Source organism: Dermacentor silvarum, chromosome 5 (genome assembly GCF_013339745.2).
Source record: "Dermacentor silvarum isolate Dsil-2018 chromosome 5, BIME_Dsil_1.4, whole genome shotgun sequence".
Classification (NCBI taxonomy): Eukaryota; Metazoa; Arthropoda; class Arachnida; order Ixodida; family Ixodidae; genus Dermacentor; species Dermacentor silvarum.
The window spans coordinates 119,175,093-119,231,645 of record NC_051158.1 but is presented as its reverse complement, the minus strand read 5'-3'; the positions used below and the strand labels follow the sequence as shown (position 1 = coordinate 119,231,645).

The 56,553-nt window shown below is 47.2% G+C and overlaps 1 protein-coding gene and 1 long non-coding RNA gene across 3 annotated transcripts; both read left to right on the top strand.

Moving 5' to 3' along the window:
- The first annotated feature begins 10,052 nt into the window (after window positions 1–10,052).
- Window positions 10,053–43,096, top strand: LOC119454376 (monocarboxylate transporter 3). Of its 2 annotated transcripts, XM_049668416.1 has the most exons (3): window positions 10,053–10,527; window positions 29,137–29,281; window positions 42,199–43,096. In XM_049668416.1, exons 1-3 carry the CDS (start codon window positions 10,308–10,310, stop codon window positions 42,455–42,457), a joined length of 624 nt encoding a protein of 207 aa, XP_049524373.1. In that variant the 5' UTR covers window positions 10,053–10,307; the 3' UTR covers window positions 42,458–43,096. The 2 variants fall into 2 exon arrangements, with proteins under 2 accessions (XP_049524373.1, XP_049524372.1); XM_049668415.1 differs by lacking the exon at window positions 29,137–29,281.
- Window positions 43,097–54,468: 11,372 nt separating this feature from the next.
- LOC125945975 (uncharacterized) lies at window positions 54,469–56,070 on the top strand. The gene is made up of 3 exons (XR_007467283.1): window positions 54,469–55,128; window positions 55,200–55,338; window positions 55,632–56,070. It is a non-coding gene; the product is annotated as an uncharacterized LOC125945975 (long non-coding RNA).
- Window positions 56,071–56,553: the final 483 nt, after the last annotated feature.

Here is a 56,553-nt window from a genome sequence, read left to right as displayed (position 1 = left end):
GGGAAACCGCACAGTAATTTCCTTCAAAGAACCATGTAGCGGCTCAGAAAGATCGGTAGCACAGCTTGGAGTACGATAGCAAGCACAATGAATTAGTCTTTTTGAAATTATTTGTTAAACAACACCAAATAATTTCCAGGTTAGTAATTGTTGGAATCAAAAAGCATCCGACATTTTCATTCACTGCGATCAGAACTCCAAAACCGATTTTAGCGCCATGGTTACAGTGGTACTGAACAAACCTTTTCTCACACGGGAACAATTAATTATTATTTTTTTACTCGACAGCCAGGTTTCTCTTAATATTCCAATATCCGCTACAGATCCATTTGGGACCCCTTTCAATCGCACTTATTCACTTGAAATGGTACAGAATAACGCATCACGTTTTATATTATCCAACTACAATCGTACTAGCAGTATCACGTCGATGAAACACACCCTTTCCTTGCCGTCGCTTGTTTCCCGTCGCAAAGGATGTCGTCTTACACTTTTCCATAAAATATACCATCATCCAGTTCTCAAAGCCCAGTTCGTTACGACCCCATCTTATCGTTCAGTACGCTTAGATCACCACCATAATGTACACGTTACTACTTGCCGCACTAACACTTTTTTTTATTCTTTCGTCCCACGCACGTCCAGTGACTGGAACCACCTTCCCTCAGATATTGGTTCCATTTCGGACCATGATCAATTTTGTGTAACCATTTACAGTCACTTATTTGATGACGCATGAAGTTTTTTTTCTTAACGCGGTTCTTCGGATTGTATCTTCATTCCTGCTTTTGTTGTATTAGCCTAACATTGTATCGTCCTGTGTATTGTAGATGTCATTAGAATGGTACATATTATTACATTTTCTATTTTGTTTACTATTTATGTATCCCACTCCCCTCTGTAAAGCTCTGTGTGCTTGAGGGTAAAATAAATAAATAAATAAATAAATAAATAAATAAATTACTTAGAGCCTTGAAGCTGTCTTTTTCAAAGTAAAGGCTATGGATGTTAGTATAGAGTACAGACGCAGAGAGCAAGTTGCAAACGCTCCTCACATTATATTATTCTTCTGAGGTGTACAAGCGACCTGAACGCGTCTACCTGTGCGATATAGAGACATTCTCTGAAGGGCGAAAAGCTTCACGTCCACTGTCTGTAAGATTACAGGGATTGACACTGTGACGTTCATGCACGCTACCATTGCTTGCATCGTAAGCGTAGCATTTCCTACCTGCGAAAAGTTTCTTGTGGTTTAATCTGGTGGCTATGTTTAGTGATTTATTGAACTCATTGAGCTTTTTGCATGCCATGCACGTCGTGAACGAAAAATATAGCTTTATAGAGAACTCACTTTCGGCGATTATCGAACGCTTTGAAACGACCAGTTCTCTAGTTTTTTGTACGGTGAATTTGACAATAATGGGCCTATTTTTGCCTTAGGCGTGTTTACCCAACCTGTGCGCACCTTCAGCACCATCTGCTAATAGTTGCAACTGCTGTCTTCAGGAGACAAGGTCTGAAGTCAAAAGACACATTATCGAAGGCAAAAGCGTGTGATTTGCAACCAATGATTCTTATATTTGTAGCGTTCCTAGTTAAAGGACACAATAGACGTAAAGCATCGCTGAGGAACTGGTGTACATCTTGTCTACCTTTACTCTAACTTCATTCTCCTCTTCTCCTTTACTCAGGTGCCTGCACTTCATCTTCTATCCGAAGGCTCATACCGCTTCACTCTTCCAGGTTTCTTTTGCTAACCTCTCCTGGGGTAACACTTGAAAACGTTTCCAATCGAAGCACATTCAACTGAGCCACGGTCACCAATGCACCAAACAGTCTTCAATATTCCTTGCTGAGTGGTTCTCTTTGTCACAGAGTTAGCACCATAAAATTTGGCACTGGATTCTCTTACTCCTCTCCTAACTAGAACGAGGTCGGTGACTTGAATGTCGGGAATATTTGAGCAATGTCTACTGTCAAAATGCATTTTCATTCGTTTACGCTATCTCTCCTCCTGAGATTTTTGTTTCCTCTCCTCGACGATCTTGAGATTTTCTAACAGCCCCACCTCACAGTCCGGCTGCAGAATAGCAGTTTCTCCTGAAGAAGCGAACTGTGGGCTGCATCCCAAGCCACTGGTGTAGGAGCGATTGCGATGTCTTACAGCTGCTTCTAAAGCGCATTTACATCCACAAGGGAAACTATCGTACATCCTGATGTATTGTTTTACATCTCGCATAGCACGCTCTGCAAGCTCATTTACCGCGGGATGGTATGGCGCACATAATTTGATTGATATTGCCACGTGTACTTGTTTATCCTACACCGGTGGCCGCTTTCCACCGGCTAACAAATGTTAAACGTTATCGCTCGGCACAGGTCGCACCTGCATCGGAAGCTTCTAGAACACTATCGATCCTCCTATCCGTCGTCTGTGGTCGCCCACGCTCAAGTAATCTGATTGTATGAGCGACGCGAATTGTCGAGCACTTTCGGGAAGACACGCGGGCGCCAGGGATTAATCTGGAACCTTCCACGACTCACGTGTAAAAGCCGACGCGTCTCGCCGCCGATGAGATTTTCGACGATCGCCGACTGTGTTCGCCGCTATCGTTTACCTTGGAGTGCAACTTGCGTTTGTGGGCACAGGTTCGGCCAACAAAGTCCGTTTCGTCATTCACAGTTTTGCGACTGTTTTCTTCACCGTCACTACTACGTGACATGTGGTGGAGGTGCTTTTATGTCTCTCTACCGGACCCCCCCGTCCAGCCGTGAGCCAAGCCCACACCGTCCAGAAGACGTCGACGCCTACCCCGACCAGTGAGCTAGCCGCAGGCTACTGAACCTGTCACCGGAGAACAACCCCCTACACGACAAGACCAAGAAGACAAAAGTCATGACCTCGGCAGCAGCTACCATGACAGCCCCTGTGCCATCATCTGCGGTCGTGATGCAATAACCCACAAGCCACCGACTTTCCGCGGTTCGCCATGTGAAGACGCCGAAAGCTGGCTAGAGGCATATGGCCGGGTCGCTACGTTCAACAAGTGAGACTGCGACGAAAAGCTGCGCCATGTTTACTTCTCTCTTGAAGACGGCGCCAGAACCTGGTTCGAGAATAGGGAGCGTGCACTAACAACCTGGGACCTGTTTCGAGCCGCATTCCTGGACACCTTCAGGAGCGTCTTCCGTAAAGAAAGGGCTGCAACCTTGCTGGAAAACCGTGTTTAGCTCCCGAACGAGAGCATCGGTATGTGCACTGAAGAAATGACTCGATTGTTCCGGCACGCCGACCCCGATATGCCCGAAGACAAGAATGTTCGCTTGCTCATGCGGAGAGTTAAGCAGGAGCTATTAGCCGGACTGGTGCGAAATCCACCAGCGACAGTCCAAGACTTTCTCTCGGAGGCTACGACGATCGAGAAAGCACTGGACATGCGCAACCGACAATGCAATCGCCGTTCGACACCACACTACGCCGAAGTCCAAGGGCTCTCCGACGACCTACGAGACACCATCAGGGCGTAGTACGCGAAGAGCTGCAGAAGTTGCTACCGTTGTCGCAGCCTCAAGTTGATTCCATCGCCGATATCGTGCGGGAGAAAATCTAGCAATCGCTAGGACTTCTCGAATCACCGCAACCCGAGCCGCAAGCGATGACCTACGCCGCCGTCGCCAGTCGTCAAGGCCCCCCTCCGCACTCGCGCCAGGGCCCCGTAACGCCGCAGTTTCGTCGTCCACCGCCGCCGCCGCCAGCACGCCCGCCCGTCGCCCAGCGCAGCTACGAGAGGAAGACGGGACATTTAGCGCGCCCCCGACCACCGCCCGCTCTGCTTTCACTGCGGGGAAGCCGGCCATGTTTACCGCCGATGCTCATACCGCGAGATGGGCCTATGAGGGTTCGCTGTCAACGCGCCACGTCCACAGTTTGGCGAGCGACCACGTGACATCACCGACTACCTCGCCGGAGCCCAGTGGGAACCACGACGACCCTCACGCTCACCGTCACCAGGCCGCTATATCTCGCCGCATCACCGCCAGTACACCGGTCCCATTCGGGGCCGATCTCAAAGCCCTTACTCGGGAAACTAAAAGCAGCAGCCGATGGAGGTGCGGTTGCTGTATGACGCAATGACGAAAATCCTCCGCCGCTGCCGACGACGACGATTCGTGAATCATCACGATGAGATATCAGCACGCCGCCTAACAACAGCCTTGACAACACTTAGCCGCCGAAAGAAGACCTTCCGACGCGACGTAGCAGCAGCAGAGAAAGCCGACGCAGCCATGATCCGACGCCACGAATTAATCGCAACGCCAGACGCCGGTATACCAATCTAGACGTGGTAATCGATGGTCATAACGTCACAGCTCTCGTCGAGACTGGCGCCAACTATTCAATCTTCAGTGGCGCGTTCGCCGCCAAGTTGAAGAAGGTGAAGACGGCCTGGCAAGGACCCGAGAACCGGACAGCAGGAGGCCACCTAATAACGCCGGCTGGAATCTGCACAGCGCGAGTCACGGTAAAAAACCGCGCTTACCCGGCGAGCTTCAGAATCCTGCAGCACTGCTCCAGGGATGTCATCCTAGGCATGGACTTTCTAAACCAACACGATGCAGTCATCGACTTAAGGTCTAAGTCGCTAACGCTTTCAACGCACAACGCGATACCACCGGATACAAACATCAGTTACCATGCCTTGAATGTGCTAGAAGACCAAGTAACCGTTCTGCCTCGCTCCACCGTAATGATTTCCGTCGGTACCGAAGTGCCTGAAGTCATGGAGGGCGTCATCGAGGGCGATCATCACTTACTGCTAGATTGTGATGAAATTTGCGTGGCTAGAGGCATAGCTGAGCTATGTGAAGGGAAAGCAAGAGTGATGCTCACGAACTTCAGCCACGAATACAAGCACATTAACAAAGGCACCACGGTCGCCTACATCGACGAAATAGTACAAGCCAGCAGTGCTTTCGTCTTCACGGATTCTAGTGCACCTGCAACTACGACTGTAGTACATGAACCAACTTTCGACGTCAATCAGAACCTTCCCTGGCATAAGAAAGAACAGCTAAAAGCTCTGCTCATGCAATATAAGGACTGCTTCTCGTCGTCGTCGAAAGTTCGACAAACCCTTGTCGCCAACACCGCATCATATCCGACGAATATTTCCGCCTACTCAGTCAGAGCCCGTACCGAATTTGGGCGCACGAACGCGAGGCCATAAGGCAACAAGTCGACGAAATGCTACACGACGACATCATCCAGCCGTCCAAGAGTCCGTGGGCGTCCCCTGTGGTGTTAGTGAAGAAGAAGGATACAACCCAACGTTTCTGCGTCGATTATTGTCGCCCCAACAAAATCACGGAGAAGGACGTATACCCTCTCCCACGGATTGACGACGTCTTGGATCGAGTCCACAACGCAAAGTATTTTTCGTCGATGGACCTCAAAACCGGCTACTGGCAAATCGAAGTCGACGAGAGGGACCGGTAGAAGACTGCCTTCATAACACCAAACGGATTGTTCGAGTTCAAGGTCATGCCGTTTAGTCTTTGCTCGGCACCTGCGACTTTCCAACGCGTCATGGATACAGTACTGGCAGTCTTCAAGTGGCAGACTTGCCTCGTCTATTTGGACGACGTCGTTGTGTTTGCTTCAAGCTTCGAGGAACACCTCCGGCGCCTTCAAACAGTTCTTAAAGCAATCAAGACCTCCGGACTCACGTTGAAACCAGAAAAGTGCCGCTTCGCATACGAGGAGCTCTTATTTTTGGGTCATGTCATCAACAAGTCTGGAGTGTGCCGTGACCCACAGAAAACAGCGGCCATCAGTGACTTTCCTCCACCCGCCGACAAGAAGGCAGTGCGTAGATTTCTTGGACTGTGCGCCTATTACAGCCGCTTCGTCAAGGATTTTTCACGGATCGCCGAGCCACTGACGTACCTCACGAAGGCCGACGTCGAGTTCAAGTGGGAGACGCTGCAAGTCGAAGCATTTGAAGAACTGAAGCGACGCCTGCAATCGCCGCCCATTCTTGCGCGTTTGGACGAAAACGGCGATGCCGAAGTCCACACCGACGCAAGCAGCGTAAGACTCGACACCGTGCTTGTGCAGAGAACTGACGGACTAGAAAGGTTTGTAAGTTACGCTAGCCGGTCGCTATCGAAGGCGGAATCAAATTATTGCAGAACAGAAAAGGAGTGTCTCGCCATCATCTGGGCTACATCAAAGTTTCGCCCCTACCTCTATGGCAGGCCCTTCAAAGTTGTGAGCGACCACCACGCCTTGTGTTGGCTAGCTAACTCGAAGGATCCTTCAGGTCGCCTCGCACGATGGAGTTTGAGACTTCAAGCATTCGACATCACCGTCGTTTACAAGTCCGGGCGAAAGCATTCTGACGCCAACTGCTTGTCTCGCGCCCCTGTCGAACCACCGCCACAGGACGACCAGGATAATGACACTTTCTTGGCACCCATCAGGGCTGACAAATTTGCTGAACAGCAAGCGGACTCGGAACTAAGCATGAGTTCGTAGGAATTAACGTGACGGCGGCGGACGAGCCGTGCCGTCCTTCCTACTCAAAAGGCGGCGAGCCGAGCGGAGGCGGCGACGACCAGCGTCTCAAGCTCCTGGAACAACACTGCGCGTGCCGAGCTTGCGCTTCGAGCACGCGCTGCGCTTCTTTATTGTTTACATACTTGACAGTCGGCGCCAAGGCACCATTTGGGAGTGCCGACGAAAGCGCCCCGCGTTGCAGCGTCGGTGGGCGCTACAAGTTAACGATATGACTTGGGCTGCACTACTGCGTATTCGACCCTCAGTGAGGGAGTCTTTTTAAATGCGGGTCAGAAAATTCTGTAATGAAATGGGTGTCCCATTCCTCAAACATTGCCTAATTATTCCAGTAAATTTGTTACCGCCATTGCAATGGCAACTTGTAGAATGTGACACATGCTTTGCAGAAGTCACGAAGCGTGCTGCTGACTTAGATTCGCATGACCTTCCGGGAATTTCAAGCGAAGTACTCGTATCTTGGATTTTATACTGATGCATCAAAGTTGCATGTTGGTGTTTCTTATGCTGCAGTCGGTCTTGGACTTAGAATCTGACGTTCTGCACCCGGGAACAAGCATATCTACGGCTGAAGCCTGTGCTCTGCTGACGGCTGCAGACCATATCAAGGAATCAAAACTACAAAAGGCAGTTATATTCACCGATTGATTACGCGTCGTGCAAGCTTTAATGTCACTGCAAAAGAACAAAACCCCTCCATTTACTGATCTATAATCGGTCATGTGCTTTATGTATGCACCGCATCAACACGTCATTGCATGCTGAGTGCCTGGCCCTAGAGGCATCGAGGGTAACATGCTTGCTGACTATGTTGCCACATCAATAACAACACAACCTAGCAATTCTTCAACAGCTGTTCCTGCCATAGATTAGAAGCCCGTCATGCGCAAGAAAATAAGGCCATATTGGCAGCATATGTGGGACAATGAAACTCTTAATTCGCTCCACATTATCAAGCCACAGTTAGCATTTGGCCCTCCACAACAACAACTCGACAAACTGATGTCCAATTCTGTCGGCTCCGGATAGGGCACACATATGGCACATAAAATTATGTGCTTACTGGGGGTGATCCTCCAAAGTGCGGTAGTTGAGGTGAGAGGCTGACAGTGCTCCATGGTGTGATAGAATGTCAGGAACCTGAACATCATTGTAAAAAGGACTTTCAGTTAGCGTATAGACATCACTTTCTCCTTCGCTCAGAGATGTTCATTGGTACAGACCCATTTCTACAGCGAAGCGGTTTATGGGTAGGATCCCGGGATTTCCTCGTGGCATAACGTCTATAGAAAACAATGGTGGGCCGATCCCGGCAGCAGTTCAGGGCGCAGCGATGGGTCATACCTCCCTAAGGCAGAGACGACATGCAGTGATTCATCAATTGCTTATACCCCCGTATTAAGAAAAAATTCCATGGCTCATAAACCCGCAAGGCAGAGGCTATAAGCACTCATCAAAGGGAAGCGAACAGTGCATACATAATTTGGAATCACGCGTACAACATACATCATACGTTTCAAAATAGAACAAGCTCAAAGCAAGCATTCGAACGACATAATTATTATAAAGCGCTGCAGATAACAGTATAAAGCACGTAGCGCTCTCCGGGATACCTCTCCCTGTAAAGATGACAATTGCGCAAACTGCGGCGGCGGCGGAAGCTTGCGGCGTGGGTAGAGACGCCCCTAGCCTTACATATATAAGATAACCAGCCTAGCAACTGATTTCAATGTTGTTGCAGCAGCCCTATGGGCGGCGGCGTGCTGTCAAAATTACGATCACTCCCATTACTACCATTACTCTAAAATAGCATTATTACAATTACTATAAAAGCGTAAGGCATTGCATACCCCCCTCAGCAGTTATAGTGGTGGTTTTCGACAGCTTCACTGGACATTGACTTTCGCAGGGGCGGGATGGCGCGTGAATTTTTTTTACACTTAGTCAGTTTTACGCTTTTCACATGATGTTAGCACATTGTAGTTCATCATCCCAGCCAATCGCAGCACTAACTCTCATTAGAGGCTGCTGCTGCAACAAAACTACTCGGCATATGGCATGTGACTCCATTCCCTTGCGTTTAAGGGCGGTGGTGAGGAAGTAGGGCTGCAGGCGCTCATGTTTTAGTGTATCACCCTCTATAAGTTACCTTTTATGCTCTTAGCGCACTTCACATCTCATCACCTTAGTAGTAATACACATATTGCATGTTTTACGCTATTTACAGCGAACACGTATAGGCCAGATTAAATCCGTTTCACATATATCCTCTGTTATTCACCGCACCATTTCTACGTCATACAACTTCTTGGAGCTCTTTGGCCTACACTCGCCCGTGCGCCACAAAATACCATACATCATAATCATGCCATCGACGTCATACAGTCTTCTGCAGCGCCATTGTATACTTAGAAAGCCGCTGAGCATTCAAGCATCGGAGAGGAGCGTAAAGTTTAAACGAGAGCGCTATAAAACATCCTTTAAACTGAAATTTCATGGACGAAGCAGGACCTCCAGACTCCAAAGCGATTCGGCGAGCTGGACATCGCTATCGAAAACACCTCGCTCGCACAACAGCTAATGCTTAAACAGTCCAGTTGCACGCTCGTAACCCTCTTGTGAGTTTTAAAGGCGTAATCATTTCTCCTACACAACGAGGAAACCCGTCCGTCCCTCCGTCACGACCGCTTTCCAGATGCGGCCTGTAGGAGCGAGCGAATTAACCTTCAAGTCAGGACCCGCGCATCTCGCTTCAACGTGAACAAAGCAGCGATAACTCAGCGCAGACGAAGCTAACAACACTCATGGCAATCTGCCCCCAATGCTCATCGCTTCTAAGATAGCGCCCGCGCGGCCGCGTCATACGTTGCCGCCGCCGAGGTACGGTTCATCCCAGTTCGTAATGGTTTGACGCGGACGGATAAGGCGCTAAAGAGCGATAACGGCTTAAAATGATCGGAACATCTTCAGCGCACCTCGCGCCGCCACCTGCAAGCAGTTTCCTTGCGTCATCAGTTCACCTTGAGCCGCCGTCCGCAGCTGTTCGCGTGGCCACAGCGCAGTCGTTCATACTGGGCGGATCAAGTTTGATAGCATTGATAATGAATCCTGGCTGCGTGGAGAAGATCAAGTGGCACAATGCTCACGCATGCTTAGACAAATCCCACAGGAGTTTTCTCCGTGAAATTTTTGTTTTCCCAGCCTAGACCTCCATGAAAGTACTATCTTCTGCGGCAGCGGCGGCGTCATTTCTTGATTGTGGCAGGCCTTACAATATATTTTCTTTCCTTCGGTAAGTGGTTTGCGTGCCAACAACAGCGATAAGGCAGAGCGAGCCCGTGGAATCTACACGTGAATGCGTTTATCGCTCGCCCATTGGGTTGTCGGGTTGGCAACAACTTCATATGGCGGTCCTTCACGCACAATTGCTCCGCGGCCAGCTGTGCAAAGCGTGAGCGGAGTCAACATACGCAACGTATCTGTGCCGCCCAGTACTAAAGAAAACACCCCCCCCCCTTCTTAATGCCCAGTAAGCCTGTATAAATAGGTCGACGATGATGATTGAGGATAACCATTTATTATTTCGCAAACGGCTACTAATCAACCGCAAACGTTGAGCGTACAGATGACCGTCCTTTCTTAGCTGGGAAGCTCATCAAAGAGGCGACTACGCTGAAGTACCCCAAGATTGGAAATACTTGCTGTCATCACCGTGCCCGTGTAGTGCATCATGGTTAGTGCACGCCACCTGAAGGACGACCTGCTCTTTGGAGTCGACTCTCGATGGAGCTGGATTACCGCCTTATTCTGTGCCTGGGTGCTGTTCTTCAGCATGGCGACGATTCGTATAGGTGGCATCTTGTTCTACGGAATTGTCGAGACATTCGGTGTAACCAGAGCGGAGGCTTCGTGGCCGGTGTCCCTGGCGGGTACAATCATGGTTATGGGAGGTAGGTGATGAGTAACGAACTTTCCTTTTTCAGCTGACAAAATCATGTATTTATTTTATATATTTTTTTATTTATTCATAATACCCTCAGGCCAGAGGCATTATAGAGGGGAGTGGTACAAAAGCAAAAGTGGTACATCGGAAGTAAACAAAACGCAATGATTAATATAAACAAAACACAATGCTAGAACAAAAGAGTTTACTCTCAATACAGTGTTAGCCACTGTGTCACAAAAAAAAAGAAATGCCTGGTTATACAATGTTAGCTAAAGTTTCACGAAAAAGGCTGCTATCAGTGATATTTACAATATACGCAGGAAGGTGGTTCCAATCTATGCAGGTTGGAGGGAATAAATACTGGGAAAAATGCATTGTGTTACATAGATAGCTCCCGACTTTATGACAATGATCAACACGGTCTGATGCATAATGGGTTGTTGTAAAAAATTGAGTGTGCAGTGTACGGTGAAGATAAACCTATGAAAGAGTGCAAGATGTGACAACAAGCGAAGACTAATATTAGATTTCATGGGCGAAAGCTTGCAGTTATATTATAATTATAAAACATAAATCGAACTGAGTTATTTTGGACAAGTTCTAAGCGACTTTTCAGGTTTTACTAGCAGGGATCCCATGCAGAAGTAGCATATTCTAATTTAAGACATATTAGAGTTTAATAAAGTCGGTGTTTTAGCTCAGATGGTGAGCTGGAGAAGTCACGGCGCAAGCAGCCTAACATGCGGTTAGCGTTGTTAATAACGTATTCGGACTCAATTGCCCATGAAAGGTTTGTAGTTATATGGACACCTAAGTACTTGTAAGAGTTCACTGTTTCTAAAGGAACGTTGTTGAATTGGTAAGTAGCTTGTTGGAAAAAGACACGGGAAACATGTAGCATTTTACATTTGTTAGTATTTAGTTCCTTTAACTATGAGTCACACCAGTTGTATATTGCATTAAGATCGAGTTGCAACTGGTTAAAATCGGTTTTATTTGTTATTTTACGAAAAATAACGCAATCGTCAGAGAACAAGTGTACGTTAGAGGGTAGTGTAGCACGAAGGTTGTTAATTTAAATGAGAAAAGGAGAGGGCCTAGAAGTGAACCCAGAATGTACATCACTGAAAGAAGAATTAAACCATTAACTGTAACAAACGGAGTGTGATTTGTTAGAAAGAACTTAATTTACTTGAGAAGGTTAGGATGTAGATCTAGTTCATGTAATTTCTACAAGAGAAGCTTGTGACAAACCTTGTCAAACGCTTTAGAAAAATCTAAGAAAATACAATAGGCAAAAGAACGATCCAAAATTTGATGTAGCTCGTGACTTAATGAAACCAGTTGTGTTTCACATAAAAATGTTTGGTGAAATATATGGTGAGTTGGGGTGAAGAGTGAATTATACTCGAGGAAATTAACAAGGTTGGAAAAAAGGTTATATTCAAGTAGTTTACAACACGTACTAGTCAATGAAATGGGACGGTAATTATTTGGTGAAGGTTTGTTACCTCACTTATGTAGAGGAAGCACTTTCCCGACCGTTCATTATTTAGCTAGTGTTGACGTAGTTAGGGACTGCAGAAAAAGTTTTGTAAGAACAAGTGAACTAACAACATTAGTACCTTTAAAGAATTTTGTGTTAATGTAATCATAGCCGGGAGAAGAATTAATAACGAGAGAATTTATTAGTTTTAGGACAGCAGACGTTTCAGCATTAATTGGAGGCATTTGTATATAGTCCTATTCACGTGTGGCAGATAGAACACTTTTACACTTTGTGGAAAAAAGTTTTTGACAAAGGTTTCGTTTAAGAGACCAGCACACTGGTCACGTGGAAGACGGGAGCCTGAAGTGTCATCCAACGCAATGGGTTCACTAGATGATGGTTGATAGTTCTCCAAAATTTTTTGACGTTATTTGTTAACATTAATGAAAGAGTGGTAAGCAAAAATTTATGCTTAGCAACTTTCAATGCAGATACGTAAGCATCAAATGCTAATTTATAAGTAGCCCACCTAGATTCGGTTGGTCAGCTTTTAGCCAAGCGGAAAAACGTTTATTTTGATTGGCGAGTCGCCTTATATGCAGACCATACCGGGGGGCTTGTGGATTTACAACAATTTTGCGAGTCGGTATATGTTTGTTGGTTAATTCGTTAAATTTAGACACCAAAAAGTCCCGGTTAGATTGAACTGAACGGTTGTCAAAATCAGAGAAGAAGTCGTGTAGAACTGAGGTTAATTCTCTGTTAATTGCGTCAAAGTCACCCTTTTGTAATCGTGTATAATTTTCCGTTGTTTAGTGGTTTTGGGAATTGATGAGTTGAAAGTGAAACGAAGAAGACAACGATCGCTTATGCCAGGTAAATCTGTGATTGAAGATATCGGGTATGAATGGGACGTTATAATTAAGTGAAGGGTATTTGCTACATTAGCAGAGGATCGCGTAGGATGGTTAACGATTTGCGAAAGCGAGAAAACAGCGCATGCATCTAAAAATTTCATGGCTTATTGGGAAAAAGGCGATAGCGAGGATTTGTCAGTGTTCTGCATAATGTTTGGAAAGTTGCCGAGGACTACTATGGGCGATGAAGGAAATTGATTGCGGACATGAGAAATAGTGTCATGGAATTAATTTGCACATAAAGATGACGTAGAGGGTGGGCGGTAGAACGCACCTATCATTATACTTTGATAACCAAGCTTAGTGGAAGCCCAGACTGTTTCCAGGACCCCAACGACGCTGATGGCAGATGAAGGTATGTCGTTTGATATTGCCAGGAGAACACAGCCCCTCTGTGTGCACAGTGAAAAAGTTCTGCGTACAGTGAAAATGTTCAATGTCACTGACATAAGGTGGCAACCAAGTTTTAGTTAAGGCAACGATTCGTGTTGACGCTGTCGTCATTATATCATTGTGATTTCACAATGTTTCACATCACAATCACAAATTTCACAATCGTTCTACCGTGGTTGCATGCCGTCGACATCATACCGTCTTCGCCAGCACCAGTGTATAGAAAGCCGCTGAACACTCGAGGATTGTAGACGAGCACAGTAGTTAAAACAAGAACTTTATAAAACATCATTGACACTGTAATGTCATGAACGAAGCAGAACCGTCAGATTCCCAAGCGATTCCGCTAGCTCGACATCGGTATCGAAAACGCCTCGCCCGGACAACAGCTAATGCTTAAACATTTGAGTTGCACGCTCGTAGCCATCTTGTGAGTTTCCTGTATTTTCCCAGCGCAGGCATTCATGAATGTACTATGTTCTGCGGCAGCAGCGTCGCTCTCTTTATTGTGGCACTCCTTACTATATTTTTCTTCCTTTTGGAAAATGGTATGCATGCCAACAACGGTGATAAAGCGGAGCAAGCCCGTGGCATCTACATGTGAGTACGTTTATCGTTCGTCATCGGGTTGTCGCTTCGACAACAACTTGATATGCACGTCCACCACGCACTGTTGCTCCGCAGACAGCTGTAAAAAGCGTGAGCGGAGTCAAGATGCTAGGGGCATTGGTGCCGTAGAGTACGAAACACAGTTTGTGCCCGCCAAAGTGGAGTAAGCCTGCATTAATAGATTTGACAATGATGATCGAGATAAGCAGTGTTTATCTTGAAAACGGCTGCAAATAAACCGCAAATACTGAGCGTGCAGACCGTCGTTTCTTTACTGGGAAGCACGCCAAAGAGGCGAATACGCTGAAGTATTGGAAATATTACTGCCAGCACCGGGTGCCCGTGCATTGCATCATGGTTATTGCACACTGCCTCAAGGACGACCTGATATTTGGAGTCGACTTTCGGTGGATCTGGATTACCGCCTTATTCTTTGCCTGGGTGCTGTTCTTCAGCATGGCGACGATTCGTATAGGTGGCATCTCTTTTTATGGAATCATCGAGACATTCGGGGCAACCAGAGCGCATGCTTCGTGGCCGCTGTCCCTGGCGGGTACCTTCACGAACAGAGTGCGACAGTGTTGGGCTTTATAGACGTGCACGCCACACAGGGTCCATAGCGGCACGCTTCGCATGAGCACGGGCCGGCACGGAAGCAATATCGGGTAGTCGAGAAGCGCTGAGTCGGGGCTTCCACGTTACCCGCACGGTAACTCGCCGCACGCCGCTTGCCATTCGCGGGCCGCCAGCGGTTTTGCTCGCGAACGGCGAGATTTCCTTGCCGTACGTAGAGAAGATGAGACCGGGACTCATTTGTGCGGCAGCCTCATCGCCGCTGATCGCTTGACGGCGCCGATATCGTCGCAAGGCCTTTCCCGGTTCCCTTCAAAGCTAAAGCGGACGGCGTTTAGAAATGAATTACCGACGCTCACGAGCCGCAATATTTTCCTATCGTTGTTGTCGCTCTTCGCAATAATTGTGCACAAAGAAGAAAAATACGCTGATATTAGGAGCGCTGTCCGCTGCGATGCGAGCACAACCGAGCCGGTCGTCTCCCGTCGGTATAGCCATGCGCGGAAGCTGAGCTCGACAACTATCGGAGCTCACGTTCATGTTAAACGTTTGACACCGGATATTGTTTTTCATAAAATGCACAATTCATGCATCGCTTTATCTAGCGGAAATAATTTCTCTTGGAAGAGAAGCTGCAGCCGATGTTTTCGTTGCCGGTGGCTGGTGGCGCGCAGCGTCGCGTTCGTTGATTGGCCCGTTGATCGTGCAGCGGGCGGGGCGCCGGCCGAACTGCCGTCTACTTTGGACACCTCTCGCGCGGCAGACGTGCTATGGCCGTCGGTATATTTGCCTCTAGCGCGGACGTGCCTTAACGGGAAGTGTACAGAGTTTTGAGAAACGCGTTGGCGACGAGGAATGTCACATGGCGTTTGGAAGAGCACTCGGCGAGGAGGAGAGACCGGCCGACGAGGAGAGTAGCGAAGGAAAGAGCGAAAAGAGCGAGGGCCGTGTTTTGAATCATCAAATGCGTATAACTCCGCTATTACGGTACCATTTCGAAAACTTCTCACGGCTACGTGTTCGTTGTAGACTCGTGCACAATTGCAACACCACAGATAAATTTAGACCTCAGGGTGGTTTTGGGGCCCTTTAAATGAATACCTGAAGTCCGCACGCACACGCAGAACCAGAAGTGTGAACATCATTCGCGTTCGAGATAGGAAATCTCAGCCGGGTGTAGGTGAACATCAGCTTGCCAATAAAATACACATCCACTTTATCCCTTCTCTAACGTCGCGATATCGAAACAGCACAGTGATTTGTTGAACAGCAGCTGTCATCCACTCCGTCTACAATGCTGTAAAAGGTGTGAACACGGAGGGTATTTCCGAGAATAACTATGCTCCCACAGTTGCACATTCAATCATTAGCCCGTTTTTCTTACGTAGTGCCGGCCACAAGTAATCGGAATTAGACGCGGCATATAGTTGTCAACCAACAGTTTTTTTTTTGCGTTTCTACTTCTTTCCACACAAGGGGACACACCCGACTGAGGCCGTTTCCGGCCGAAAGGACCACATGTCCGCAGTAATGACAATGTGGGTGCCAGCCGCTTTTCTATGGAACCACGGTACTGCTTTGCCATCTCGCGGTTAAAACAAGAAAGATAGTGAAGTCATAACATAACCGCACCCGATGTACAACCCTTCGCTTCTAGTCGCTCACCCTCAATGCGCCACCGTTCACGTTAACCAAGGCGTCGCCGGCCCAGTGCTATTGAGGCTGAAAACTAACTGTCGCAGTGCCTGAGGCACGAACGCGTCATCGTCCACCTGTAAGTTCTCGCTGGTGCCGCGCCAATGCTTCAGGTGCGAAGAAGCTTATGCGCTCGGGCTGTCGGTGTCTCCAGTCGTCGTCATAGTCACGGTAAGCAAGCGCCTTGTGCTCACGCTTGGCACGCGCTCGTGCCACTGCTCTCGTGTTCATCGTCGTTATCCACAGCTGGCTGCCTTGCCGCTCATCATTCCAGTGTAGAATTTCACTTCTCTCGTCTTAATTGAGAGGCCGCGTTTACGGGGTTAGGAACCATTGCTTAAAGAAGTTTGACCCCATTAGCGGTGCATCACTGCATGTTTCGCACCTCCCCAGGTTTCACGTTAGTGGAGCTGCATTTCGCTCAATACATCATTTGACACTTACGCATAAAATTTAATTCACCGCTAAAACCGAGCCTACGACTTAAGTCGTGCTAACTGTAATAACTAATAAATGCCCACACCGCCATGGGACCGTACTGGTGCCAGCCAGCGGCGATGTGCGCCGAGCCAAACGACGAGTTTTCAATTGTTTGTCGATATTTTTATTATTGTTGTATTATTATTATAAATCATTTATTCATACATCAGGTGTCCCAGAGGTATATCAGAGGTGAGGGGTGGGCAAGAAAGGCAATGGTTAACGCGTTAAATAATGACTCTCAATGGCTGTATTAATCTGGGTGTTACCTGTTGACATGACGATGTGGGCGGGATGGTTGTTCCAGTCTTGAGCCTCATGTAGAAAGAAACATTCAAAGCGCCTCCCTTACCGGGAAGAGGGGGCACGTGAAGATTGTCCTGTGAAGCCGTAAACCAATCCCTTGTAAAATGTTGGGTTGTGGTTGACCAAGGGTTGGGCATTTGGTATGTTATTGTTCCGCTTCTGGTTCGGCTTGTCGAACACCTTCATCGGTCCGGCACTGTCGTTTGCTTCGGCTTCGGCTATTCTAAACTTATGATTACTTCGGCGAGCTTGCGCACGTTCACGGGCCCACTCCCGTTGTCGTTCCTTGAAGGCTGCCTCCTCTTCGGCGGGACTGCACTGCATGGCGCGCGCGGAGGCACCAGCTGTGGGTAAGGAGGGTTTCCGGCCGCCAGCTGCGGTGAGGAGAAGAACCTGCCAAGCGCCGGCGCTCAACCGTGGAGTTTTTGCGTACGACAGCCACACCGATGGCGACACGAGTCAGGCCTACAAGCTTCACATGAAAACGGCGCGTGCGGAGCGAGTGAGGAGGAGAACCTGTCAAGCGGCTGTCGATGAGGAGGGTTTCTGGCCGCCGAATGTGCGTGAGGAGGACTTGGTTTTTCTAAAGGCCTCAAACTTCGTAAAGTAGGGACACGCTTTGAAGAATGGCACCTCCTCCATGCGCTTCCTGGCCGAGTGCTACGCCGCGTTGCTATTGACCCAATGGCATCACGTGGGCCTTCGCACCGCCTTCGTTTGTTTACAGTCGCGCTCCACGGCCATTTTTGCTTGAGAATCATCTATCAACCGAGGGGAGCGCATGTTGGCACCGTTGCTCTTTCCAGGGGCGTAGCAAGGGGGGGGGGCGACTGGGGCTTTAGCCCCTTCCCCGAAGTTTTTTCGTACTGTCATGCACCGGCGACGAAAACAACCACCCGCATCGGGCATCATTCTGGATTTTGTCTATAATGTCTTTTTCACGCTTGAAAATACCTTTGGGCGCGAACATTGCAAACTCGCGCTGGATCCCATGCACCTGGAGTCACATAACGCGAGGAGCAGAAAGTTTCAAGAGCTTTTCGATGGCGAGCGGGCGCGTCACGGCATCTCGCGGCGTCCGCGGAATCAACGGAGCGCATGGATTTCATTACCGAAACTTTATGGGTATAAAGTTCTCATAAACTTCTGACGCGGAAGGTGCACTTACATTTTCAAAGGCGTGCTTTAGATGGAAATTCGGGAACATTATGGGTTTAATGTTCTTAAAAACTTCGGTCGACATGCGTGTACTGGAGCCCTCATGTCCAAGCTGTTCCAAAAATGGTAGCACGCACTCGAAATTTTCCACACAGACGAAAATACTAAATATCACGGTGACTGTCAGCTGGCAGCTGATAACTTTCTCCAAACATTTTCAGGAAGCGGTTGCAATGTGATCGATGAGCTGGACCAAGGCCGGCGTAGTAAAATATGAGAAAACAGAACAGAGTTAACGGCCTATTATTAATACAGTTCTTTTTTGAGGGCGACAAGGTCTGGCTCTCCGTGGCCGTATATAGATAGAGTGGTCCTATGGATTTGAGCAAAGTCCTCGCTGAAAAAATACTGGTATTTTCAGAGCGCTGACGAACCATTTGGAAAGCTGCTACATTAATGCCCCGTATTTAAGGCCAGATGTACATAACCAAATTATAGAAAAAGTGGTGAAATTATCAAAGAATGCCTAGTTTCAAAAGCAAACGCTGCTGGCTCCTTCTCCGTACTTGCTGACAAAACGACGGATATTGCTGGAATCGAACAGCTTACTGTTTGTGCAAGGTACCTAAACAAGGAGGTCAACGACTTCGAAGTGTTTTTAGGTGTTGTGCTAATTCTGCACCAAAGTGGCAGGGCTCTCGCCGACACCATTATAAAACTTCTGCTAGACCTTGGAATTAACATGCATCATTTTCGTGGCTAAGGTTATGATGGTACCAGCACGATGGCTTGTAAAACGAATGGTGTGCAAGCTGCTGTTCGCTAGAAATATCTAGCCGCACTATACAAACATTGCGCCAGCCACTCCTTAAATCTAGTTCTCTGTGCGGCGTGCTCCATCACAGATATCCGAAACTGTTTTGGAACCCTAAAGGAAACGTCGTACGTTTCCTGCAAATCTCCTAACCGCTCACACGTTTTACGAGAAATGATAAGTTTGATGTGTCTAAAATCCACAAGGCAAGGACTTTTGGGATTATGTAAAACGTGGTGGGTGCAAACGCATGATGCAGTTCTTTCATTTGTGAATCTGTTTGAACCTATGATCGTGGCACTAGAGGTTATAAAATTAAACGGTATTAGCGAAAGTACAGTTCAGCCAAATAGTCTTGCGTTGTCATTTTTGTAACCGGCATTCCTTGTGAGCCTGCATGTGGCGGCGCATGGGTTAGCGATGACTCTGCCTCTGTCAAGGAACAAGCAGACCAAGAACATCGACATGGGCACCGCCATTGACAACATAGATGTGGTACAAAAGGCGATCGAAAATGACCGCAAAAATGCGACTGCTTCTCCCTGTGATCTCCAATTGCCCCTGTCTTGAGGAAGCTGATTCCAACATGCGCCTGCAAATTTCCTAACTTCATCACTCCACCTAGTTTTCTGCCGTCCTCGACTGCACTTTCCTTCTCTTGGTACCCATTCTGTAACTCTAATGGTCCACCGGTTATCTATCCTACGCATTACGTGGCCTGTCCAGATCCATTTTTTCTCTTAATGTCAATTAGAATAACGGCTATCCCAGTTTGTTCTCTCATCCACACCGCTCTCTTCGTGTCCCGTAACGTTAGGCCTAACATTTTCCGTTCCGCCGCTCTTTGCGCGGTCCTTAACTTGTTCTAGAGCTTCTTTGTTAACCTCCAAGTTTCGGCACCATATGGTAACAGGGGTAAAGTGCAACGATTGTACACTTTTCTTTTCAAAGGCAGCGGTAAGCTTCCAGTCAGTATTTGGCAATGTCTGCCGTATGCACTCCAACCCCAAATTTATTCTTCTGTAAATTTCCTTCTCATGATCAGGGTTCGCTGTTAGTAATTGACCTAGATAAACGTACTCCTTTACACACTCTAGAGGCTGACTGGCGATCCTGAATTATTATTTCCTTGCCAGGCTACTGAACATTATCTTTGTCTACTGCCTATTAATCTTCAACCCCACTCTTACACTTCCTCGGTTAAGATCATCAATCATTTGTTGTAATTCTTCCCCATTGCTTCTGAACAGGACAATCTCCTCTGCAAACCGAAGGTTGCTGAGATATTCGCCGTTCATCCTCACTCCTAAGCCTTCCCAGCTTAAGGGCATGAATACTTCTTCTAAGCATGCAATCAAGAGCATTGGAGAGATTATGTCTCCTTGCCTGACCCCTTCCTTGTAGGCAATTTTCTACTTTTCATGTGGAGAACCAGTGTAGCTGTGGAATCTTTGTAGATATTTCCCAAGGCATTCACGTAGGCTTCCTGTACTCCTTGATTAAGCAATGCCTCTGTGACTACTGGTATCTCTACTGAATCAAATGCCTTTTCATAATGTATGAAAGCCATCTAGAGGAGTTTATTGTACTCCGCATATTTCTCGATTAGTTGATTGATAACATGGATGTGATCCATTTTAGAGTACCCCTTCTGGAAGCCAGCATGTTCTCTCGGTTGGTTGAAGTCAAGTGTTGCCATGGTTCTATTGAAAATTATCTTGGTGAATATTTTATACAATACAGAAAGCAACCTAATGGGCCTATAATTTTTCAACTCAATAACGTCTCCCTTCTTATGGATTAGTATATTGTTGGCGTGCTTCCATCTTTCTGGTACACTTGAAGTCGTGAGGCATTGCGCATAATAAAGGGCCGCAAGCTGTTCAAGTATGATATCTCCTCCATCCTTGATTAAATCGACTGTTATTCCATCTTCTCCAGCAGCGTTTCCCCTGGTCATATTTTGGAAAGACCTACTAACTTCATCGCTAGTTATAGCATTACCTTCTGTATCCGGTTCATCACTACGTCGAAAGAAAGTAGCTTGGCTGCTCTGGGGACTGCACAGGTCTGTATAGGATTCTTTCTCTGCTTTTACTGCATCATCGAAATTGCTGATGATATTACCCTGCTTATCTTTCAGTGCATACATCTTGCCTTGTCCTATGCCAAGCTTTCTTAATGATTTCATGCTGCGTCTATGTTGTACGGCTTGCTCATCGTTTTCCACGTTATAATTTCTAATATCCCTTACTTTCTTCTTGCTGATCAGTTTTGACAGTTCAGCGAATTCTATCTGATATCTTCTGTTGGACACTTTCATGCTTTGTCGTTTCTTTATTAGGTCATTTGTTATTTGGGAGAGATTACCTACTGGTTGCCTTGGTGCCTTACCTCCCACTTCAATTGCTGCTTCTGAGATCAGCCAAGTTACGGTTTCATTCATTCCCTCTTTGCTATCTTCATTCTCCTGTTATAAAGCTGCACAATTGTTAGCGAGCACCAGCCTGAATGGGTCTGCTTTTACTCTTACTGCGTCTAGGTTGGCCTGTTTCTTCTTTGCTTATTTTACTTTTCTCTCTTCAAATTGAGATAAATCCTAGACCTCACTAACCTTGATCACTGTACTTTACCGTACCTAACACTTCTACATCCTGGACTATGCTGGGATCGGCAGAGAGTATCAAATTTATTTCAGTTCTTGTTTCTACATTAGGACTTTTCCAGGTCCACTTCATGTTGCTACGCTTCCTGAAGAAGTATCCATTACTCGGAGCCTATTCCAGCTCTCCTCTAGCGTTCCTAGAATCGATGCCGCAGTTTCCAATTGCTTGTTCACCAGCCTGCTCTTTCCCCACTTTAGTATCGAGGTCGCCAATCACTACGGTACACTGAGTACACCTTTATCATCGTTAATTCTGCACCTTCATAAAACTGTTCTATTTCTTCATCATCGTGACTGGATGTTGGGGCGTAGGCTTTATACCTCCTATTCTGCTTTATTACGACGACTAATCCGACCCCGTATTCTCTCTTATCTGGAAGACCTCAGTAGCAGAGGACGTGGGCGTTAGTCGGCACTGCATAAGCCTCATCAGTTTTTCTCACCTCACTAAGGCCAATAATATCCAAGGCTATGCCAGATAATTCGTCAAACAGCCCTGCTAAGCTAGCCTCACTCGAGAACGTTCAAGCGTTGAACGTTGCCAGGTTCAGATTCCAGTGGCGGCGTGTCGGGACCCAGAGATTCTTAGCCCCCTCAGCCGCGTCGCAGGTCTGACCGCTGCCTTGGTCAGATGCTCCGCAGCCGCTGGGGACTGAGGGCCATGGGTTAATTGCAGAGGCCATAAGGGCGGTTGTGGCCGAATACTGCACCAGAGAGGCCAATTCCTGTTTTAGACAGGGAGTGCCTTTGTTGAAGCTTAGCGGACCTTCCTAATTTGGTTGCACCTGAAATAGTATAGCCCCACTGGGTCTCGGCAATGTTTTTTTAGTCGTTGTCAGGAGCGACTCCAAACCTGAAGATGTAGTGAACTAGAGCAGGATTCGCACCTACGACCTTCGGATTAGAAGCCCTGTGTTCTACCTCTGCTCCACGCCACCACAGACACCACCACAGACACCGAAGCCTCTTTCCCGAGTACGTTGTGAAGGGGTCGATTTAAAATGTCGTAGCTAAATTCAACATAGCAAATTTCCAATATAGCTAAAACCCAACATAGCAAATGCCACCAGAGCGATAGCTTCGCTGGACTGCTCTCTTCAATGGGTGGAAGAGCTCTGACGTTTTTTTAAATGTGAAGCATTTCTTGGCGAACATTTGCCACTTTGACAGTATCTATCTATCTATCTATCTATCTATCTATCTATCTATCTATCTATCTATCTATCTATCTATCTATCTATCTATCTATCTATCTATCTATCTATCTATCTATCTAGCCTTCTACATCTTTGTGCTCTTTGTGCTGTCAGTATGTACCAAAATTGGCATAGTATGAAAGAGTGTATGGCAAACAAAAATGATTAGTCATGACATGAATGCCATGACATGCGTGTCATGTGGGTCATGAAACTGCCGCCTACTACTTGGCGGTCTCATGGTTGTTTCCTTAACTTGGTAGGTACCAAAATTGGCATAGTATGAAAAGAGTGTATGATAAACATAAATGATACATAAATGATAGGTCATGACATATTCTTCCTGACGTGCCTGTCATGTTGGTCATGACAATGACTCAGCGAAAAAAAGAATATCCCTCTGCCCGCGTTCGCTCCGAACTCGCGTGGCGTTGGTGACTGTTGCCGGTGCCTCTGGGGGCGGCTCGGAGGTTATCGACGAGATCAGAACGGGACAGTCGTTGAGCAGCGTCGGAAGTCTTTACCACCTTCTCGCCTCGCAACGTTTTTATATAAATAGGCATTTGGTGCCGCAGCTAAACGTCGCCTCCCCTTCCTTCCTCCCGTCTGCCCACGGCCTTTCGGCGACGGAGGAAGTCGCGTTTGCTCTATATATATGGTGATTGTAAAGGAGAAAAGACACGCCTAATTCTGCAGCCTTTCAGGGAGCACGGTGCAGAATGCGCGTTTGCTATCCGCCGTGCGTTCGCTCCCCGTGAAAGCGCGCGTCCCGTCGTGCGCTTTCACTCGCACATACAGCATACGGCGAGCGGCGACGATTTCATCCCCATTGACGTCATGGAACCTCACGGCGACAGGGACGCTGACGGCAGATATCCGCTTTGGAGTTTCCATATAATTGCTATAGCAATAAAACACGACTTCTTGCATCATACACTAGTTCAAACTAGTTCTAGCCAACTAGTTCTAAACTAGCCAGCGCCAACTACCCCGGTGCGACGGCCAGGTTTCAACGCGAGTTTTTCAACCGGAACTTCGAAGCCAGCTGCAGTGCGTGTGACCGGTTGTGGTTAGAGCACAACGTGGTACTCGCCAGTGCAATTCGTTCCGAGGAAAGCCGAAGAAACACACGGCAAGCTTCGCTTGCCCCCAGGCCTACGAAGAAGCTTTTACGCCATGGAGCAGTCTACTTCGCCACCCGGGCTACCCGATTATGCCATGACGCGACGGCGTCAACCGAAATACATACCTACGCCAGCCATGCGCGTAGCCAGGGGAGGGGGGGGGGAGCTGATGGCGCTCCAGCCCCCCCCCCCCCCCCCCCCTCACGAAATTTTTTCGTGCCGGCATGCACCGCCGATCAAAACTACCACCGACGCCGGGAATCATTCTGGATTCTGTCTACAATGTCGTTTTCACGCTCGAAAAGGCATTTTGGCACGAACATTCCGAACTCGGGCAGGATTTCGTGGCAACACCCATGCACCTGGAGTCACGTAACGCAAGGAGCCCCATCCGAGCACAATCTTTCAAGGGCTTTTTGATAGCGAGCGGGCGCGTTGCGGCATCTCGCAGCGGCCACGGAATCTACGGAGCGCATGGATTTTTATTACGGAACTTTATGGGTATAAAGATCTCATAAACTTTTGACGCGAAAGGTGCACTGACATTTTCAAAGGCATGTTTTAAAAGATTTTCAATTCTGGAACTTTATGGGGTTAATGCTCTTATACACTTGGGCCAACATGCGTGCACCGGAGCCCTCGTGACCAAGCCGTTCCAGAAATGAAAGCGCGCGCTCGCAATATTCCACACATACGAAAATACTAAATATCACCGTGACTGTGAGCTAGCAGCTGATAATTTTCTCCAAACATTTTCAGGAAGCGTGCCCAATGTGATCGATTAGCTGGACCAGGGCAGACAAAGTAAAATATGAGAAAACAGAAGAAAGTAAATGGCCTATTATTCAGGAAATTCTTTTTTGCGGGCGACAAAGTCTGGCTCTCTGTGGCCACAGGGACAGTGGCCCTATGGATTAAAGGATAGCCCCGCTGAAAATACAGGTATTTTCACAGCACTTCTTCGCATGCGAGCTGATTGTGGAGATACACATATGAGGAACCATTTTGGAAAGTTGCCCCAGTAATGCCTTGTATCTAAGTCCAGATGCACAAAACCAAATTATAGAAATTTGTGGTGAAATTATCAAATAAATTCTAGTTGAAAATGCAGGCTGCTTCTCCATACTTCCTGACGAAACGACGGACATCGCTGGAATCGAACAGCCCACTGTTCGTGCAAGGTACCTAAGCAAGGATGCCAGCGACATCGAGGGAGTGTTTTAGGTTTTAACACCGGAATATATGCCCTCTCTCATTGTGACTGCAGGTTCTGTGTAAATGTGTACAAACTTCTGCAGATTCTAGTCATCCTTCCAGTGACCTCTGCCAGCACAGAGAGAATATTTTTAACAAGAGTTTACTAAATGACTACGTGCGCTCTACAATGTCTGTGGAACGCATGGTTAGGCTGGCGCTACTATACACCCACAGAGACGTCGGCATCAACGCGTCCGAAGTCATTGACCGCTTCGGTCAAATTCCCTGCCGAGAGAACTTCGTCCTTTAGATAGCGCAGCAGCAAAAATCAATGCAAGTTAAAAGCTCTGTTCCTTCCGGTCCATAAGCTCGTAATTATGAAAACATATGATTGTTCGTTAGCTTTTAAAACCGCAGAAATTTTAGCCGTTTATTCTAGGAGTTAGCATCATGATCAAAATTATCATGCGAATACGAAAATTACGAGCACATCAATAACCAATTTTGAGCGACCTTGCTCATTGAAAGCTCGGCCCACGCGGCGTTTGCCAAAAACAATCTCGGATATTGGGTGGTTCAACTTGGCGCATCATCTGCGGCTTTCGTTTGTCCTTTTCTTTCCTTTTTTAGCTACCTGCTTTTACTTCTTTTTTTTTGAAACGAAGCAATGCTCTCCTTTAATTTTGGGTGAAGAATAATTGTTGCCTCTGTGCAGGCAGTTAAATTACACATTTTCGTACTGATTTCTGCATTATTCCTCTATTATTCTACCCATATGGAGCTGTCGCGACCGCCGCATGGCCCAAGTACATATCACGATTTCTGCAATCATAGTTTTGTTCTTGCCTAGACCATCTGTCTTTCTGTGGCGAAGTTTACTATCTGTGACTGCGCAACATGTTTATTTGTCTTGTTTGACGGATTATATACAGTGACGTTTGCTTAAATACGTAGATTTATTGGAGACTTAGACGTGTATTTAAATATCTTGTTGCGAGGTTTTGTGTATACAAGCAGTGAACTTTGTTTCCAGTGACACTTTTTGGCCCTTGAAGTTGTATCTTGAACTTTGTATATTTCATTCTATCTTCGCATTTCTAATGTATATTTTGCAGAACTCCTACTTTTTTGTACACACTGTTGCGAGTGTAATCACGGTGTAATTACAATACACGACCGGTAACAGCTGCTCCTGCGCAATCTATTGCAACGAGGGACAACGTAATTGAGTTTTTTCCCTCGCCGTTGCATAAGTGCAAAAATGTAGACGAGGTTCTTCAATGACACAGATTCGTCAAAATATGTGTCCTCAACTTATTGATTTCTTGACCTTTACGTTTTTCATATCAGCTGCATGCACTGCTTTGCTGGTTTCGAACTGATATAGTTCTAAAGTTCGTGTGATATTTTGTTTACGTATTAAATAGACAAAACAAAAGCGGAAGCATTGCTATCAGTTATTTCTGCCACAATTTTTGGGACATACGAATATATTCTTTTATGAAAAATACATATTGTACTTGACAGTGCGTAGCGTTCAATAATTCCTTTGCAGTATCTAATATACAATGGCATTGGCAAAGCAGTTATTATTCATGTATGTGATCCCTCGACAAATTCTACAAGGAGGAGGCCGCGCTGCAACGTCAGCCCCCCCCCCCCCCCCCCCCGACAAAATTTCTGGATACGCCACATTGACGCCAGCGGTCTTGGTGCAGTTCTCGCACAACGCGAGCCCGGCTTCCCCGAGTATGTTGTTGCCTATGCAAGCTGCGCCATCACCAAGGCGGAAGCGAATTACTAGGTCACCGGAAATAGACCGTCTCGAAATTGTCTAGGCGTTAAGCAAATTTCGTCGCTATTTGCACGGCCAGAATTTATACGTGGTGACAGACCACAACGAACTCTAGTGGTTGGCTACCCTTAAGGCTCATTCACACTAGGCCTGACACGACATCGATTTTAGTCTGCCGATGTTGGTGACAGCGTTTGAGGGGCGAAGCTCCTTAGGGCCGAGCCTCGTCCCTCGTTGTCCGTAGCTATGGTTTGCATGGAGACCGCTAAGGGCGCTGCGGTGCACAAGGGCTATATAAGCGCTGTGTATACTGTACACATGTACAGTATATATATATATATATATATATATATATATATATATATATATATATATGTACGCCAAGTTTCGGCTTCTGGAGAACGCTTCCGGCGTATTGCCTGAATGATCCCCGGGTGCTTCGCCCACTCATCATCATTCACTTCGTGGATATGTGGTGTTTTTTTTTTCTTCCTTTAAACCATTGGCCACAACGTTTTCCGTCCTGTAAACTGCTCGGTGTTTACTGCTCGGCCAAAATCGGTGTCGTGTCGGCCCCGTGTGAATGAGCCTTTAAGGCTGACTCTGGTCGTCTTTGTTGTTCGGCTCATATAATATTTGTCCGTGAATATATTTGGTCCTGTCCTGCATGTGAACGAAGGAAGACGTTTGACCGTACCCCCGGTGCGCTGCTGCCTTTACGATTTCCTGCTCACTCTTTTGACCGTATTGCAATCGATCTATATGGCCCTCTTCCAGGCTCACTTGCATGGCGATGGCTAGAAAATTCTCCCGGGGGTCTTCTAACGCTAATCGCAGACACAGCTGCACTCCCTGCGGCTGGTGCTCATGACTTCGCGTCCGTCATCTTATGTCATTTCACAATGCGTCATGCTGTGCCACGGGAACTACTGAGCGACGGAGCCCGCGAGTTTCTGCTCGAAATTATTCATGAGCTTCTCCGCTCGTGCCGCACTGTTCACCGCAACATCTATTGCCTACCAGCCTCAGGCCAACGGCACAACCGAACGCCTCAACCGAACAATAGGAGACATGCTCGCGGTGACCATTGATTGTGACCATACCGATTCGGACGTCGTTTTCCCCTTTCCGACGTACGCATATACCACGTACTGTAATCTTTAAACAGGCATTTCGCCATTTTGGTTTTGTATGACCGCGGATCTTCCTCCACACTTGACACCAATTAGCCGTACCATCCGGAAGCCTCCGAATTCAGCCTTGTTTCTGTAGTCACACAGCATACGGAAGAGTGCCGTCGGCTGACCACCTCATCCACGTCCATCAATTAAGGCACCCAGAAAGATCGCAGCGACAACGAGCAGCATGTGCATGCTTTCACTGCTGGCTCCTTCATCTGGATCTGACTAACATTCAACTCCCCTGGCCTTACTCCGAAGTTTTCTGCCCGATACGACGGCCCATACTGCGTCACCGAGTGTCGGTCTCCCATCACATATGTCACAGAGCCGATCATCCATCCTCGAAAAAGCGCAAGCTTGGTCGGAGAGGCGGTCCACGTCAGCCGCCTAAAGCCGCATCATGATACTCACTATCTCGTCGCCTTGAGTCGCCAGGATGGCTTCCCTTCGATGCCGGGGTTATTATAGTGAAGAAGAAACAGACAGGCGCAAGCAGCAGTGGGGCACGCGAGCTGTTGGCACCGACACTGTTGTGTTGATGCTGTGCTGGCTTTTTGCCTGCCGCTTCTAATCAAGAAGTGTACTTATCAAAATCAATAAAATATAATTCATTTTCCTAACTATGAGGAGGAAATACCAAGGTAGGTACGTCAAGAGTGGCCGCACGTGCGACGCTCCGCGGTGAGTTCAACGTCTACTTAAAGGCTTAGCTCAGTGGCCGGCTGCAATACTCTGACAATATCAACGCCTCAGACGCTTACAGCGAAGTGTACTTACTCGTGCGAATTCGCACGCTATACAGGGCATCCTGACACTCCTTGTGTAGTTCTTACTAAGCATTTCCTTTGACCCTTAAAGCTCGTACGTCAACTTGAATCGAAGCATCATTCTGTTGCATCCTCAAATAAGTTATAGCCATATGTTGTTTTTTTAAAGACATGAAATTGTCCCATTACGATGCTATGCGTTATTTATATCCGGCATGCACGAATACAATTTTGCGTTTTCTTTTTGAATGCAGGTCCAATAGCTGGTTACCTCTGCAGGCGTTTTACATGCCGGGCCTGTCCTGTTAGCGTGCTCATCTCTGGCAGGAATTGGGGCCAGCCTGTGCTACCTGGCGAAGAGTGTGCTATTTATCACAATTTCATTTGGATTTGTTCATGGTAAGTGAGTGAGTGAGTACGAACTTTATTGAGGTCCTGAGGAGAAAGAATTAAAGCGGGGCCGGAGGCCCCGCCAATCAATCTGGTGGCTCCACTCAGGTCGGGGTCGGTAGACAGAGTCCTTCGGCGACGGCCCGGGCCCTCTTGACAACCTTGAGCTGAGCGATGAGCTCTGTGCTTTTGAGCGCCTGAGTCCCAGGAGGACTAGTCAGGAAAGTCCGTGCCCGCGTTGGCAGGGCACAGCCAGAGCATGTGTTCGAAGTTGTATTCGTGGCCGCAGTGTGGGCATGCAGTAGGAAGGTCAGGATTGATCCTCCTTTGTGTTGTTGGTGTGATGTATGTCCTAGTGCTGCAACTGTCTGTAAGTGACGGCCTGTGCTTTTTTGAGCTTTTGGTGAGGAGGAGGAAAAATTCTTCGTGCTAACCTATGATTTGAAGTAATTTCGTGGTATGATACGAGCGGGTCTTCGTTGTCTAGATCCCTCCAGGCTGGGTTGAAACCAGGGGGCAGACCGCAGACGCGGAATGTGAGTTCTCGTGCAAGTTGGTGTGCCCGCTCGTTCGGATTACAGTCTGGAGGTCCGGAAATGTTGCTCATGTGGGCCGGGAACCATGTGATGTGTGGGGACGTGAGGTTGTCTCATCCCGTTTCTTGGAAGATTTTGTTCACAACCGTAGCTGCGTTCCTAGAGACGAGGGCCGCCGAGAACGTTCTGATGGCTGTTCTTGAGTCCGAGTAAATGACGGAGACTTCTTTGCAGCTTCGAAGGGCCACCGCGATGGCCATTTATTCTGCTTCGTGAGTGAAGTTGTTAACCACCGTGGCTGCGTTGACGAGTGAGCCATGGGTGTCGACCACAGAGACCGCGTATGCGTCTCGATTCCAATATCTGGCCGCGTCAACGAAGAGGACTCGCGTTTCGCTACGATTAATGTTGTTAAGATTGCATTCGCTCTCGCTTTTCTCCGCCCTTCGTTGTGGGTCGGGTGTATGTTCCTTGGGATTGAATCAACGGTTATTGACCTCTTGGCATTTGTGCATAGTTGCGACCTCTCTGGTGGCATGAAGAGGGGCTATATGTCTGCTTCTAGTAATATCTGGATGCCCGCCTTTGTGAGTGAGAGCCGACTAATTTGGGCGTTTCGCTGTGCTTCAAAGAGTTCTGTTGCCGTGTTGTGTAGCCCCAATTGGAGGAGTCGTTCCGTGCTAGTGTTTCTAGGGAGGCTTAGGACCTTGTTCAATCCTTTTCTGATTAGTGTGTCGATTTCGTTCAGCTCCGTCTTTTTCCAGTTGAGGACGGGGGCGGCGTAGGTTACGTGGCTGATGAGGAAGGCGTGAAATGCTTTCATGAGGTTGTCCACTTTCAGTCCGTCCCTTTTGCTGGCGACCCGTGATATGTCCCTGGTGAAGTTGTGGGTGCTCTTTGTTATGCGTTTTAGTGCCTCCGCGTTGTAATTGCTGTAAGCGCCATTTACCAAGCCCAGGACCTTAATTGTGTTACACCTAGGGATGTTTCGTGCGTCCATGGTGTGTAGGTGAACGGGCAGGAAGCTAAGGGGCTCTCTGCCTGGGGCCTTGTTTGCACAGGAGCAGCTCTGATTTGCAGGGGGAGAGCTTCAGTCCCGTGTTTGTAAGGAAAGCTTCCGTGGTGTCCAGCGCTTGCGGTAGTGCCTAGCGGGCCGCTCGTGGACCAAATGGTGATGTCGTCCGCGTAAATCGCGTGCCCTACCCCAGGGACATTCGAGAGTTTGTTTGCGAGATCGTGCATTGCGATGTTGAAAAGAAGCGGCGAAAGCACTGACCCTTGCGGGGTGCCGATGTTACCTAGCATGTGATTTCTGCTTCTGATTTGTCCGACGTTTATGCTGGCCGTTCGGTTATCCAAAAACGATCTTACAAAATTGTGGAAATTTACTCCGAGATCTAAAGTGGAGATTTCGTTGAGGATGTGTTCGTGCCTGACCGTATTGAAGGCCTTTGTTAGGTCGAGCGCCAGGATGCCTTTTACATCCCTGGATTTGTTGTCTATGACGGCGCTCCTGATGAGTAGCATGGCGTCTTGCGTGGATAGGTATTTTCTGAAGCCTATGAGATTGTGGCGCAATAGACCGTTTTCTTCAATGTGCTCTCCAATTCTATTGTGGATGGCATTATCCGCGACCTTCCCGAGGCACGACGTAAGGGAGATGAGCCTCAGATTATCTGCATGGAGTTGTTTTCCGGGTTTGGGGATGAGGACTACATTGGCAGTTCGCCATTCGTCTGGCGCCCGGCCTTCAGCCATACCTCGTTAATTTTGCTCGTAATAATTTGTATGGCTTTGTCATCTAGATTTCTGAGTAGTTTGTTTCTTAGTCCGTCTGGGCCGGGGGCCGAGAGTCCGTTTAGGTCGTGAAGGGCGTGCACAATCTCCGAAACTTCGAAAGGATGATCCAGCGAGAGTTGAGGTGTCCCTTTGTACTCGCGTGTCGGGTCGTCCCACGGTACAGATTCACGCTCTACCGGCAGGTAGATGTCTGCTAGGGCGTCAGCAAAGTCCCGCGGACTCGTGCCTTCTTTCGTGTGAAGATGAACGAGCCTTTCGATTGTTAGTCGGGCATTACTCTTTGTCGGTTTGTTGCTGTCGGTGAAGAAGTTCTTGAGAAGGCTCCACTTGCTGCCCCTTCTCATTTTACCGTCCGCCTCATTACAAACCTCGTCCCATTGCTGCGCATTCAACTTTCTAGAGCGATCTTCGATCTCATTGTTGATTTTGGTTAATTTAGACCTCAGCTTCCTGTTAGGTTCTGCAGTTTCTGTCTTTGTCTTAGCCCGTTCTTGGCCTCCAGGAGGTGTGCGAGTCTGGAGTCCATGGCAGGTACCTCGAGGTCCACGCTTATTTCTTTAGTGGCGTTGTCAACCGTAATTTTCAGATTTTCCAGTAGCTGTTCGAAGGTTACCAAATGTCGGTACTCATTAGCCCTCATTATTCTGAAGAGGTCCCAGTCGACGTAGGTGTACGTCTTGGGAGGAGTGGGTGTGATGCGGACGTTGATTTCTAGGATGTAATGGTCACTGCCAAGGTCCTCTTGCAGGTTGTCCCACTACCCGTCAGCGTGTCCAAGGAACGTCAGGCCCGGGGTGGCGTCCCTCTGAACCGAGTTGCCTCTGCGCGACGGAAACCTTGAGTCTGTGATGAGTTGCGTGCCTAGGGTGTCCGCGCACTCGGCCAGGTTAATCCCTTTCCTGTCATTTGTGGCGTAGCCCCAGACGGTGTTGTGCGCGTTTAAGTCTCCGGCAACGATCAGCGGCCTGTCCTTTGCTTGCGAAGCGGCTGATGTGAGGAGTTTGTTAAAGTTCCTGAGTCTGTCACTCGGGGAACTGTAGACGTTTAGTATGTAAAGATTGGTCTTAAGGCCCGACTGGGAATGATTTCTGTGAGCATGGATTCCAGGCCTTTCTTATATGTCGGGGTGCCCCTTTCCACAAAGCTGACGTCTTTGCGGATGAGAGTGGCAATGCCCCTGGCTTGTTTGAACTCGGGGTCCAGAGTCGGCCTGGAAACCCTGTACCCCGAGAAGGACATGTTTTGAATCTTCTTTTCCGCCCCGCACTCTTGTAGGATGTTGACGTGTGGCTTTTCTTTACATGATCTGATGAATTGCGTTAGGTTAGCTTTCTTTTTGTTGAATGAGTTACAGTTCCATTGCCAGATCTTGAAGAATTGCGGTGCGTTATCCATTGTAATGGTTTGGCATGGCCCCATTTATTCTGGGCTCACTCATTGGACCTGGCGGCCTGGAGGGTGCGGGCGGGGCAGGTGGGGGTCCCAGAGCAGACATGGGCCCTGGGTCCAGCGTGGGTATTATTTCGCGGTTTTGGGATGAGCGATTGGTCTTTCTAGGCGGTCGAGTCTGCCGCAGATTTGCGTGAGTGCCTTCCTAATTTCAGTAATTACCGATTGAAATGCGTTGTACTTGCTCTTCTTGCCGCGCTTCATAGCTTTGTTGTCACTGACGGAGGCGTTAGAAGGAGCCTCGCTGACATCAGACATAAGCGTGTCCACGTCGGATGTGTCGTCATCGGTTTGGATGACGACGGCCCTGCGTTTGTTTGTGTTGCATGGTGCGATAACGGTCCCGGAAGATTGAGGGATGGGTGTCGGGGTGTTGTTTAAGATACGGCCTTCTAGCATAGCTAGGGTTGCCCTGAGTTCAGCTAGTTCCTGTTTGAGTGCTTTGTTTTCCCGCTCTAGTGTGTGTATTCGCGGGTCTGGCACGTGCTCTGACTGTGCCTTACCTTGCTTGGAAGTTAGCGGTGCAGAGCCGTTATGCTGACCATGTCGGCCCAGGTCATTTTCTTGCCGGGCCGCGTGAAGCTGGATCTGGACCGGAAGCGCCCTCTAGATAGGCAGTGCCCTCTGGATTGAGAGCGCCCTCTGGAGTGGGAGCGCTGCTTGGGGAGGGAGCCACCTGCCGGCTCCTTCTGCGTGGCCACTGGGTCGTTCACCTCGTCAGGGTTGGCTTCTCTGCCGGAGCAGGATTCGTCTTCTTCTCCTGCGTCTTCGCACGACGTATGGAATGTGAAATCTTTGTCTGCACGAACGGTCGCCCGTGGGGTGATTGCCTTCGCAGAGCTTGCATTTCGGGGTGCAGTTGTGTTCTTCTGCAGCGCCGTTTGGGAATGCTTCTCCGCAGTTGTGGCATTTACTTCTCTCTTCTTTGCTGCTGTGGCATACGTCGGCCCTGTGCCCGACCCGGCCGCAGGCGTGACAAACGTCGACTTGTCGTTGTAAAGCGAACATGGCAATAGGGCCGTTCCGCACATGACGTTGTTTGGAAGTCGAAGCCCGTCGAAGAGGATCACAACGACATGCGTGTTTTTGATTCTTTTAACTTCAATGGCGGTCGGGTTTCTTTGATTTACAATCATGCTTCTGAGGGCATGCTCTTCTATCGAGGGGTCAACGTTCCTGATGGCCCATTTGCAAGTGTTTTCCGGCGCGGCCACGTATGCAGAGACCTTGAAAGCGCCGACTTTTGTGTGAATTTTCTGGATGCCGGCATAAGCGGCAGCGTTGGATGTGACTGGAGTCGAAATCACAATAATATTCTGTACCTTGTTAGGGCAGATCGTGTCCTCCGATGCTTGTTGGTCGGTTAGCGCCGCGGCCATGGTCAGAGCCCTCGCCAGCAGCACAAAGTCCGCCTTCGAAACGTCAAGCCCTCCTCGGGGCCGTACAATGACCTTAATCTCGTCTCTCCGCAGCCGGGGGAGCCGCGAAGCGTCTACGACCCTCTGAACTGTCGAGCAGGAGCGGGCGTTGAGACCGTTCGTCGTCGCGGCGGCAGCGGCCACCGTGCTCTTTGCTGGATCCTGTCGTCGTCTGGCGCCTAGGGTGGTGGTCCAGCCAGCTCCGTCGAAGTCTTCCGGATTGATGTCCATGCCTTCAACCGTCACCATTTCGGGCATCTTCGCCGTCTTTTCAGGGGCGACAGGGGCCTTAAGAGGCCCGGCGCCGCCTGCGAGAGAGCTGTACTCGAAGCTAACCCTATAGCTCCGTACTTGTAATTAAGCCTAGGCACCAGTTTCGCGCACTCAATGTTCAATAACTCGCCGAAAAGTTCACTCATCCTCAACGAAAACGGTATCGTCGGAAAGCTCGCAGAAAAGCTAGTTTAGAAAAAGCCAAAATATCGGTGAAGAACACCAAAAAGATGTCCGTAAACATTCAAACAAGCGGGAGCCGACGCAGCTGCGTCTGCGCTCATTTGTAACTTCATCTTCCCCTCTTGTTCATGGTAATCAATAAATATTTACAATATAGTAGTCAATAATATCTTATATAAACCTTAATCTTTGAAACATTGATGTCTTAGTATTTACGAATATAGTTGGTACTTTGTTCATGCTTGTGGTTTGCGAGTTAAACAGCTCTAGCTGACAATCGCGCAGGAAATGAAGTATTCGAGATCGCACATCAATATACGCCTGCGTTACAGTATCTCTCACATTGCAACGAAGTCCAGATGTCAACATATATTTCGCCTTTGCACGGTTGCTTTGCAACAAGTGGTATAGGTAAAATTTACCGATTATGCAACGCAAGACTATTTCCTGTACTTGCGAGTAACACTGATTCAGTAGGGTATGGTCAAAATGCATGGAGTTCACGAGTCTATTTAATCCCTCTTTCCTAGTATTTTTCTCATGGGAGTTTTTTATGTACCCCCCCCCCCCCTTGCTAAAAGAACGTGACCTTTTGGTCGTCCTACAATTATGATTCTTAAGCATATGAATATTGCAACACCTAAACTCCCTGTATTTCCTTTAACTCCTCCTTTCTACCGATACAACCTGATCTGCAGTTCAGCATTCTAACGTTCTGCGTACAATTTTATTATCTTTATGTTGACCATTACCACAGCACCATACCCCTAACACTCCCAAGACATGAAGACAGCATGATTTGTTCGCATACAGACCATTGCAGTACGGCGGCAGTAACGCTTTTTCTATACGAAGTGCATCGTTCTTGTTTTTCTAATTCCAAAAAAAAACGCCTAACCTTCCAATCTGCCGCGCAAGGCTTGAAACAGCGAAGCTGGGCGATCGTAGCCTAGCATTTTCCGGGAGTGCGCGCGAACTTTTCATCTTATTACTCATGATTATGATAATTTCTTTTCGCGCGTCTTGGACTTAGGGCCATCACTGCGCGTTGCATAGTGCAGCTTGCAACTGCGACACCGCGTTCCAGTGCCGACACCGCGTTGCGGGAGGCGTATTTTGTTCTCTCTCGCGTGTGCAATCATCCGCGGAAAGCAAAATACGCGACCTGCTCCGTGAATGCGTCTCTCTCTCTCTCGCTCTCACAGCGCGCACAACCTCTTGACCTCGCAGAGCACGAGCGTACGAACGCGCCAGCTGTGGACGAAGACGACGACGCTCGAACGCAATCCGGAGTGTGTACGAGCCATGTGCTGAGGATATCATCATCATCATCGTCGTCGTCAGCAATGTAGCTGCTTGTAGAAAATTACATTTTTTCGCAGGAGATTTTAATTGGCATCACGTGTCGTGGGGTCCAAAAACAGATTTGTGTGGTAAGCGACTATGGGAATGGGCTATTGATAGTAACCTTTCATGTCAGAACACAGGACATGTGACATTTGTTAGAGGCCACTTTCGGTCAGTGTTAGACTTAACAGGATTTGCTTGTCTAGAGCGGGGCTACGCAGAAGCGAGTCCATCAATGTTTCTTCGTGGTTAACGGTTGACTCAGCCACCAACAGTGATCATCTTCCTGTGTCATTTGAAATCATGTGTCTAATAACAACTTTAGAATACCAGGCGTGCACTTTTGTCAACCACAATAAATTTAAGACTGTCTTACTTCCATCCGTTTCGAACTTGCCAATGCCAATGACGAGGAAATCGCTTCAATGATTTGTTCGGTTCTTTAGGGTTCGCGGAAGCAAGCTTTATTTGTCATCCCTTCCGCCAAACGCACCGCTTGTCGTTGGTGGAATGATGAGTGTACGCGTGATAATATAAAAAGAAAAGCAGCCTGGAAAACAACGTTTTGACCACGCAATAAATGAGCTCCTCTTTAGAAGCGATTGCCAAAGGTTTAGAAAATCGATTTGCAGCCCGGCTTCCAACTATTCATTATGCTTTAGACTCTACGGATGGCTTCACCTCAATTTCATTATCTGTGCTCAATCAGACTGCAGCATGCTTTACAAATACAGCACCTGGCCCTGACGGAATCACAAATGCAATGCTAAAGTATTGTTAAAGGAATCGCCGAACGTTCTTTTAGACCTGGTAAATTATTCGATAAAAAATGCTTGGATTCCTTTGCAGTGAAAGCTTGCCAAAGTAATAACGATACTTAAGAAACAAGGGGGAGGGTATAAATTGGAGAACATCAGGCCCATTGCGCTTACGTCAACTGTAGTAAAATTAATTGAGAGGCTTATTCACCTTCGTATTATGAAATTTGTAAACGATAATTCAATTCTTAGTCCATGTCAGATTGGTTTCAGGGCTGGCTGCTCCATCTGGCATGCCCATGTCGACTTAGAAAGCCGGATACAACTTGCTTGACGTCATAAGCAATACGCTGCCTTAGTAACGCTTGATATCGCTAAAGCATATGATACCGTGGAACACACAGTTTTGATAAATGGGCTAAAATCTTGTGGTGTTCCTGGGTATATAGTAGCGTCGATTCATTCATTTTTAAGTGAAAGAGAATTCTACTGATACAAAAGCGGCTTTTCGTCTTCTAGGTGCAAACAAACGAGAGGAGTACCGCAAGGTTCAGTCCTTTCCCCGGCGCTTTTTAATATTCTCATGATCACAATTCCCCATCACGAAGAAGTCACAATTTGAGTTTATGTAGATGATATTGCGTTTTTCGCATCTGCAAACGACATTCAAACGTTATATCAACGACTGCAAACTTACCTTTGTGCCCTGGAGAGCTGGTTAGATGTTAACCAGTTTTTACTAAATACCTGCAAATGTGCCATTCTCGCTTTCCCGATACATGACCTAGTGCATATCTCTCTCTCTCTTACCACCTACAAGACATTCCACAGGGAGAATCGGTTAAGTACCTTGGAATAATTTATAATGCCTCTCTCAACTGGTGACCACACATAGATCATGTAACTGGAAAAGGTACCCGTGCAATTGGCATTTTGCGTAGGCTGAGCAATCGTCGAATAGGATTGAGGAGAGATACACTTCAAATCATATATCGCATGTACGTTCGCCCTGTATTAGAATTTGGTTGCGCACTCTTCTCTGAAGCTAAAGCTTACACTCCCCGCCCTTTGATCCTCTTAGAAAGAGAAGCATTACGTTTTTGCCTAGGGCTTCCTAAATTTGTTGCAAATTCTGTTCTTTGTCTCGAATCCCGTGTTCCTCCTCTTTCGTGTAGGTTCCGTCTTTGGACAGTACTAGACGTTCTTGAGAATTTATGAATCACCGTTACGACGTTCTCAAACAATATTCATTTCCCAACTTGATTGGTTTTTCCGTGTAAACAGGCCGCGTTCATACTCCCCAAATTACATTCACGCAACATTTACTTGACCCTTTGGACGTGCGCATCTGTGATGTACTTCTGATTCCCGACAGATCTGTTACCACTGATATTCAATTCGATGACATCTTTCCTAATAATTCAAAATTACTTCCACATAGCATTCTAGATGGTCTATTACAAGATCATCTGCAGAGCCTACAAACAAACATCGTTATTGCGACAGTTGCCTCACAATGTGAGGAAAAATCAGGTGTTGGTATATTTCCCCTATTCTCGATTGGACATTTTCTCTTCGGCTGCCAGATTTTATACCCATCTTTTTAGCCGACTTCCTGGTGGTGGTGCTGGCTGTACGCAAATTGGACCCATCAATTACGTCTGCTGTGATAGACACTGATTCATTATCATTGTGCTCATACCTCACTGCTTCTTGTGAGTCCCACGTATTGAGGACGTTTCATTCATTGGTACATGGTTATTTGAGAAGTTTGCGTTTAATTTGGGTGCCTGGCCATAAAGGACTTATTATAAATGAAATAGCAGATTCACTAGCCGAGTCATCGATAACCGGACCAATTTGTCCATATTGTCCTTTGACTGCTCATGTCACTGCTGCTAGATTTCGCAGCGTGTCATTATGCAGGCAGTGTCAGGCTCTGCTCTAACTAATTGTTTGGGTTACAGACATCTTCTATACCCTTGGCACAGAGATTTTTGCCAAAGCGGGAAAATTGAAGTGGCCATCATGATGCTGCACTGCCGTATCCCTACGTTATACTTTTACTTACACAGGTCTGGTGTGGTCCCCTCACCATTATGCTCATTCTGTGGCGAAGCGGAGACAATAGACCATTTCTTGTTGTCTTGTAGGTGTTTTTCTGCAATAAGGAAAAGACTACTGGAAATCCCGCTTCGTAATATTGGCCTAGATTTATCAGAGGCCTGTAATTCTATCTTTTGGAGCCTCTATTATTGGGTTCAGCCACAGAAATGCTTGCTTGGCAATCCAAAATTATTTCATTGGATCAAATCGATTACCACGCTAAACTTATTGTCACCCTTCCCACCATAGTTTTCTTTTATTCATTATTTCTTTTTTTAAGCTATTATTAATTAGGTTTATTTTCTTCTCTCACAAAATCTTCCTTTCTAAACTCCAGTGTTCTAATAGTTCATTCCCTTGTTTTTATACACCGAATATAACCTAGAGCACTGCACGGGCTCGGGCTTACCGGTAAGCCCGAGCCCGGCCCGGCCGTGGGCCGGGTCGGGCAGGGTAGGGCAGTTTTTTCACGGGCCCAGGGCGGGTTTGGGCACGGCATGTTGTTGTTGACCCGGGCCCGGGCCGGGCTCGGACTTTCTAGTGGTGCGCATGTAACGTGCAGCGAGTTATCCTCGCGCGCCTCGAATCCGAAAAATCTGTTGCCCCTGCGCAGCTGGAAACAACTAGCAGTGCAACTCCTTTGTACTTCCCTTCCGTCGTATTTTGCGCTGTTTGAACAGACTGTGAAATTCCAGAAAGACCGAAGTGGCCTCAAATCAAAGGACGCCCTTGTATTGCTTACCTAAATCAATGTAATTTCCTTTCAGCGCGGTGCAAGCGCGTTCGCCACTTCCAGATTCTTCAAAGGCGAATTGGTAAAACGATGACTGGTGAGATAAGATAATTCGTCACGCGGCTGAAATATGGCACTGCGTACAATCATGATTGCTCGCATGTTCTCAACCGGCCGCCTTACAGCGACCGGGCCGGTGGGCTAGACCTGCCGGTCCCGACGTGGAACTAGCCGGGTGCGCGACGAGTTCGCGTCCTCGCCAGACCCCTAATAAAGGTTATTTCACTCACTCACTCACTCACAGCAGCACATTACGCTGCATCATGGAGGAACGTGAAGCTTTCTTTCTCCATTTACTCCATCCATGCGCTGCGCTCAAGACGGGTCGTGGCTGCGCTTCGGCTAGAGTGTACTAGAATACGGTTGAGGTGGGACGAGCGGCTGGGGCGGCGCATGCTTTGCAGTGAGGCGCCCGACGTGGAAAAATACTGTGGCGGCGGTGCGATAGAAGTGTATTGGGCCGCATCAAGAACGCGCAGTTGGAAACTGCTGGCGATAGTGTTCGGCAGGGTTATTCCTACTACTTTGCGCGCTGGTGTTTGCGTTCATACCGCTCAAATGGTGTTCATAATTGCATATGTCATGTATTTGTGCCTTAAGAATAAATTCCTTTCATTCTCCTTTTTATTTTAGTTTTTTTAATGCCGCTCGTTGGTCTTCTTCGGTCTCGGGCCGGGTTCGGGTCGGTTTCGAGTCGGGCCGGGCCGGGCTCAGGCCTAAGGTAAAGGGGTAGCGGGCCGGGCCGGGCGGGTAACGAAAATTATTTCCGGGCCCGGGCCGGTCCCGGGTCTCGCCATAAAACTTTCGGGCGGGCTCGGGCGGGCTCTGGCGGGCAGCTTAACGTTAAAACGGGCCCGGGCCGGGCCCGGGCTGAAAACATTGGCCCGTGCAGTGCTCTAATATAACCACCCTATTCATGGGTAAGCGCCATAACCACTCAGGTCAACAACAACAACAACAACATATGGTTCGCATAAATGCATGTTCTGCAAGCGTGGATGTATAGGCTAGACACGCTAGGCGGTCCAAAAATCGGGCCAACAAACACAAGCGAATTTGTTTTATTGCGATAGCAATTATATGGACACTCCAAAGCGGATCTCTGCCGTCGGCGTCGCCGTCGCCTTGAGGTTCCGTATGACGTCAATGGCGATAAAATCCTCGCGGCGCGCCATGTGCTGTATGGCCGAGTGAAAGGGTGCGAGGGACGCGCGCTTTCAGGGGGAGCGAACTCACGGCGGAGAGCAAACGTGCGTTCTGCGCCGTGCTCCATGAAGGGCTGCAGAATTAAGCGTCTCATTCCTCCTTTACCATAACCATGTATATAGACCAAGCGCGCCTTCTTCCGACGCGCGAAGGCCGTGGGAGGGGGGAGCCGACGTTTAGCTGCGGCACCAAATGCCTACTCATATGAAAACGGTGTGAGGCAAGCAGCTGGTAAAGACTTCCGACGCTGCTCGACGAGTGTCCCGTTCTGATCTCGTCTAAAACCCTCGAGCCGCCCTCAGAAGCCCCGGCAACAGTCACCAATGCCGCGCGCGTTGTTGCGAACGCAGGCTAAGAGCTCCGACAGCGTCGACAACAGTTCCGCGTGTTGCCGGTGCTGCTGCATGTCCAAGTTTACACAGCTGATAAAACTACTATCCTTACTCCGTATAGCTCTGTACTATTTTGCTATCGCAATTGATGCTTCGCCTATCGGGTGAAACTGCGACAACTTCTTTCACGTATGTATAAATGTAGCGCAACTAATTTTCGCATATAACTATTAATAATTCTATGCAATAAAGAAAAAAAAAGTGTCTGTATAGCCTAGTGGTTACGACGCTCGCTTTGGCACTGGGGTTACGCAGGTTCGAGTCCCGCATCGGCAAGAAAGTTTATTTTATTTTCTTTCTTGGTAGTTTCTTGATACGCACCACAAATTACGGCTGGCTTAAACAGCTTCGCTGTTCAAGAAAGCTTCGGGTGGGCTGAAGTGACGAATGATGCGCATGAACGTAGTCATATAAATGTTGTGTATTCCCGTAGCTCATGAATTTCACGATAATATAATGGTTACAGCTTCCACAAATTTTCTTTCAATGGTTCTTAATATCGTGAGTGTAAATAGATGAGCACTCTACAATCTTTGGTGATGCTTTGTTTCGTTGATTTAAATTATTATATGCACACCTCCAGTCACTTCGCAACCTACGCTATTACTCAGCACAAAAAGTTTCCCCAAATTTCAACTTTTCTTTCTTTCTTTTTTTTTACGCAGGTGCTGCGTTGTGCGGTTTGTTCGTTGCTTGCAACGTTTTGGTGGCCCAACACTTCGAGAAACGAAGAGCAACGGCCAGCGGCCTAGTGTTCGCAGTGTTCGGCCTCAACTCCGTCGTTATTTCGCCACTGCTCGAGTTCTTCCGAACAACTTACGGTGTCCGCGGTGCTTTTCTTCTCTACGGAGCGATTCTCCTCAATGTTATTCCAGCCGTTATTATTCTCAGAAGCCCTCCATGGCTGACGAAGCAGAAAGTTAGAAGGAGAGTGGGAAAATGTGAAGAAGAGGACGATGAAAACGCAGCACCCGTTTTGGTTGAATCAGCCAACCCAGACGCAGATGTCAACAAGGGAACCGAAAAAGAAACTAATTGCCAGTACCTAAATAAACCTGCAAACTGTGATCAATCAGGGCAACATACTGCTAAACAGCAGGAAAATATATCACATACTGGCCTATTGCCTTGCAAATGCTGTGTTAGGCGGATGACAGCCAAGAAGGCTCTACTGCATTTCAGTCTTCCCACAACGGCAAGCCAATTAATGACGTTATCTTTTCTTATCCACGCACTGTCCTACGCCGCCGTATTATTAACTGTTGGCGTCTTCGTCCTGATTCCGGCAGACCTCGCCAGCGACCGTGGCCTGAATCCTTCGAATGCAGGTATATTTGCTCCAAGCTTTCTCCGCAGCCGACATCGCCTTCAGATCGGTAGTGGGCATCGCCATTGATTCGCGTACCTTATCGTATGAATCCCTCATGCTACTCGGATTCGCGGTGCAGGGACTCACGTACGAGTGGCTCGTCTGGGCGAATACACTACCGCAAATGATTGCAGCTTCTGCCTTCGTGGGTGCCACGTTTGGATCAAGATCGTCTCTGCTGGCACCCGCCTTGGTCAAGGACTTCGGCATCGGCACGTTGCCGGTGATAATGGGTGGTGTGTTCTTTTGCGCAGGTGTAAGTCTTCTCCTCCGTCCGGCACTGATCGGTGAGTATATTCGGCTCTAAGTTCTTCCAAGTTTCTGCTATCGTAATTCGCTGCAATGACTAGGGCTTATTTGCAGTGGTTTAGTGTACCAAAACGGTCCAGGTGGTTAATTACGATTGACGTCAAAGTAGGACATTCCGGATTGGGACCACACGGGGTTTTCGACGAGCCGATCAAAGCCGCTGTTGTATATATATGTATATATATATATATATATATATATATGTATATATATATATTGTGCGACGTCGACCGATGCCATGCCTTTATTTCCGAGCAGCCGCCTGAGGCAGAGACGAAGCACCGCACGAAACAAAAGATGATGAGTCGTATGTACAGATGACGACGACGATATGCACAAATAGCGCTCACAATATCTGTGTATATATATATATACATATCTACATATACATCTGTGTGTGTGTGTTGCACCTACTTACACAGTGGTATATATAAATATACCACTGCGTAAATAGCGTGTGGGCACATGGCCCTTCAATTTCGCTTTACTGCGATGTGTCCCGGACCCGGTTGTTCAAGCAAGACGAGTCCAAATAGCTGAAGGCGCAGCCGCGGCCCAGGAGCTGCCGGCCGCTGTTTATAGGGGCGAGGCGGGAGGCTTCTAGTCATTATCCCTTCCCCTAACCACATTTCAGGCAGAAATAAAGTTATTTCTCTCTCTCTCTCTCTCTCGCTGTGACAGTACAATTTTTAACCCGGCTAGCTTTCTTAAGATACTTGACGCACGTTCCGGAGGCTGTCGGGCCACCATCCGTCCGTCCGTCCGTCCGTGTGTCTGTACCTACAAACATTTTCCCGCCAGCTTGGGTCACTGGGCCGTCCATTGTCTAGTGGGAAGCGCGTCGGAACGATGTGCGGAGGGAACAGGGTTAAAAACCAACCATTGGGCCAACTTGGGAGAATAACTATGTGCCGCTCTTCAAGGAACCTGTTTGGCGCCCACGATAAGGTCACTGTTTATGTGGCCCAGGTTATGTACCGCTCTTCAAAAAAAAAAAAAAACTCTTCGATTATGCCGGTCTTCCGCAAACCCATTCGTTACAAAGAGGGGTCACTCGGTATATGTCGCTCCTCAATGAACACCTTTGAAGCAAAATTTGGAAGCTGGCTATGTGCAACTTCTTGTGTGCTGCTCTACAGGGACGACGAATATCCTTTAAGTTTCTCCGATACTCGGGTGAATCGAAGCCACGCCACGCGTAGAATTAGGTGGCACCGCTAAGTGGCACAGTATGTGCGGTGAGAAGTCTCTCTGTATGTGCGTTCTCTTTAAGATAGGTAGGACATCAGACAAATTAATAACCAGAGCTTGGTGGCGCAACCTACCACCCCGTTTCAAAGGGGACGGCCGTATAGCGTCCACCGATCCATCCATTCAAATTCGAGCGAAGAGGGCACCTGCATACACACTCTGGCATCGGCATTACGCTGTGTCACTACATTGCGTCAATGCTAATCGCATTAACGTCGACAGTCATTGGGAGATAGATTCTGCGGTATTTTTTATTGTGGAAAGCCAAAACTTTAACATATGATTTTTTCTATAATCTTGGACATTGCGATTTCATCGTTATTTTCTTTTTTTCATTTGCAGGATACTACAGAGATAGCTACGGTGACTACACTGGACTACTCCATTTGATGACAGGCCTCAATGGATTCTTCATGTGCATTTGGACGTTAAAGTTGGTCACTAAAAGGAGATCAAAGACAAATCTGTCATCTCAACGTACACACGAGACAGGCTTATAAAAAAATTCTACAAGCAGAGCGGTAGCGGATAAATAACCTGTACCTCTACACTAGTTCACTGCACAGCACTCGACTATGAAAGCCCAAATATTGAAGTATATAAAATAGGGGGGGGGGGGGAAAGAAACTTCACAGCCTTCTAGCAGGTTTTGTTCAGATCAGCGAAAAAAAAAAGCACCCCCCAAGCACTTCGTACAGATGGTTAACCAGCGAAGCTGAAACGTGCGGCCCCGATGTTTAGCACTGGGTTTATACCGACGCTGCATTGAAGCGTTTCTCAATTATTGGTTACATGTCTGTGTTTCTAGTAAAACGCAAGTGCCAATGGCGGGTGGATGCTGCTAACCACGACGCCGAGCTAACTCGAGATATCGAACGCATGCAACAACGGCGAGTCGAGGAGGCGGCGTTGCGGGCAGAGCAGCGTCAACGTGGCAATGGCGGGAACGCGTTCACTGGGGCGTTGCGCGTGCTTGGATACGACACAGAGAACGACGTCACTAACTGCGTTGCCAATGGCGCGCGTGCTTGGGTCTGACGTAGGGAACGACGTAACTGACGGGGCAGCCAATGGAGACCTTTATCGAAACCTGTGGCAAACGGTTTTTCGTTTCGCCTAGCCATATATAGCTTTCGCAGTAAAAGATATGAGTGAGAAGAGAGGAGACAGGGGGTCATGGATTTCAGCCATGCCCAGAAGGTGCTTCTTTACGCAAGCAGTGCTCGTGTGGCTTCGGATAAGGTGTCCGTTAATCATTCATCAAGAGTCGCAGGTTTACGGAAGTGTGAAAGGGGGCTGAGCGAACGGTGAAATTTATCTGCACTGCCGCTTAGCTGCGCGTAAACGGTGTCTACCTCCGGCAGTGCAAGCAGAAACAGCGAGACAACGAAGAAATAAATCAGAGTAGGCACTACACTTATCTACTCTAATCTGAATGCGCTGGAGCTGAATGAAAAGTGGGTCCGATGAAATACCTAAGCCCAAATAAAACTCTTAGCTTTGCCATTATTCGCGTTCTGATTTTTTTTTTTTTGCTCTGGTTGAGAGTTAAGCTGGCTTGGCAGATTAAATGCAACTTAATGGTGCATTGGCTACCACGACTGCATGACTGTTTACGATTCAGTTACATTGCAATAACAGAAACAATCACTTACGATAAAATAAAAAAAAATGCATGAACTACGACTGGCAGCATCGCACATCCACCACCCGTTCATCGAAGAAAACTGCATAGAATGCTCCTAAATTATTACGCATGGAGCAACACCCAATAGGGTGTCATGTTCGATTTTTATGATTTTCGATACTTGTAAAACGTATTATGCTATCATTTACACGTGTCGTCAACACAGCCATAAGACTAACCCTAATTTTGCACAATGTTGACTTCTATTTTGAGTGCTACCATTCCTCCGCCTTATTTACGCAGAACTATCTTCCAAACATTGGTATGCCGCCTTACACTTGGAATCCCTTTTCTATCAAGTGATAATCTTGAATTTGAACGAGCAGATCACTTTCACCACATATTACTGCAAATAAATTGTTTTAATTTAAAATCTAGTTTGTCATCAACCTGGGATGTAACACGGCTTGTCCAAGAAATCACTCATACCACCCTAAAAAAATATGCGTCTTTGCTTGGCTATCCATGTTAAATGCACTAGAGTTGCGTCTAAATTATTGCCCTCGATTTTAAAATGGTGTCACAGACGTCGAAAGTGGATATTGGCAGAACGGCATGTAAACATTCAACTCCGCAAAATATTCATTTGCAAATTGGTTTCAAAAATATATTTGCAACCCAGACGTAAATATCGGCTCTCGGTACCAATCCGGCAACATGACGTTTCAGTACGGCATTCCTAAAAACCTTCCCTGTGAAATGCAATTGTTCAGCAATTTGGCACGCTTGCTGTAACAACCGTTACGCAATTTCTGTGAAGGTTAAACAGTCAGGCAAAACTTAGTGGGCACCGGGCGACATTATAATGAAGAGTCCATAGAGACAGTAGTACACGTGACAAACAAACGGGGTTGAAAATATGCACTCTCACATGATATATTTCCAAATGAAGAAATCGCAGTTTACCAGTTTTTAAGCTGGAGCACTGCGAAGTTCATTCTATGACTGAAGTGGATCGTTGGCCTCATCTCTGAATGCCAAAAACACAAAAAACTCGTAGAATTTGTAGGCAATGCAATATTTTTTACTGCAGTGATTTGCAGTATTTTCCTGGTATTCCTGGTATTTTCTGTCACGCCTCGTTTCCGACCTCATGTTATATAAGAAATTCAAGACCGACAGTAAAATCGAACCTCTCCCTTCGAGCACAGAAGTCTGATGCTCTAGCCATGAAACCGCGATCACATGCATCTTCTAGGTCTTTCAGACGTTTGGCGAGTTCATTCCGTGAAAGTTTCTCGTGTTTTTCCGCGCCATATGTATGATGTCGCATGGCGACTGTATAATGTAGTCAGACGTTTTAGAGGTGCATCGCATGTATGCTAATATGCCACAAAATGAAGTACATTATTTCACCTATACCTCTCCTCTCCCAGTAATAAAGTTTAGTCTTCAAGTGAGAATACCTGTGCTTATATTTGTTCTATGTGCACCAATTCTTGATACGGCCGGCGGCACATTTCTACCTCTTACATTTATACAATGACACTACTTGAATAACAATCATTTTGTTCATTATGCTGCTGAACCATATTTGACGAATTGAGGTAGGGCAAAATTGCGCCAACGATATGAAGCAGGTCAGCACTGCGTGCATGTCGACCTAAGCTTGGCACAAGTCATGGTTTTTCTACCGTGGACATCCTTATGAACTGTTGAACCAATTTGGTTTCTCAATATATGCTGTATTGTTACAAAACGAAATGGTAAGGCCAAAGCTGTGTTCATTAATTCATTGAACTTTCTGACTTACGATGCATGTAATGCCAGCGTATATGTAATGGCAGCACAGGTGCAATTCCACTACTCACTCCAAGTTTTTTTTATTGGCTACTGGTTACACACACCTACTACTTGAGAAAAGGTATTGCTCAGCATTCCAGATGTCTCATCAAAAGCGTGCACTATTCTGAAAGAAAACAACGTTATTTGCAAGATGAATTTACAATAAATTATAATAATAAGATGCCTATACAGCAAACTATTCTTGTTGCATAATGACGCGGAACCTTAGCAACCTCATAGTCAGTATAGCAGTGAAGATTTCTGACAGACATCCATTATGCCTACAGTAGTGCCTCAGCAATATTTTTCTTGTAATGCAGGAACAACGTGTTCAAAACCACCATCTTGTGACAGTACACTCTATGATTCGTGCATTGGCTATATTCAGAGCCTCATTGTGAAGTGTGAAACCAATGTACATAAAAAAAGCGTTGCGCAAAGCTCATTGGGACCTCACCGACACATCACAATGACCTACAGAAGGCCAGTGAGCAGCTTATGGTTGAGTGATGATCATCATCTCATGTTCAATTATTTTCCCTGCGGCTGTCATACGTATATTTGTATACAGTGCCAGACAGTATAGGAACATGAAGCTAGTCTGACATGAAAAGCTCCAGTTCAAAGTATGACATTCATTGCTTAAAAATTAGCATATGGTTATCGCTTTGAACATGTAAATATAGGTCTTCCGTTCAATATAATGGACTGGCAGATTCAAAAACACCCATTTTGACGTTCTGCTTACCTTGTGTATGCTAGCTATGAGAATGACTAAGGACACTTAGCATGCATTCAGGAGCTACCACTGTGAAACACAAGCATTATTAGGACACTTATTCAACCTGCTGGATTGAAACGGGTCTCGTCCTCATTGCTGGAAACTCTAGGTAAGAGTTTCCTAGATATAGGAAATTTAGGACTTTTTTTAGGGAAATAAAGAAATTTGGCAAAATCTTGGAAGATTTCGCGCTAAGCCACTAAAGAGTGAAACTACTAATGTGACGGCGAGCTTTCACTCCAGTCACCCCAAATTGCCTTTGCTTAACACGCGAACTATGACTTTTGATCGTACAGCACTGCAGTGAACGAATCTCACTATGTATATGAGAGGGTGTGAAAGTCCTGGGGTAATTTGACAAACTACTGCTATACTGCGATTTTGACGTTCCTACTTCTAGCTGAGCTTTTCATGTGTGTGCACTCTTAATGAAAGAATTATCTGTAACTTTACCCTCCTCTGTATATTCTGTGTAATGTAATAGCTGTTCTTTGAAAGAATGATAAACTCCAACTGAAACTAAGTAGCGAACCAATTATGCTCGAACACCAAACAAAACAGCATGCAAATCTGGGCATAAGCGGCATATCTACCAAGCGCCGATTACGGCAATCCGAAAGTGCACACTAACCAGCCGACCACACGCGCGTATTCTGAACAATATCAGGAACCGCCCATAGGCAAAACAACAGTGGCCAGAGTTGCAGTTTCGTGTGCTAAGATGAGTTTTGCTTGGAAGAGGAAATTTGCCGCGTGTCTTGATGCTATGCTGCAAATGACGTGTAAGTGGGTAACGATGGTGGTGCTTGTCAGTACAAGGCAGTAAAACACGATGTTACCATGTATTACACTGGTGTCGCGAATAGCGAACACATTTCACACATTTACATTCTGTAATCGAGGTCCGGAACATATCTTGCTTATACTTCGAATCATGTTCCGTGTAATCTTGGTACTTTGGTCTAGTGCCAAACATCTGTATACAAAAGCAAAGTATATACCTGCTGACATATTCCGAGATGACGCGGAGTTAGGCCAGTTGGTGATTTTCAGAAATAACCATGTCTTCCAAGTGGACACCATAAAACAGCATATATATATATATATATATATATATATATATATATATATACATAGGTAACTGGATTTTTCAATGGGCCAAGCGTATTTAGGAAAATCAGAAGCACAACTTCGCGGTTATCTTAGGTTTCTTATTTACCCAACAGTTTCGGTCGGTGGACCGACCTTTTTCAAGGGATCTGTCCACCGACCGAAACTGTTGGGTAAATAATAAACCTAAGATAACCGCGAAGTTGTGCTTCTGAGTTTCTTATATATATATATATATATATATATATATATCGTAACCGTAATATTATCTGTGTTGCCCATTTTGTGCACAGGCTTCATTTGCTAACGTCTTCTTCTGTAAATATGGTTTCAAGCAGGAGGGGTTGTTTTTAGCATAGCAACTTACACTGCCACATCATTTCAGTTTAAATCCAGGGACTTCATTATTTGAATATTTTAAAGCGAGGTGAGAAATAAGTACCAACTTATAAATTTGCACTTTATTCGCACGAGATAAGCAAAAATATAAAAACAGAATTTAAATTCGCAGCTGCAAACCCACATTTTAGAAATATTTGGGTAAAGCTAGTAGTTTTTTTTATTTGAGATAGCGGAAAACTGGTTTCAGTACTTCCCGTATAAAATGTAGGAGGGTTCTTGGCCGAACATTGTTCTTTGCTACTAGCCGCAGTGGCAATCAATTGTCTGTAGACAACGGAGGGTTGAGCCGTCAATTTGTACATTAAGGGTCTTAATCGCATCGAGACCGAGAATTGAGGTGTCTTGAGACACGACATCAAACAAAATGGATGCTGGTCGAGCCGTATGCGTAACCTCCGAGACAAAGCAGCCATGCACAGGTGTTGCCTGTCTTGACAGTTCAACAAATTAACCCAATATTCAGTGCATTGTGCCTTACTGGCAAAATGCTGGTTAAAGAGGTTATACGACATTATTGAAACTGTGGATCCTGAATCTACTAAGAACGTTAAGCTGACTTTCCTACTAAAGCTACGTGAATACTAGGCTAAGTGACGCGGTCACAACAAGAATATTTTAAACGTCGGTGTGTGCTTCACTGCTTAGTTAACGAGCACAAGCAACGCGTCGGTTTTTACTACACACTGACTTGAAGTGGCCAACCAGACCGCAGCAATGGCAAAGTTACCCCTTAGCCGGACAATGGAAGTAAGCAGCACCGTGTTGATTAGAACCTAAACGAAAGCAGCGGAAGGCGGCGTTGCGTATAGTCGCACCATGTTATCTGCTTTTAGAAGCGAATGCTTGGATGTCGTGAGTCGTCTGTTCTATACTCGCGGACAAATATCTGTGGCAATGAAGTGAAGGCTACGGAGGCAAAGCACGGACAAGTCAGAGCGCTTCTGAAAGTGTCTAGCGTTTAAATCCACGTTAGTTTAGGCTGGGAAAGAGAAAACAAGCGCCTTATTACCAACAGTTAAATAAGAGAGAACACACCCCTGTGTGTAAAAGCACGGCCGCTACATAAAAAAGTCGCAGTTTCGCCCGAAAGGCGAAGCATCGATTGCGACAGCAAATCAGTAGTCACCATTACGAAATAAGGATAGTAGTTTTATCGGCCGTATGAAGTTCTGAATATTCGCTTACTAACTAAATAAATCACGCGGGCACGGGTAAGCATGAACACATCTCGCTTGATGACTGCGGGAGCTCGCCAAAACGCTGGAGTGATACAGCAGCGGCAGCGAGAAAATTGCCCTTCGCGCTGGCTCTCACTTCAACGCGAACGTCGAAAGCGCAGCGCATACGAAGCTACCAGCACCCGGCGAATGCACTTTATCCCATCGCAGATCGCTCTAAAGATGAGGCCCCGTGGGCATACACTTCGGCCACATCGCAGATCGCTTTCAACCAAGATAGGCGCCCGCGCGGCAGCTCCTTGACAAGCGGCCGCAAAAGCAGAACGCCCCCCCCCCCCCCTTCCCCCACCGTCTCCGTCGCCTCCTCTCCGTACCTCGCGCGCGAACGAAAACCGCGCGCGCTTCCGGTCGCCTTCCTCTCTCGCGTGCGCAAGATAAGGCTGCGGTTGTCGGCTCACCCTCGCACGCTGGCACTGGCATTACCGTTGGACTTTATAGAGAACCTTACGGCGACGACTACGGCGACGACAAAAATGCGCTTGGAGTGTCCATATAGTTACTATCGTAATAAACATGTGCGGCCTGCTGCGTCAAGTCACCGTCAATGGGCGAGCGCGTCTCGGCTGAGTTGACAGTTGCAGCCGCTGTTTTTGGTGAGAACGCCACTGCTCCTGTACTCAAGGCAGACGCCGGTACGTGCTACAATGTGGCTGCCTCAGGATTTATGCGTGTTGGTGTGCTTTTTCGTGCGCATTCTCGTGTGGTTTTTTGTGTGATTATGTGTGTGAGCAGCTTGCCTTATGTTTCCTGTGCTTGAGTACGGTTCCTTGGTGTGCGCGTGTGTGGCAGACGGCTTTTTCTAGCGGTGTGATGCCGCGAAGCTGTTGTGTGCCGCTGTGCAACTCGAACGCGAGAAGAGACGCTACTGTGAAGTACAACAAATTCCCCTGCAATCTACAGCGTCAGGAAGCGTGGCTGAGGAATATTTCTCGCCAAGGGCCGTCAGGGCAAGGAAGCAAGTGGGAGCCAAGCGACAGGTCGCTTGTATCTTTATTACATTTTACTGAGAATGACTATAAAAAGTCGCAGTTTCGCCCGAAAGGCCAAGCATCGATTGCGATAGCAATTTAGCAGATAGCTATACGAAATAAGGATAGTAGTTTTATCGGCCGTATAAAATTCTCAATATTTGCTTACTGACTAAATAAACAAGCACGGTGTCACGCGCGCACAGGTAAACATGAACACATCTCTCTCGATGACCGCGGGAGCTGGTCAAAACGCTCGAGTGATAAAGCGCACCAGCGGCAGCGAGAAAACTGACTTTCGCGCTAGCTCTCGCTTCAACGCGAACGAAACGCCGAAAGCGCAGCGCATACAAAACTACCGGCGCTCGGAGAATGCACCTTGTCCTATCGCAGATCGCTTTGAAGATGAGGCCCCGCGGGCGCACACTTCGGCCACATTGCAGATCACTTCCAAGCGCGCGGCAGCTCCCTGAGACGCCAGCCGCAACAGCCCCCCCCCCCCCCCCCCACTTCTGTCGCCTCCTCCCCGTGCCTTGCGCGCGCGAAAGAAAACCACGCGTGCTTCCGGCCGCTTTCCTCTCTCGCGTGCGCGAGATAAGCCTGCGGTCGCCGGCTCACGCTCGCACGCTGGCACTCGCAGGCACGGCGCGCGGCGGCCATTTTATCGCCGTTGGATTTTATACGGCACCAGACGACTACGGCGACGGTGACGGCAAAAATGCGCTTGGAGTGACCATATAATTGCTATCGCAATAAAAGAACACGAAGATTAGGATTTTGCTTAGGACTGCGGTCCCGACTGTTTCCCGGTTATCCGCAGAACATGCAAAAAAAAAAAAAGCACGCGCAGCCCAGGAAACGTCGGCGAATGTATCCGGCTGATGACGCAATAGTTGGGAGAGGTGATTGTGAAAGCTCAGGAGAAAGCACCAAGATCAAAGGTTCCTCGCCCCCAGTGGAAGACGAGATCGAAGCGCTCGTTCCACAGTCGGCCTCAGAATCGGGTACAGAACATAGCTTTCATCTAGATCAAGCCTGCCAAACCACATTAGATCTTGCGCATTTCTTGGAAGAGTCAAAGGAAGCAGTGAACAGATTGAAAAAGGAAGTCGCTCGTCAAGGAGAACAGTTGAAAAAATTGCAGGCCGATCGATATGAAATGAAGGAACGCCTTTTAACTTATGAAAGCAATAAAGACGTTCAGACGTTCAGGTCTTTGTTGATGCATTACAAAACACGCAAGAAGGAGACAAAGCTGCCGCTTTTATCAGCAACCAAGTGGCCAGTTTAGGCAAGAAGCAGCCCGTCTACGATGACGTAATCCTACGGGAATGCGTTATATGGAAAGCCTGTTCAAACAAAGAGTACGAGCATGTTAGAAGCAGAGGCCTTTTGAAGCTCCCATATTCGTGCTACGCTTCAAAAGTACACTCGTCCGGCAAAGTCGGTGTGACCTCAATTATAAGGGAGCGGCTGCGTCTGGCGCGCGAAGGGCTATCCGCCGAACGAGAAGTGCACTACTCACTCATTATAGACGAGATGGCCATTGCGCGGAAAGTTATTTAAGACAAACAAGTGGACAGGTTATTTGGTCTTGTTGACATGAGTCGTGAGGAAGATTCAAGTGCAGTTCCTCAAGTAGCAAACCGCTTGTTATGCTTCGTTCTACGAGGACTGTCAACAGCCTATGTCATACCGATGGGCTATTTTTTCACAAGATGCCTCTAGAACCACAAGCTTTCTGCAATGACACTGGAAGTCATGAAAGCAGACTAAGATGCCGGTTTTCGTGTTATGAGAATGGTCACTGACAATCATCAAACAAACGTTGCTCTCTTCAAGCATCTCTCAGAAGATGGCACCCTTGTTCATGTCGTGCCCCACCTTCTGCGAAAAGGTCACCCACTGTTTTTGTCTTTCGACCCTAATCACCTCATAAATAACATACGCACAAGTTTACTTGAGCGACAGATGACGGACGGCGATGGGCTCATTCAGGGTAGTTTCTACTTGAAGAAACTGTTTGAAATTCAGTCGCAGTTGCTCGTGAAGCCGGCCAGCTTTCTTACCCATGCACACGTTCAACCCAACAACTTAGAGAAAATTAAAGTGTGCAGGGCGAGACAAATATTTTCTCTCCCAACAATAGCTACGCTTGAATTTCTTCACGAAAACCCCGAATGACATTCGGACGCAAGCGAATTCAGAAACAGCACTACAACAATCAGTTTCATGAAGATGATCGCGAAATGGTATGCCCTTCATGATATCGGGGCCGTGAAGGCACGCGGACTGCATGAGGAACCATTTTACACGACAGACGATGAAAGGCTATCTTGGGTGGAACTACATTTCGTGTGCTGCCTTGAATACCTCTATGTGCAAGGCGGCCGGTCAAAGCGAATAATGAAAAAGACGTACGAAGCGACACTCCTCAATACAGGATCAACAGTGGCACTGATTGAATACCTTCTTTACCATATCAAGTAGGTGTTCACTTTTTTGTCGCCTCAGCTTCGCTTTTTTTAATAATGTGTTATATAGGTTACTTTCTAAATTTCAGTTACCGCTATGTCTTGACACGTGGCCTGAACAACGACCCCATATAGTAACTGTTTAGCTGCCTCCGGCAGTTTAACGGCGGCAACGACAGAGTGGCAGGACTGCTGTGTTCACTGTGGAGAAACTGCTCAAGGTACTGCCTAAAAATATTCTGAAGTGCCCTCAGGCAACGTTTCATCGAAGATATTTTCGTTCATTTTACAGGTTGACATTCTTCAAGCAGCTAAGGGTCCAAACGCGCCACTTTCTTCCGAAATGGAGGCACCCGTGCGGTTGTCCGTTCCAGATGCTAACACATGTACCCTACCAGCTACTGCTGAGCGTGTTACCACGGAGCTTTCCAGTGAGCTCGCATATCTGACGCTGCGGTCTCAAGCAGAAGTAGATGTTGAGCTAGCACCAGTAGCTTTTCTTGCTGGATACGTTGTGAGAGCATGTGAGATAAACGTATGAGATTTTTTTCTTGTGTGTACGCAAGCAGCGCTGCAAATTCGCCTTCATATGACAGTGTTTTGCAATTATGGAAGCATGTGCATAACTTCACGCTGCATATTTTTACTGTTACGACTGCTTTAGCACAACACTTTTTCCACTATCGAGTTCTGGAATTCATGGGCATTTCATACTGCTTTCCAGGTGCCATGCGAGTGGTGCAATGCCCTGCTCCAAACATCAGAAGCAACAGGATCACTCAACGATCTCATCAGAAAGATGGACAATGGAGGCTTGGCGTACCCATGAATGGAAGTGGCCGGGCTTTGCAAGTTCTCCAGCATCTTTGTTCTGCGCGTTATAAAGGCAGACGACGTCAGTAAAAGCAGCAAGTTATGCCACCTTCTGACGTCAGCCTTGCTTCCATATCTAACTCACTGTGGACAATTCATACGTGAAAGAAACGACCACGCTCACACTGAAGAGTCTTTCAAAGTATTCTTCAAAAAGTTGCTGCGGCCTCTTATAGCGAATTGGGCTGGGAATCCAAATGCAACTGTAGAGCGAGTTTGGACGCTGTCGCATAAACCTCTGTCAAGGAAGGATTTCCGCCTGTGAATTAGCTCTTCGGTATTTACAATAAAGTTGCTGTAAAAGTGTTAAGGTGTTCGTCGAATCATTTCACACTTCTGTCGCCTGCCCATACAGTCATAACTTTTCCACACGCTCACGCACATATGTGTGGTTTCGAATTACTGACTTAATAATGTACATCCCGGCACGTAGCCAAACTATTTTCGTGGGGGAAGGAGGGTGCACGAGAGGGTTAACAAGGTGAGTTTCATGCCAAGCGCTGGGGTGAGTGGAGCTGTTGGGAGAGACATGCCCATCAGAAACACGGGCAAGATCTAAGATGAGCAGCGCGTAAAAAACGGAGGCATAAGGAAGAAGCGTACACAGAACAAGCGCGTGTCATTTCTGCGTATCTTATTTTGCCACCGTTTCTTTACGGGCTACTGATTTCAAGTCATGCATCTTTACTAACCTGCCCAACCTGCCGCACTTCTCAGATTTCAGAGAACAGAGAGATAGAGGAAATGTTAAATTTCAGGTGAAAAGGCATCAT

Bases quoted from the DNA above. Each gene is read 5' to 3' on its own strand.
- LOC119454376 (XM_049668415.1), top strand. From the start codon at position 10,308: ATGGTTAGTGCACGCCACCTGAAGGACGACCTGCTCTTTGGAGTCGAC. The intron at 10,528-42,198 runs GTAGGTGATGAG...TTTTTTACGCAG, and splicing joins TACAATCATGGTTATGGGAG to GTGCTGCGTTGTGCGGTTTG.